The 69,623-nt window shown below is 33.8% G+C and overlaps 2 protein-coding genes across 5 annotated transcripts; one reads left to right on the forward strand and one right to left on the reverse strand.

The window, feature by feature from the left end:
• Positions 1-16,857: 16,857 nt before the first annotated feature.
• Positions 16,858-18,688, forward strand: LOC123663732. The gene is made up of 2 exons (XM_045598398.1): positions 16,858-17,092; positions 17,427-18,688. Exons 1-2 carry the CDS (start codon positions 16,960-16,962, stop codon positions 18,671-18,673), a joined length of 1,380 nt encoding a protein of 459 aa, XP_045454354.1. The 5' UTR covers positions 16,858-16,959; the 3' UTR covers positions 18,674-18,688.
• A 633-nt stretch (positions 18,689-19,321) lies between these two features.
• Positions 19,322-59,260, reverse strand: LOC123663733 (max-binding protein MNT-like). Of its 4 annotated transcripts, XM_045598399.1 has the most exons (13): positions 58,879-59,260; positions 45,088-45,561; positions 32,078-32,309; positions 27,448-27,685; positions 26,066-26,201; positions 24,774-24,835; positions 24,202-24,318; positions 23,121-23,198; positions 22,617-22,697; positions 21,939-22,041; positions 21,266-21,334; positions 20,862-20,947; positions 19,322-19,855 (listed from the first exon to the last, which is right to left on the reverse strand). In XM_045598399.1, the coding sequence occupies exons 2-13, from the start codon at positions 45,425-45,427 to the stop codon at positions 19,736-19,738; spliced, it is 1,662 nt and encodes a 553-aa protein (XP_045454355.1). In that variant the 5' UTR covers positions 45,428-45,561; positions 58,879-59,260; the 3' UTR covers positions 19,322-19,735. The 4 variants fall into 4 exon arrangements, 1 of the variants encoding a protein (XP_045454355.1); XR_006744694.1 differs by lacking the exons at positions 19,322-19,855; positions 20,862-20,947; positions 21,266-21,334; ... (7 more) ...; positions 32,078-32,309; positions 58,879-59,260 and adding an exon at positions 58,718-58,872 and having other exon boundaries at positions 45,346-45,572; XR_006744695.1 differs by lacking the exons at positions 19,322-19,855; positions 20,862-20,947; positions 21,266-21,334; ... (7 more) ...; positions 32,078-32,309; positions 58,879-59,260 and adding an exon at positions 58,623-58,711 and having other exon boundaries at positions 45,346-45,561.
• Positions 59,261-69,623: the final 10,363 nt, after the last annotated feature.

A 69,623-nucleotide genomic window follows, 5' to 3' on the forward strand; every position in this document is an offset into this window, starting at 1 on the left:
TTATATAAAATTAACTATATTACAGACAAAAGTATCAAGTTCAAAATTCTAAAAATCTTAAAAAAATATTAAAATCTAATTTCAAAATAAATTTTTGTTTCAAAAAAACTTGCGAGAGCCCTTAGGCCTTGTTATTAGCGCCCTGTCGTAAAAACCGTTCTTGCTGTTCTTTCACTAAGTATTAATTACTTCTGTGTTAAATTTTAAGTTCATCGCAAAAAACTTTAAGGACATTTGTTAATACTTGCAGGTGCCCTTAGACCTCTTCAAAGTCCCTAGTCGCGAAAATCGTTCTTAGTGAACGTTTACTAATTATCTTTCCATCAAATTTTAAGCTTGTAGAATAAAAGAATTTATCAATATTAAATTTGAATCTGTTTTTTCTTTAAGCCATTTAAATTTAAGTCGCAGTTATTTATAAAAAGTTCGCATTTGCTAAAATTAAGTTTCAAACCAATGGCTTCAAATTTATTTTTGATTAAAAAAAGGTCCGAAAACACAGTATCCACATCACCTCCTAGGGTTCCGCCGTCCAAATACCAGACGTTGAATTTAGAATTTAGATTTTTAATTATCGGATTTATAGCTAAACTGAAAATTGCAGGCCCAAGGGGATCACCCTGTTGACAACCTACTTCCGAGGACAGTTCATTAGAATGATATAATAATTTTGTTGGGTCAGCATAACTGAGAAGAAGATAATTGTATATTTCCGGTATATGCTGTTTTATTTCTGTCAGCAGGGTATCCCTATTTACCGAATTAAAAGCATTTTTGACGTCAATTTCGAGCAACACGTCAAGGCTGGCCGTAAGTTAGGAAAGAGCGTAGGGCATGGACGGCTGCCAAAAAGCCTCCTTTTACACCGAAGCCTAACTGTGCGGGTTCAAATTCCGCATTTAATTAAGGTAAAATATGTCGAACAGCAATTTTGGAGGCCAGACGTCGAAGTGTTGATCCAACAGCAATTGTTCTCACCCCGCCGTTCTTTTTGGTGAGGGCAATGAGGTTCGCGCCGAAAAGTATGAGAACGATTTCTGGATTGACATTACCGGAATACACTAAATTGATTAAATTAGTGATCGAATTTACAAGTTGCTGCTCGCCTGCATCACCCACAGAATGCGATGTTAAGTCCTTCAAATGTTGGGGTGAGATTCCATCCAAACCTGCAGCCAAAACTGGTTTAAAAGATAAAATGGGATCCGTAACATCTTTGTTTTGAATTTGAAGGCATGCTTGCCCTGCTGTTGGTGGGTCGAGAAAAAATGGGTTTGTGAATGGGAGGGTGTTTTGTCTTTAAGGCCTGAAGGGTGTCAGGGCTATCTGGTGATAGCACATCGTTGGAGAACAAAAGGCGAGCGGCACCTTTGAGAACTCCGTCACAGATTTTGTTTGTGATGAGTTTGTTGCGATTACGAGGGGCATCATGTTTGATTAGAGGTGCGGGAGAAGGCGAGGAGCTTACAGCACAGTTATTCTTAATCTTTTGTGTCAAGGATGAATTAGGTTCATCAGTTTTTAATATATGTATATGTAGTGTGCTGTATGAGAATAAAAATAGGTTCTGGCAATCTTGAGTACAATTGCTAATGTAACATTTCTGGATTAATTATGAAAAATGTTTAGCAACTGTTATTCGAGCTCCTCGAGAGATTCTTTTAGCTATGGGTATACTATTTTTCAAATGGCTGAAATATGTGTGGAAAGGAGTTGCATCGTTGGCTACATAAGTAGGCGCACGCGGAATAATGGGATGGATGTCTAAAGGTGAACTATTTTGGCTACATTTCCTGTGTGTTTTTGTAGTATGTATTTTGAGGCCTTTCAATGATTTGAATTTCTTGTTGCACTGTGTACATGTATGAGTCGTGTTCGACGTGTTATTACAAGATTGGGTCGCGGACTGCATTTAAAACATTTAAATACATTCATTAAAAAAAATTAGCGCTTATATCCTTTTTAGTGACGAGGTTACAACAACATAAGTGGATGAAATACTCATAAACAAATAAGAAAAACAAAGTGCATAACTGGTGACTCAAGTGTGTTACTAACTACCATGTGTAAATAAAAGCAACTCTTTTAATCTCGAGAACTAGGCTACGAACTAATACTAGCATGATAAAGACGTTTTTAGAAGCAAGTATTCTAAAGCTAAAGCTAAATTAATACCATATAGTTTAAGTTTGTAGACCAGACTGTCTAATCGGTCGTTCAAAACACGCAGCGTGGTGCGCAATGTGCACAACATTAACGAGAATTGTAGCACCACCAAGAGTAGGAATGCATTTTTTATCTCTTGGACCATATCATAAATTGTATCAAGTACTGAAAAAGTAATTATTAAAATAAGCATTGGAATCTTAAAATGAATAATCAGCAAACCAGAATATATATTATGATAGAGACCTAAAGAGTGCTCTTCGAATTATATCTAATATTGCGTATTTACTTGACTGTTTTTTCGTCTACCTACCTTGTATTAGTTGTGGATGTAATGAAGTCGGTTGTTTTTTTCATTTGCGAGCTACTATTTTAATAAAAATATTTATAGTAAATTAAAGTATATAAATAAATAAATAAAAAATATCTATACCATACATCATCATTTGTTCCTAACTTAATGCTTTTGTAACAGCCGACTTATACAGGTATATTTTCTTTCGATTAATAATAATAATAATGATTTATTTTCCATCACAGTCGTTTTGATACAATGAATCCTTATCTTATTAATAATATAACTACAATACAAATTTTGGTAACACGAAGGACTGGTGCTCAAAAAAAGGTATAAAATACCTGTAAGTCATCAGGTCCCCCCCCCCCCAAAGTTAGGAATACAGGATCATGTACACAACTGGTTCAAATGGAGACAGACCTCGTAGATGATGGTATATATAAGCTTATTTACAAATCTATGGTAAGTGCCAACAAATACCCAAAAGGTCCACAAGAAAATGGAGGTAAAAAGAGAAAAAAAATACGTACAAACAGTTATATACCTAGATTAACATGCATACAAAGAATACGAGCTTTTATAAATAAGTATATATTTTATAACCAAACTCGGGGTAGCAATCGAACCCACAACCCCCGGAGCGTAAAGAAACTGCACTACCGGGCTAGTCAGATAAATAAGTAAGAGTTATATTAAGATTAAGCTTACTTACAGCCATTAATATAAATGGTAGTATTGTTGGTTCCTAGAACGACTTTAACTCTAAATAAAGTTGTGAGGCTAAAACGTAAAATTAAAGCCAACGGTAGCATCCACAAAATCTTGCTTGTTTTCATTATATTTTGATGTGTATAGCTGCTGTGCAACATATTATGTATCTGCAACAATATACATATTTTGAATCTTACTCCTAACACAGACGTTGAAAAGAAGGTATTTGTGTTTTTATATCTGTGTAATAAAAATAATCTTATTACACAGTTGTTTTTTTTTAATCGTGCCTACGTAAACTAGTGCCAAAAATAATGGTTACAACCGTCGAATTACAATTTACAATACCAACTATCTGAGCATAAAATGTACAAGTTCTGTGTAAACCACATTACACACGGACGGACAGAAGCTAAAAAATATATCTACATAAGTATATTTTCACAACTTACTTTTTCTATTTTATTAAGATGTATCATATACCGTTTTATTCTATTTACACAATCGAAAGTAGCCACAATTAATGAAATCCAAGACAACGCAAGAGAAATGCTGAACAATACGTTACTATGTTTGGTGTTCTGGAACGCAAACTCGATGATAATTGAGAGAACTACCGCTTGAAATATGACTGAAATAAAAAAAAAACGTTATCACTAGGAATCATGTTCTAATCTAGTAAAATCAAGTAGTTTTTTTGTGATTCGAAAATGTTAAAGCCTTATTTAAAGTGATCAAAAGTATATAGGTATACACATATAAATGAATGTTTGTCTGTACGTCCTTTATAGAATCGTAAACTATCCATTTGATCATGTCATGATCTTCAGCAAAGTGTTGTGCATGAGCCTACAAAGGTTTCTGAGTTGGTACGACCAAAAGAAAAGCATAGCAACGCGCGCAGAGTATCTACCACTAGTTAAATATAAAGTAATGTAACAAAAAGCATATTCATATTTTTTTGCGTGCTTACATTATGGTGCGGTATAAAAAGAGACGAATAACGCGTCGAGTCATTTAAACATTTACTGAAATCAGTAGTAATAGGTACTAATTGGTGACGCCTCGACTGTGGGTGTTTGGAAACTGGCATTACAAATTAATATATAAGATGTCACAGCGAGTTTTGTGACTTGTAATTACTATAGATCAGTAAGTCAGTCAGTCAGTTCAGCCTTTTACAGTCTACTACTGGACATAGGCCACCAAAATTTCGTGCCAGACATGCCGGTTTTGCGCAATCCTCATCCAGCCTACTGCCTACCCCAACAATCTTGCGTAGATCGTCGGCCTAGCGGGTCGGAGGACGTCCCACACTCCGTTTGCCAATACTCAACGAAGCCTGCTAAACGCAATGCCAGCGTCCAGCCCAACCAAATTCCTCGGCTTCCTTCTCGAAGTTGTTTCGGCCTAGTCATTTACACAAACACTCAGTACGTACAGTGAATGTGTGTGTGTGTGTATGTGCGTGTGTGTAAAATACTTGTCGCTTTAAAAAAATACTTGTCTTATTTTGTTTAAAATCAACATGAACACTAGCAACACTTTTATATCGTAATTTTATAAGATAGACAAATGTATCCTATTAGGAACATTACAGAGCTAGCCAAGTACCTACCTAATATTTACTCGTGCACATTACATACATAATGTAAATCGGAAGAACTTCAACTTCTAACTCGTTAAAATTTTTATTTCAAATCTTACTTTATGTCTTGTCCTTATTTTCCTAACAATGATGCTACATAAACTTTTATTATGGAATTGTTTGTTGTCTCTTAAGTTATATGTACGAGTATACTAGTTGACTCTGCAAACGTTGTCTTGCCGCTAAACGCTATTTAAATTAGGGTTTGGTGGTTGAAGGGTGAAAATTTAGGGTCCTATGTATTTTTCAATGCCAAACCATAATAAAATAAAAAATAAATAATTTATCTAAAAATTAAAAAAATAGGGGTGGACTACCCTTAACATTTAGGGGGATGAAAAATAGGCGTTGTTCGATTCTCAGACGTTGTTCGATTCTCAGATCATTTCATGAGAATCGGTCAAGCCGTTTCGGAGGAGTTTAACTACAAACACCGCGACACGAGATTTTTATATATAAGATAGTTATATATCAGGATCTCTTAGCTTAAGCATCGCACCACTGGCTTGGGTGATGTTATTACATTTTGAAACATTGTATCTTACGAAGTAAAATTATGAGTCCACGTCCAAAATAGGCACGTCTTCGCGACACAGACGCGATGAAGGCGTTACAATGTGACTTGTGTTTCGGCGGACGCAGAGTTGAAACATCTTCATGCTGCGATTGCTGTGTAACTCTGCGTATTGGAGAGAAGTGTAGTGGAGCGAGACCGAATGTGCTTGAGATACGCAGCAATGTCGCCAACGAACCGCTGACATTACACGTAGCAGAGTCATCCATATCTTACTGTAATAAAACAATGGCGAACTACATATAAGTATGAATTTCGCCTTGTCTTCTATAAGATATCGGAGTTCTATCTTCTTGATTACCACTCTATATAGTAGCTGTATCTCAACGGTTTTCTGGATATTTTTTAGCGTAATAAATAATAAATGACAAAGACCGACAGCGTCAACCAATGAAATATTAAATTCGATTTGACTTGAATTAGACTGAAAATTAGATGGTTTATTTATTAGTAAAACAACAACAAAGCATTTAAATAATATAAACTTTTGTGTTTTAAATATGTTGGGACAAAAAGGAAATTATGTATTTCCAATGCCAACTAATATTGCTGTAGAACACCAGACACGCAAACGATAGCTAAATCAACATTGAACAATAAAAAAATAATGAGTTTCAAGCTTTAGTCTGATAACATTGATAACCGTATGATTAGGTCTTGAAAGCTATTCTATAGCATACAAATTAAATAAAAAAAAACAGGTTTGGATTTAAGCATGTCAACATAATTTTTTTATTCTACTATAAAAATTATTATTTTAGATAGATAGATAGATACTCTTTATTGTATACAACAACAATCAACACAATAACATATTACAAATAAAAAAAACAAAAAAAACTGTGTACCAAGGCGGTCTTATCGCTAGAGTAGCAATCTCTTCCAGACAACCTTTGGGCATATAGGACACAGCGTAGTGAAAAGCGGTAGGGAAGTGTACACAGAGAAGTGACAATTAGTGTCACCTAGAACAATATCAACTATCGAGTACAAATACACATACATATACAGCACAATACATACATACATAGATACATACATACAAACATATATATACACATACATATATCATCATCATCATTACAGCCTATACAGTCCGCTGCTGGACATAGGCCTCCACAAGTTCGCGCCAAAAATGCGTGAACTCATGTGTGTTGCCCTTAGTCACCACGCTGGGCAGGCGGGTTGGTGACCGCAGGGCTGGCTTTGTCGCACCGAAGACGCTGCTGCCCGTCTTCGGCCTGTGTATTTCAAAGCCAGCAGTTGGATGGTTATCCCGCCACCGGTCGGCTTTTTAAGTTCCAAGGTGGTAGCGGAACCGTGTTATCCCTCAGTCGCCTCTTACGACACCCACGAGAAGAGAGGGGGTGGCCATATTCTTTAGTACCGTAGCCACACAGTACCCGTAGCCACACGGTACATATATACACATATATAAACATACGCATAAAAATACTATACCTATATAAATTATTATTTTATATAGGTAAAAGTAATAAATAACTTTTACATTGTAATGATCAATCAACAGCTTATGAAATAATTATAAAACAATGAAATTAATAAACTGAGTAAGTTTAATTGATTTTATTGCTAGCGTGCGAAACACTAGTGACAAAAACTGGTTTCTACGAGTTGCTTCTACTTCATTATTGTAGTTACCCTCGTGTTTAAATATGTTCATACATGCTTTTCTTAATGTAAAAAATAAATTTAAAAAAAATAGGTAAAAAAACTTTTTAAGTTAAACGGTTTTATGTTAAACATACATTGCAATGTTTAAGATAAATGTACTAAAAACCAAAAAATAATATAAAAATAGGTAAAAAAACTTTTTAAGTTAAACGGTTTTATGTTAAACAGACATTGCAATGTTTAAGATAAATGTACTAAAAACCAAAAAATAATAAAATAGATACAGTCGTGGGAATTATAAACATATGCATAGACTAGACTAAAATAAAACCGTGGGGCACGTCAATTGTCTACAATCGTTGATTAAAATGTTTGTTTTGTAATGTTACACTATAATTAGGCAGTTGTTCAACCGACAACGATGGACGTGTGATAAGTAGGGCTAGAATGTGGAAACAAGCTAGCAAGCTCGATTATAAGCGAGTTTTAGGGTTTCATAGTGGTGAGCGAGTAGTACTTTTATCATATGTTTTGTCGATTAAAGATAAACTACGAGCAGTGAAACGATTCCTCGCCAGCCAGCAGTGTGAATGTCCAACGATAAACTAGTTGAAACATCTCTTTTATTTACATGGAGTGTATAACTATTGGAATTTCCATGAGCAAGAAAATAGTAAGTAATTTCCTCACCGTCTGCGGGCCAACTGCCTATTTTAACGACGAATTAAACGATTCTTCTATCGCACATTAAGTCGATAATTTGTAGACAATTGACGTGCCCCACGGTTTTATTTTAGTCTAGTCTATGCATATGTTTATAATTCCCACGACTGTATCTATTTTATTATTTTTTGGTTTTTAGTACATTTATCTTAAACATTGCAATGTCTGTTTAACATAAAACCGTTTAACTTAAAAAGTTTTTTTACCTATTTTTATTTTCTAGTTTTTAGTTTTTATTTCGCATTCTGTTTAATTCATTTAGTGCTTCATTATTGCAAGGCCCATCTTAAATATTGAGGTTGTATAGTGCACTGTATTCTTCTTGTCAAGCCCTTTTATTTGATACCCATATTGGTGGGATTGATAAAAAATTGTTATCAGACATTTGGTAGCGGCGGCCAGCTTAGATTTCAATTTTGCATAGTAAATTGTATTCTACTTGTTGAGACCTTTCATTTGATACCCATGTTGATGGGATTGATAAAACCTAAGTTATCCGCCATTTTGTAGAGGCCGCCATCTTGGATTTTAATTTTATATAGTACATTGATTATACTGGTTGAGCACTTTCATTTGATACCCATATTGATGGGATCGATAAAACCTACGTTATCCGCCATTTTGTAGCGGCCGCCATCTTGTATTTCAATTTTTTATAGTATATTGTATTCTGCTTGTTGAGCCCTTTCATTTGATACCCATATTGATGGGATTGATAAAACCTACGTTATCCGCCATTTTGTAGCGGCCGCCATCTTGGATTTCAATTTTTTATAGTATATTGTATTCTGCTTGTTGAGCCCTTTCATTTGATACCCATATTGATGGGATTAATAAAACATAAATTATCAGCCATTTTGTAGCGGCGGCCATCTTGAATTTATAATGATAATGAATAAACATAATTGTATTGTCACCAAAATCCAAAGTGTATACAAAATTTCAGATTAATCGGTTGACAGGAAGAGGGTGAAATTTGAATTACTAAATTTGACCCAAGAATAATAAAAAATAAATAAAACAAACGGGGTGAGCTAAATAAAACCGTTTAAAAACCGTTTAAAAATCCGCCAACCCGCAATGGAGCAGCGTGACGGATTAAGCTCCGACCCTTCTCCTTCCCGGAGCAAGGGGCCTATGCCCAGCAGGGGGATGTTACAGGCTGAATCGTAATCATCAAAAAAAATGTATAAATATATTTATTTTTATAAATACTGAGTGTTCTCAGCTCTGCAGATGTTATGATGAGACTTTTATAATATTATCTACGAATGTTCAATTCCATATTTCGTCATGATAGTGAAATTGGCGATACTGAGACGTGCAACGTTAACGGTTCTCAGGCGCATTTGCGCATTTCCAGTGCGCTGTACTCATGCTGTACTACGCACCGGTGTATTTCTTTCCGCTACGAAACGCTATGCAACTCCTACGCATTTCGTCGCCGCGTTTACAAAGAAGCCTCGCATTTATAACATTGCCTTTGTTTCGCAAGTAGTGATATTTTGTTTATATTTTTGGACGTATAAATAGTATTTTTTACTAATTCATAATTTACTGTCTAACAGTTTAATATTCTAAATTAAAACTGACTTAAACTTTATTTCATTGAATCGATTGTAGTATTTTTATGTTTTTTTTATTATTAATTCTTTTTGAACTTAATGAATATATGTAAGTTTAAATTTTTAAAGTTGAGCCTTATCACATTTGCAATGTAAATAAATAAATATCTTATACACAGGGTCGTCAATTGACATGCTAAGCAACTTAATGGTTGTGTTACAAGTAACAGCCGGCTCTTATATTTTTTTTTTGCTAAATATACATAGAAATAAAATTTAATGTGCTGAAGTTTTGTTGAAGAAGCCATGGTACTGCGTATGCATCCAAAGTACAACAGCAGTGAAACAGCGAGGTAAATAAGTTCCAACCCTCTTCCTGAAGCATGAATAAGATCCATGAAGATGAAGAAAGGAGCTCACGACAAGCAGTGAGGTGTTACAGGCTAAATCAGTAAAATAATATTGAAAATTAAAAAATTAAATGGTAGACATATTTACTAATTTTGTTCGTTTTTTTTTTAATATTTTTTTCGCTAGAGTCAACTGTGATTAACTTTTTTATATATAACTAGGTTAGCAACCTGTTTCCAATAACCCCCAAGAGCTCCGACACCTTACTCACCAACAGGAGCACAAAACTACTTGAAAGCAGTATTATTTAGATGTGATCTTCTGTAAGGTCGGGGTTACTACCCCAGTCGGACTGTTCCATAATTTAAGCAAGAAATTTCCCGCTGTTCTCTGCCTCGTTTAAATGATGTATTTGCGGGTGACAAGTTCTTGCTTAACTTACGCTTAAGTTTTTAAGCAGTACACATTCTCAAAGAAATAGATCATAGGTTGCAAGTGCAAAAGAACTGGCAAAAGGCTTTAAATAAAATTAATTTCCCCTGGGACATACATCGCATGAAATCTACGGGTCAGTATATTACCTCTAGCCGATCAACTGGGCTCGCGCTTGATGTCGCTATCCAGGCATTCATTCACAATATGGCCAAGATATTTGAACCCGGATACTTGTTTCAGAGGAGTTCCACACAGATATTAGGACTAAAATTTAATGGTTTGTGTTTTCCTCTAAAGATTAAAATTTCATTCTTTTTAGCGTTATATCTGAATCTGTTCTCCTTAGCATATCCGTGACAGATTTTTATCAATCTTTGAAGACCACTGACCGAGGAGTTCAACAGAATCAAGTCGTTTCCGCAACTAAAATTGTTCAATTCGACATCATCTATCGAGCAACCGACAACTGCTGTGCTAAGCCTCTCTACCAGCTTGTTTATGAAAAATTGAAAAAAGTAATGTTTACAACCAACAGTCCGCCCCGAATTTTAAAAAAAATATTATAAGCACAACGCGAAGTTTATACTTTTTAACCGACTTCCAAAAAAGGAGGAGGTTCTCAATTCGACTGTATTTTTTTTTATGTATGTTACATCAGAACTTTTGACTGGGTGGAGCGATTTCGACAAATTTTCTTGTAATCGAAAGGTGTTGTATGCCAATTGGTCCCATTTAAATTTATTTGAGATCTAACAACTACTTTTCGAGCTATATCTAATAATGCGTTTTTACTTGACGCTTTTTTCGTCGACCTACGTTGTATTATACCACATAACTTTCTACTGGATCTACCGATTTTGATAATTCTTTTTTTGTTGGAAAGGAGATATCCCAAGTTTAGTATCATGATAAGGAAACCAGGATCTGATGATGGAATCCTAGAGAAATCGAGGGAAACTCTTGAAAATCCGCAATAACTTTTTACTGGGTGTACCGGTTTTGATAATTTTTTTTTTGTTAGAAAGAAGATATCCCTAGTTTAGTACCATGATAAGGAAACCAGGATCTGATGATGGTATCCCAGACAAATCGAGGGAACTTCTTGAAAATCCGCAATAACTTTTTATTAGGTGTACCGATTTTAATGATTTTTAATTTAATCGAAAGCCGATGTTTATCATGTGGTCACATTTAAATTTCATCTTACTTTTGACTTCATACTTTTTGAGTAATCTTTGATAATGCGTTGTTACTTGACTATTTTTTCGTCGATCTACGTTGTATTAGTCGTCGATGTAATTGAAGTCGGTTTTTTTTCGTTTGCGAGCAAACACAATTATTAAACAAAATAAAATCACAATCGCATATACTGCTCTGGATGTACAGTACAAAAATGTGGTGAGGGTAATGACGAAGACGCCACGGTACAACAACATCTTCATACAACTTTTATCTGTTTTTATCTTGATCCAGATTGCCCAGATAGATCTATCTGGAATCCAGAAAGCCCAGATAAAAACAGATAAAAATTGTATAAAAATTTTGGAATCCCTGTTTCAAATACACGATAGTTTTTTATCATTTTTTATTTGGAATTTTCAGCAGGTACATTACAGAAAATAGGAATAAAAATCATAAAACTTATGTAGCATAAATAAACATAAATGAAATACTTCATAATCAAGAAAAATTAGATATAGAAATATCTAACCATTTGTACTTAAATATTATAATCGCTATTGGTTTTTGATTTTTTTTTTGTTGATTAGAGTTAATAAACATTTTTAACCGACTTCTAAAAAAGGAGGAGGTTCTCAATTCGAATGTTTTTTTTTATTTTTTATTAATGTTACATCAGAACTTTTGACCGGGTAGACCGATTTCGACAAATTTTGTTTTAATCGAAAGGTGGTGTGTGCCAATTGGTCCCATTTAAATGTATTTGACATCTAACAACTACTTTTAGAGTTATATCTAATAATGCGTTTTTACTTGACGCTTTTTTCGTCGACCTACGTTGTATTATACCGCATAACTTTCTACTGGATGTACCGATTTTGATAATTCTTTTTTTGTTGGAAAGGAGATATCCCAAGTTTAGTACCATGATAAGAAAACCAGGATCTGATGATGGGATCCAAGAGAAATTGATGGAAATTCTTGAAAATCCGCAATAACTTTTTACTGGGTGTACCGATTTTGATAATTCTTTTTTTGTTGGAAAAGGGATATCCCTGGTTTGGTACCATGATAAGGAAACCAGGATCTGATGATGGGACCCCAGAGAAATCGAGGGAACTTCTTGAAAATCCGCAATAACTTTTTACTGGGTGTACCGATTTTAATAATATTTAATTTAATCGAAAGCTGATGTTTGTCATGTGGTCACATATAAATTTTATTGAGATCTGATAACTACTTTTTGAGTAATCTTTGATAACGCGCAGTTACTTGACTATTTTTTCGTCGATCTACGTTGTACTACTCGTCGATGTAATTGAAGTCGGTTTTTTTTCGTTTGAGAGCAAACACAATTATTATTTATTTATTTATATACGGCCATGTAACTCAACATTAACTTATTGACGCCATTCACCACTTTGTACAAGAATGTATAAGAAGCTGTCTCCGATACGAAAGTGATAGGATTTACTTAAGATTATCTTCATAACGTCTACGATTTCTAACTACCCTATTTTCATACGAGAGGTGCCAAATAAATTTCTTTTGGATTCTTTCTATTATATATCGCTTCAGCCTGTAATATTCCACTGCTGGATATAAGCCTCTTTCCCCATGTAGGACAAGGATCAGTGCTTAATCTTCCACGCTGCTCCAATGTGGGTTAGCGCATATATTCCCTACTGTAAGTTACGATCGCTATCAGGTGTACATGATAACAGCCTACTATTTTCTCTGCGAATAAACGTTAAAGTGGGAATTCTAAAAACGCTGCAGTATTCTAAAATTCTTCGTATCGAGAGCGAAAAAAAACCTACTTTAGTGCGAGAATCCCTGAATTGCTTACAATTATGGAAGAGAAAACCAAGTGCCTTAAAACCACTGCTGACCATTTTATTAACATGAATATTGAAACGTAGAGTTTATCATCGAGCGTATCACCTGAAATATGTATGATAATGAAATATGTTCTTCCAATAAACGTATTTTTCCTAGAATATCTTATACCGTCACATTTATCAATGTTTAAAATCATTCTGCTATTACGACACATAATAAATAAATTAATTAATTAACGCTTCACGCTCAACGGTCCCCAGTAGCATTTTCTCCTGTGGAGGGTCCGGAAATACATATAATATACAAGCACAACGCCCAGACCATGACAAACATCTATATGACCGATACAAATGTCTGTTGTAATCGGGAATCGAACCCGCGACCGCCAGCGCAACAGCCAGTGCTATGACCGCTGCGCCAACGAATCGGCAAATACAATACATCCTATTAATAAATAAATATATATCTTATAACATACATACACGACCGTCTGTTCCTACGGTATGCCTGTGTTATAGGTAACAGCCGACTGGTATAGCTAGTTCCTTTTTTGAATAAATATATATAGAAATAGTACATATATAAATTTATAAACAAAAATATTACACCCAGCTCAGTCGGGAATGGAATCCGCAACCCGCAAATTAATATCCTGCGCGAGTACCTACCGCCCAGATAGATAGGAAATGACCAAACATTTACAATTTTTGTGAGCAAAAACAACCAAACTCCGAAAAGGTTTAATCTATATAAATAATAAATAGACAAAAAAATGAAAATACTACATTCTGCATACCAAAAACTACAAGATTTTTTGTGTGTATAAAGTCCATAGTTATTTTTCTATTGAAATTATAAATTAAAAACTCTTTAAAATGTTTGTTTATATGTCCGTTCTCTGGAACAGCTAAAATAAGATAAAGGAAGTCACATGGCAACATATACTTACTATCCCATAATTCCCACGGGATCAGGATCACGAGTATAAAAAAAATAATGAGTAAAGAGATAGAATTTCCCATGCGAACGAAGTCACGGGTACAGCTAATTTAAGTACCTATATGGCCAATGCAACCATAGTTCACCCACCAGCACACCACATAACAAAATAAAACTACAATATAAATATGTAATTTCCTGTATTACTAACATATTAGAATTTTATACACTACATCATCATATTTACATGAGCATTCGCTTCACAATATTAATAAAGTTAAAATAAAATTTTCTCTCTTAAATTATAATATTTATACAATTTTCATACCTACAATAATTATTAGGCAAAGTGAAAAAAACACTTCAGAAGCTAAGAAAAATCGTATAGTGGTTTCTGGTTACATATAAGATTGTATCTTGACAAACTGTTTGTGTTTGTGTTTGTGTAATTATAAAATTAATTATTTAGTTCGAAATATACCGTTTAAAACTATTGTTTGGAACCAAATATTATATATTGTATTGGATCCTGTTTTAAGTTTCATTTAGTTATTTAGTGCAAAAAGTTTGTACTAAATCACTTCATATGACAAAAATTTCAGTTTGTAGGGATTGTGTGCATTATATTTTGATATTTTTCCGATAGCTACAAAATATTTTCAACCACAATAACGTCATGTTAGCCTGGTAGCGTTAACCGATTTCTTTTTTGTTTAGTTTTACGCCACACTCATTTCTTTTTTTATCAATTACAATTATTGCACATTTTAGTTTAATTTTTGCTGCCTTATTATAAAACGGACTATGGACCCCTTAACTCAAAGCTCATAATTTAAGAATATTTACAACGTAACAGCAACAGGTATTTAGCTCGTCAGTATCTGCTGTTTAGATTAACATTTTCTCGTTTGTAACTTTTACATTGTATAGTAAACGAAATACATTGCTGTAATTATTTTGTAAACTGGCATCGTTTGCGCGTCAGGAAAAACTGAGTCCTTACAATTTAAAACAATACATGAATTATTATAATATTATAATTTTCACAAACAAACACTACATGTGTTTTTATTTAATAGATATCGCGTAAGTAAGCGTTTTTAAATAGGATAATTCAACTTGACTGTCATGTCATTGATTATTATTCTTCTACAACAATTTAAAATAATATAGGCACACTAATAGGACGGCCTCGGGGCCTGATCCAGCGCCGGCTAATTAAGTTAATGATGTCCCTTTTCGACATCGAATCGTTAAAATATTACCGATTAAAAAGTCGTATAGGCATACATTTACTTTTTACATTTTATTATTATTTTATTTATAAAGAAGATTTCGAACAAGACTTGCCCTTAGGATAGCCGAAACGCTCATGCGATTCACAGCCATCTAATTAATTATTCCCTGGTACTTTATCAATTTTTTTTTTTTTATCACAAGATGCCGTTCGTTTTTCGTTTTCTTTCAACATATATAAGCCACATTATTCATATCAAATTTAAATTAAGTTTGCCTTATTTATTGACTTTTATAACAAACGATTATTAGAAATTGACAACACCGAAAGACAGAGTATTGTACAGAAGTACCGGTACTACAGCAGCTAACTGCACACATCACAGATATATAGAAAAAATAAACTTTATCTTGTTAATCTATACATAACAAGTACATTTTAGCCTAAACCTATGTTTTCACAGTATGTATATTATATAGATCTAGTTAGCGACGACACTCATTAAATAAGTACATATTATTCGCACGGTATGCAAATAATTTGTAAAAATTGAACTATATTCTATGAATGTCACAGCTAAGGATATAAATTGTCTGAGCGAAGTAGTATCATGGGGAACATATTCCTTTAAACAACATCTATTTTTCAATCTGTTCCAAAATATATTTCAGTTTTGATTATATATAACATTTGCTCCCTATTTTACTGGCTTTAAATAAATAATAATTAAATTATATCTTTACACACGTATCGCTCTGTACAATCACATGGAATTCATTACTCGTAGAAAAATATAGTGTAATTGTACCTACACTAATTCAACAGTTTGGCCGGATGATACACATCATATCATTAAAATCATTGCAAATCGTCCATCACACTTCACTTTGCTATGACCATCTTTATGAACTGAACACTCGCGTTATAAGTCAGTGGCGATTAAATCAACAAATAAATCTATCCACTATAACGTCTTACGACTTAAATTACGCAGCGAAGCACATATCAAGTTCCACATGTTTCATCATAATTGAGGATTTCAGACATCGAATTATTGCTTAATAAGATAGGCAGTGATCACACGTTTCTGACAACAATCTAGAAACAACAAAAACTTCAGACCGTAAACCGGCGAAAATAATTTAAATGTTTTTACCGACTTTACTAACATTGGTGTAAAATTTTTTTGATCAATATGGAAAATTGAAGAAATACAGAATACTTGCCGCATTACCCTGAAATGAAAGTTACTATGCAAGTTGGAACAAGATTTGTATACAAAAAATGTAGGAAAATTATATAGGCTTTTTGTGACTTCAATACACTGTCTTATACACAGGTTGGACAACTACAGTGGTACGTCGGCTTTATGGTTTACAGCCGCCAGAGGCATGACAATCGCTTGGTGTGCTGTGTAACGAAGACAGAATAGCATTCTGTCTCTTTTCCAATCAAACGTCACGCATTTATATTTTAAAATATACAATTACAATGAAACGTCACTCAATATAACCACCATTCTATTGTCCGTTCATCGTAACTTGACGCGTGACTAATTGGTAGCACTGTTTCCTCAGTCGCCATCTTACTTTCAGTTTGATAGCTTGCTGTTTGTGTGCTCTTTTGGTTTATAATAAGTTAATCTGAGTGTTAAAAATGCCGAAGGTGGTAAAAAGTGTTAAAAGACAAACTATTCTTCAAGTTTACGCATTTTGTGAGAAAGAAAAGACTGAGAACAAGCTGATTATTCCATTGCAACAAGTTCGTGCCCGAGTTGCCGCCATGACCGGTATGTTTTATAGGGTTACCAGTTAAAAAGATAATTAGCCCATAGTGGCGAGACATTTTTTTTATTAATTTCTTTAATCTCATTTCATAGATGATACTAAAATTAACAATAATATAATAACCTAACCTATTTGTACCTATTTAAGGAAGTAATTTACCAACTTGAATCGAGGCTCATTTAAGTTTGTCGTGATCTGCATTTTAAGCATATTTGATTACTCGTAAGTAATCAAATATGCTTAAAACGTCGCTTTACTAAAATATTCTAATTTTATAAACTAAGTATCTAGTAAAATAAAATTGCATTATTATTTATTTTTTTTTGATGATTACAGATGTATCCGAATCTACTGTGACCAGGATTTTGAGACAAGAAAGAGAGTCCAGTTCTGTTTCGGGTGTGCCTGGTCCGTCAAAAGTAACGACACCAGGAAAGACGCGACCAAATCGCGATAAGAAGATCAAGATTGATGACTTCGATGCTAGTGCAATTCGACAAAAAATTATGTCATTTTACGCTGTAAGAAAAGAAATCCCTACATTAAACAAATTACTTGTCGAATTACGAGAGGAAATAAATTTTGAAGGTGGGCGTACTACACTATGGAAAATATTAAAACAACTTGGATATAAATATAAAAAGTGTCAATCAAAACGAAAAATGTTAGTGGAGCGAACAGATATAGCTACCTGGCGATTTAATTATTTAAGTGAAATTAAAAAATACCGAGAAGAGGGGCGGACTATAGTTTATTTAGACGAAACTTTTATACATTCGTCATATAGTGTGCAAAAATGTTGGCAGTCAGAGTCTGAAGAAGGTGCATTGGTCAGAGATTATGGTATGGGTAGGCGATGGATAATTGCACACGCAGGAACTACAGATGGCTTCATTAATAAAGCATTACTGCTATTCAAATCGCAAACAAAATCATCCGACTACCATGACGACATGAATAGCGATAACTTTATAAAATGGCTGGAAAAACAAGTTTTACCAAACCTGCCACCTAAATGTGTGATTGTGATGGACAATGCCCCATATCATACTGTGCAAACAAATAAAAGCCCTAATATGACAAGCCTCAAAGCAGATATGGTAGAGTGGCTTCAAAACAAGGGGCTGTTGTTTTCACCAAATTTGACAAAAAATGTTTTGTATGAATTAATTAAAAAAAATAAACCAGAGCCTATATATAAAGCCGACGAATTAATAAAATTACATGGTCATGATGTTTTACGACTGCCCCCATATCATGCAGATTTAAATCCGATCGAATTAGTATGGAGTGTAATGAAGAGACGGTTTGCAGAAAAAAATGTGGGCCAGAGGGATGATCAAGTGGAATCACTTATACGAGAATCATTTGGCTCAATAAGCAATGATATTTGGAAAAAAGAGTGCTCTCATGTAATAAAAATTGAAGATGATTACATACTTAAAGATAAAATAATAGACGAAGGAAGCGATCGCTTTTTATTGTGGGTTGGTAGTGAAGAAAGTGATAGTGACAGTGAGCATTCAAGCAACATTGAAGAAGATATGATTCCTTTACACCTTATTGATCATAATTATTATTAAAGTGGTTATTTTTTACCCTGTTTTGTTTAATTTATCCTGAATGCTCCTAGTGATGTATGAATAATTTTAAAGAGTACACTATCACCGAGTTGTGGGAAAAATCCAAAAATTTAAGTAGAGGTTAAACTAATAAAATAGCAAGAATTGTAAATAAGAAATGAAATCTTGTGAATAAATTAGTTTAATCACTACTTAAATTTTTAATTATGTTTCACACACTTAATAAGTCTTGTGTATACTTAAAAGTACGTCAGTAGTAATCGTAGTAACAGTGAATTACGAAATTAATGCCCTTACTTGTAGATATATGTACATGCTATTCCGGTTCTTTAGACTTGTCCCTACATTTCGGGATCGCTTTTCGTATAAACACATGCAACACTGCAAATTTCAGTGCTACCAATCAGATTACGCGTCAAGTTACGATGAACGGATAATACGTGACTTTCGCGAAATCATCGTACTAATCTCTCACTCACGAAATATAGATATAGATAGGAGATAGGAGACCGCACGTAATGTTGAACGAATGGTCTCAATTTAGGGGACAGAATCTTAATTTTTCCCGGTAGATCGTGCCATTTTTCTAGAAGTACTCGTTTAAGTCCTTACCAGTGTTTCCACTTTAATTATTTCCTTTCCCCATGCCTCAGTTGAGAAGAGAAAAAATATTAAAACAGATAAACGTTATAAGCTCCATAATGAAACAGTTGGATCAATCCTGTGCGTGGTGAATGGTGAGAGCCATTGAAATTGGGCTGTTTCCTGGCCTGTATATAAGACCGTGGTTCAATAACACCATTATAGCGATCATTTTGACAGTTCTTTTACCAAATTGCGAAATTGAAGTAATGAGAAAAATTTACTGTCATTAAAAAAACTGGCATTCAGTCGATGTTTTTTTTTTACAATGAGAAAAGTCGACAGATTATAGCAAAATGAGACATTGATAACAAAATTTTACACCATATTAATAGTCAGTTAAATAGTTTTAGTATGTTTTATAAAACACAAACAGCATCAAAGTGAGCGTGTACTAGACGTTCAGAGGTCGCGCGGGGGTCACGTGGAAGGCGCACTGGACACCACCACCACGGGCTTGACGATGGTGGTGGCGCTCAAGTACTGCGCGCTCACCGTCAATGGCGCCACACTACCTTTCACCATCTGAGTTTCTACCATCTGGAATATTCAAAGATATTGTAACTGACGATCATATTTTTCAAAGGTTAAGCTAATACTATAATCATTAAATAGTACAAATCAAAGTCACTTTGGGCTGTCTGTATGCCTAGATCTTTAAAACTACACAATGAATTTTGATTCAGTTTTCTTTAGTAAATAGAGTGATTCCAGAGGAAAGATTATATGTATAATACATGCACAATATAGTGGAGGAACACTGATAGTTTTTGCAACTATCTAATCGTCGTCGGGCGGGGAGTAGTTCGTTTCAATTCGGTACTGCACTTAAACACACATACACTTAACACTTATTACTCGTATATTTATTATTAGTGAGTTCGGACTACATACGAACCCTTAATTGTATTACTTACAATTAATGAGTTAAAAATTTCGTTCTAAAGATATTTTTAATAACAGCAACTAGGTTTTTTAAGTTACTAGTGGTCGCCCAAAAGTCGAAATTCGACCATAATAAAAAAAAAAAAAATGAAAGAAAATCAAAAAATTATGAAAATAAAGAACCTTTTTTATAATACCAATGTTTAACCAATTTTCGTAAAAAGGGGTACAAAGTTTTTCTTCACGTATTTATATATAGATAAGTAGATTGTTGTTGTTCTCATTTTAAATAGAAATCAAAAAAATTATATAGGCAAAGACAAATATTCAATACATTTTTTTTTATACAACTAAGTTAGCAAACAAGCGTACGGCCTCACCTGGTGGTAAGCGATTACCGTAGCTTATCTGTAATATCAGAAGCATCACAAGCACGTTGTCGACTTTAAAAGGATCTCTGATTCTTACTTACCATAGGAACACGACATTGCTTGAAAGCAATATTTTTAACTGTGATCTTTGTAAGATCGAGGTAATTCCCCGATCGGGATGCCCCAAATTTTGAACAAGATATTTCCTGCTGTGCCCTACCTCGGTAATTCATATAGTTAGTAGATAATTATATTTAAATATTTTACTTATAAATTCATATAAGGCATACCTTATGTGTGAGCGTGTGCGTCTGTAATAAATGCGCAGGCTGCGACACAACGAGAGGAGTTAAACCGCCAACAACGACGCTTCCTTCTGGAATCGAACAAGTTTTATTTCATTTTGACCACGGACATACGTAACAGGTTATCTTCTGTTATCAGTTGAAAAACGTTTTATGATAACTTTTTATTACTACTACGAGTCTAAATATATTTTAGTACGTTTTATCGTGAAATCGCGCTGCACAGCCGGTTTCATTATAATTCTGTGTGGAAATTGTAGAACCATATTTCTCAATTAAAATGAAAAGCTTAGTTTATAGTTACAACTTAGTACAGTCACGTCATGCCCTAGTCGAAATGTCTATTAAAATATATATTTTAAATATACATATATTTTTTTACTACTTGCCTGTTGACGTTGGCGGAGGCGTTCCGATACCATTTTCTTTTGAGACCTTATTACTATCTGTAGTTATACCTAAAACAATTACAATATTCCTTTTAATCGAAAAGATCTTACATTAAATATTATTATTATTATATTAAACATAACTGCAGAATAATTAACACAGTACTGATTAATACAAGACCAACCAAATAAATTTGTGATGACTGGTTATTAAATTTATAAAACGCTTATGAAACAGAACTAGGGGATGGCGACAAATACAAAACGATTATACGAGTCCTCAAAATATTACAAAATGTAAAAAGTCCGATACTGTTTTTTTTTTATTTTTCTTAGAAAAATAAAAAAACAGCGTGGTGACTATGGGCAAAACATATGAGTTTACGGCAGTTTTTGGCACGAACTTGTGGAGGCCTATGTCCAGCAGTGGACTGTAATAGGCTGAAATGATGATGATAGAAAAAAAAAGACTTCATAATAGCAATTTATACAACAAATAAGTCTCATATACAAGATATAAAATATTATATATACAAAATAATCGCCTATAAACACAAATTCCTTAATATATCACATTAAAAACATTTTTATTTTTAAAAAATTAGTACTTTGTTAGCGAAAATAGTTAAAATCATTAAAACTGACGTGATCTAGTGAGAGTAGTATAACTAACCGTTGGTATGAATAGACGGCGCTTGTAAGACTCGCAAGCCGCCACCTGCCGACAGCAGCTGTAGCGCCGTAGGGCCTACCACAAGACCACCACTACTGACCACCTAAAAAAATATTTTAATTAGTAGTTCCTATTTTTTTTTTTTTTTTTTTATAATAGCCGCTCTGCTGTACTGGTGCGAGTAATCGCCTAAACCGATGATTTGCGGTTTCGATTCCCGTTTAGGCTGGATATTTGTGTTTATACAAATATTTCTTTCCGGTTTGGATGTCTGCCAACTGATGATACCCAGCAGTGGAATAATGTAGAAGAAGGCTCAGAGCTCAACCCACCGCGCTGCTCCAATGGGGGTGGCGGATATATTCCCTACTATGAGTAACGATCGCTATCAGGTGTACATGATAACACCCGGGACCGATGGCTCAGCGTGCTCTCCGAAGCACGGTGGGGAGACCCACAAGGACTGCACAAACACCCAGACCATGTATGGCCATTACAAATGTTCGTCGTGTGCGGGGGTCGAATCCGCAAACCGCCAGCGCAACAGCCACAAACCAGTGCTGTGAACGTTGCGCTAAAGTTAGTCAATATATAAATAATAAATTAGACATCATCTTTTTTTACTACGATATGTTGTCATATTTAAAAGTTATATAAACAAAATTATTCAATACTTACTTGAGATAAAGGGAGATGAATTTGAGCTGGATGCACTATGTTGTTTATGGTGCTTGTTACGCCATTAACCTCTTGACCATTCTTTAAATAATATACAAAATATAAGAAGGTATTTTTTATAACTGATGATATGTAATGTTATATTATTTGTTTTTTTTATTGTACATATGGCCCTCCCTTAAAAAACGTACTAAAGTACAATCAGGGTTGTAAAATGGTACAATACTTGTTAGTTTCATACTTAAAAAAAAAACGAGTAAAAAATAAAAACCTCAAGTAACCCGGTTTTTTGCTAACCCACTGTACTCATAGTTCAAATGATTTTTATTAGCACAAGCTCTTGGTAGTTTCTTAATTTTACGAAAAAATGATGAGAGAGATGAATAGTGCCATGTTTGCCATGAGTGAGCGAGACAGATAGTGACGCCACTTTTACCAAAGTCAACAAAAGTAAGTAAAATTAATAAACTAATGGTTGATATAAGGTATAAGATATAGGAATACCTGCATCGAAGGATCTGCCGGCGCAATCGTTGTAAGGGTGAGCGTGTTGTGTCTCGTACCGTACGATGTTCTTACGACCTGCAATCAATTAGTATTTTAATTACTACATATGTAGGTTCTTATTAAGCATCAACCTACAACAGGATATTAAAGCTAAAGAAATTATTTCTTTGTACAAGTTTATATCTGAACCGTGTAACGCTTTGGGCCATGGTGGGTTCATTGATGAATCGCATACTAACGGATAGGGGTTTATGAGCACATTCACGGAAAAATAGTTTCACTGTTATTCGAAGTGGCGCAATGATTCTAGGCAACCCAACATTAGTGACTTAATTGACGTTTATATCCGTGAAGATTCTTTATTGATACTGTTAAATTTTATAAACATGTCTCTCATTTCTGATGATGGAGGTTTTATTGGCTATGTCAGATGCCTTGGATACCCTAAGTACCAAATATTAGGTTTTTTTTTATTCTTTAAAAAAATAGGAGGTTTCGTCACACAGTGACCACGTCACCCCCATCGTTCTCAACTAAATCAACAACGTCTCTTTAAATATATTAGGACTTATTTGTGAACAATTCTAGCCTCTTTAGAAGTTGGTGAAGCCAATATACTGTTGAACACTCTCACATTATTTAAATTATATTCTGGGTACTGCATAAAAAACATTCTTCTTTCAGTTTCGATTCACACACATTCCATTAAAACAAATAACAACCGGGAATGATAGCTTAACTAAACGGACTCCTAAGCATGGTGGGGAGACCCACAAGGGTAAACATCTACACTGGAAACAAGTATTTGTAGAAATACAAATATCCATCTCGGGCGGGAGTCGAAGCTGCAACAGCCCGTCGTTAAGCGGCACACGCACCAAACTAATAAGGCATTAGACACATACCTTCCCCATGAATTATTCCATACATTGGTAAAAATCTCACTATACACTCACATATACAGCGAACGCGGCAAAGGAGACTGCTTAGAATACGAAATTAGTCCTATTTTAGACTTATTTTTTAAATAAATCCCAGATTAACGTATGAAATTTCAAATTGAACCAGAAATCCAAACCTGCGAGGTAGTAGGTGTAATTTGTATCGGCAGTGTTCTCAGCTTCGTACTGAGGTTTAGTGTTCGAGGGGGGGATGGTTCCAACCGAACAGCTGATCGCGGTGGAGAAGAAGTAATCTGCAATCGGAAAAATTATTTAATCTTTTAGATCTTAGATCTTTATGGGGTCTGTTTGAATATGGATCCTTGGTTACATCTGTTTAACTTTTTATCGATTGGATTAGAATTAACCAGTCATCGTTTAAAAATTGTTGTGCGTAAGTTTTAATTTAAATCTTATTAAAAATTATTTTTTAATTAAATATCTATACATATACGATAGAATTAAGATTTTTAAATTAATTTACTCTGTATGTATTTTTGAGTGCAATAAAGTGTATATATATTTTAATGTCTACTAAAAAAAGTAACACGTGTCTCGTGGTTTAACCTATTTTAAGTTCAATAATTATATCTTATATATGATATCAGTTAGATTAATATAATTATCTTCTTCAATTAAAAGACAAACAACAATATCTTCAGATATTTTAAATTATATAATATGTATGTATTATAAAGACGAAACTTACACTTATAGGTATTCCTAAAACCTGCCCGCTAACACGATCGTCAGTTTCTTCCGAAAGAGCATCTGTAATTAGTATTAAAGGTTTATAGGTTATTTATTACAGTTAAAAAATATGTCTATTAAATAGACTATAAAATATTATATAATATAATAGAATATAAAAACTAAATATATAAATATATAAACTAAACTAAATTTTAGTTTGTAATAAAGTTTATTTAATATTAATATTTAATATATATGAAGGTTTTGCTATTCAAAATCATAGCATATCATTTTAACAAAATTTTATTTACGTCAAAAATTTACACTGCACGAAACTTTTTATTTACAACAACAATAACAATTACAACTAGCTGTGCCCGCGTCTTCTTCCGCGTGTAATTGAACAAAAAAGTTATTTTTCAGTTCGTAGAAAAATAAAATATATAAATTTCTAAAATAAAAGTAGCCTAAGTTACTCCTTATTACATCAGCTATGTGCCAGCAAGACCCATGAAAATCGGTCCAGGCGTTTCAGAGATTACTTGGAACAGACAAACAGACAGTATTACATACTAAATAGCAGTGCCCGCGACTTCGTCCGCGTTATTTAACAAAAAAGTTATTGTTTAGTTCGCAGGGTCGCAGATTGCGGGATCCCGCTATGGAGGAATGCAACCCCTAAAAGTATAGCAGATAAGAACGATTTAGATGCCTCTGGAATAGGTTAGATCAAATTTTTACTATCCGAAACCACCGTCTTAAGAGAAATATTTCCCACAGTTATCAAACCTATGTTGCGCTAGTTTTTTAAATAAAATAATTATTCAAATCTTGGAAAAAAAATCTCTTACAACAAAATATTTATTTGTGATTTTTTATAAAAACTAGATACACCAAAGAAGCATTAAATAAGGTACTTTTTAAGTTTTTGCAATAATTAATATACCGTAATATCACAAAATAAAATTTTCTATTTAAAAATCTCATAAATTTAAGAAACACTCAGTTTTTTTTTCTATAAATAGACATGACTGTACTGTATAATATAAGTTATATTTTACTGTGCTAAAAAACTAATATCAAGCCTCCACGCAATCATGCTGGGTTTCCTTAAAATTGTTGTTGGCAGCTTATACTTTAGCAGCGTCCTCTAGTAGCTTCTATATTTTATAACAACGTAAATATAAAAAATATAAATAAATAAAAAAATAAACTAAATAAACTCTTTATTAAAAAGTTCGTCTAGAAATGTTGAATAACCTCACGTACAGTGTACCAGGACTGCATGAGACTTAAGAACATACATACCAATACTGCGTGGGCGTACTGTAGCACGCACAGATATTTCTCGCTTTAACGCGGCGAGTCGCTGTTGAGACGCTATCTTTTCGCGAGCCAGACGTTCCATCTCGTGTTCGCATTCACGTTCTTTTCGTCGAAGCATCTGCGAACAAAGTACTAGGGTAACATAAAACATTAACAAATGACATATAAAATGTTCTAGTAATATCTTCGTGAAAATATAATGACCTTGTGATAATGGACACACTATTATGCAATAATTGTGTTTGCTCGCAAACGAAAAAAAAACCGACTTCAATTACATCGACAAGTAATACAACGTAGATCGACGAAAAAATAGTCAAGCAACTACGCGTTATCAAAGATTATTCAAAAAGTAGTTATCAGATCTCGATAAAATTTATATGTGACCACATGATAAACATCAGCTTTCGATTAAATTAAAAATTATCAAAATCGGTACACCCAGTAAAAAGTTATTACGGATTTTTGAGAGTTTCCCTCGATTTCTCTGGGATCCCATCATCAGATCCTGGTTTCCTTATCACGGTACCAAACTAGGGATATCCCCTTTCCAACAAAAAAAGAATTATCAAAATCCGTACATCCAGTAGAAAGTTATGCGGTATAATACAACGTAGGTCGACGAAAAAAGCGTCAAGTAAAAACGCATTATTAGATATAACTCGAAAAGTAGTTGTTAGATCTCAAATAAATTTAAATGGGACCAATTGGCACACACCACCTTTCGATTAAAACAAAATTTGTCGAAATCGGTCTACCCGGTCAAAAGTTCTGATGTAACATACATAAAAAAAAAAAAAAAAAAAAAAAAAAAAATACAGTCGAATTGAGAACCTCCTCCTTTTTTGGAAGTCGGTTAATAAAAATAATTTTGTTTCATTAACAAGCCAGAGGACAATGTCAAAATCTTTAGGTAAAATTTTATTTCGTGATTATTCCAATGTCCTTGATAACATATCATTCTTTACCTCCATATGTATGCCTGTCATGAGAGAAATGGACCGAATACGTAAACGAGTTGGCATCACCGCAATGGATGTTTAACAATGAAAAAAACATTTTTCGCTACTACAAATTGCTCATACATATTTTGTCAATACCATTTTATAATATCTAAGTTACATCATACATACGTAATTACGTATTTATCTGCTTTGCAAGTTTATACAGTTTGTTTTAAAAAAAAAAATAGACTCTGTGTATAAGATTATGTCATAAGAAAGAATTAGAAATTGTTTTTTTTTTTATGTCTGACGAATTAAGAATTTATATTTATATATATTTTGAACTCTTTATGCCCAGTACTACTAAGTATCTATATAGTATAAAAGATGCGTTATGAACGTTCAAATTAACAAAAGTACCTGTATATAACGAATAGCGGAGCCCAATATAGACAAATTGGACGTCTTTTTATCGTCTGGTGTTGCGGGTAATTGTCGCTTCAGCAGTTCGAAGCACTCCTTGAGGTGTGCGCGGCGGTTTTTCTCTAACTTGTTATGGACCTCCCGCGTGGCGGCGCGGGGGACGCTGCCACTGCTGCCGCTGCCGCTACCGCTACCATTACTACTAACTGAAGGCGGAGATGGGATTTGAGGTGGTCTGTGAACAAAATATTTAATTAATTTAAAAATAATACTTATATTACAGCTTAACGGGACTAGAAATTTAACCATATTTAATTTTTTAACCTTGTTCTAAAGTATTTTATTGTTTAATAAGATCGCCCATTGCATCAAATTAATGATGCATACAACGGCAAGGCCTCGTCTATGGAACGATGAATAACAAAAATACTTAATATTCGTGTCAACGTATATCTATTATTAAACAGGACCGCAATGAAAAAGGGTCAGTTAAAAAATCCTCCATATCTTTAAATGTACCTGACCTAGCCGACCTGACCTATGTTTAAAAAGTCATTAACCGACTTCAAAAAAGGAGGAGGTTACTCAATTCGACCGTATATATACTTATACAAAATAAAATAAAACCGACTTTAATTACATCGAAAAGTAATACAACATAAGCAGACGAAAAAACTAATCAAGTAAATACGCATTATCAAATATTACTCAATATGTACACATCAGATTTCGATCAAATTTATATTACAAGACAAATATCAGCTTTCGATTAAAAAATTAACTATTAAAATCGAACCCAGTGAAAAGTTATGCGGTATAAATACAACGTAGGTCGACGAAAAAATAATCACGTAAATACGCATTATTAGATATAACTCAAAAATTATTTTTTACTCTGCTTTTTACTCTGCTCTGCTGCTCTGAAGTATGTTGTGTTCTTGTGATGAGAAAGGTTCTTTTTTATTTTATTTTTTATATATCATACACACACGGTCATCTGTTCCTAAAGTAAGCAACTTAATGCTTGTGTTATAGGTAACAGCCGACTGATATAGCTACATTTATTTCCGATAAACCTACATATAAATAATACATATATAAATAAATATATATATTACACCCAGACTCGGGGTGGGAATCGAACCCACAACCCGCGGAGCAGAAAGCAGGGTCACTACAAACTGCGCCAACGGGCTAGTCGGTTTCAAGGTAGAGTTGACATCTCGCTTGTGCTACACCCGATGTTGCAATAGTCATTGCGCTAAGGTAACAAACAGCTCACCATCACGTGGACTAGACGCTTGTTTGCCACTCTAGTGGTATAAAATTATCTAAGCTTCTCATCCCTAATACCAACCTCACATAGAATATATTTACAAGCTGGCTATAAATCTAGCGGCATAAAGATCGGGTCACATGGATACAATTACAGATTCAATTTCGACCCCTTTACATATGAAAGGCCACATGTAACCTACATAAGAGAAGCACTTGAACTTAATATATTCGTGATTTGTCATGTATATCAGTCATATCTAATATAAATTTCATATAAGCCTTTGGGCTTCGTAAAAGAACATTATTTACACACAACGCCCTTAACCTGTAGTCTTTAACTATGAGTTGTAGCCGCAAATTCGATCGTTTGGATTTACAAAACAATATTTTAATGTTCACACGGGGATTAACGCGAACAAAATTTTTAAAGGTAAAATTCGCGTTAATCCCCGTGTGAACATTAAAATATAATAATGCAACGCGAAAGTTTAAAAGTTGTTTACAAAACAATGTCTTAAAGAAGTTTTAAATTTCTAGAAATGCTGTAATCCGATCTCGGCTTTCGATTAAATTAAAAATCATCAAATCGGTACACCCAATAAAAATTTATGCGGATTTTCGAGAGTTTCCCTCGATTTCTATGGGATCCCATCATCAGATCCTGGTTTCCTTATCATAGTACCACCTTTAGGACTATCTACTTTCCAACAAAAAAATAATTTTTAAAATCGGTTCATAAACGACGAAGTTATCCGCGAACACATATAATGTGTATGTAGACGGCCGAATTGAGGAAACCTCCACCTTTTTTGAAGCCGTGTCAAAAAATGTTGATGTTTCCGATTTTAGTAATTTTCGAATATGCTATACATAATTATATATGCCTTGAATTATTATACTATAGTTTTTAATAACGAGAGTGCCAATATTAGGTATTTAAAAGTTATTTTAAAACTAGCTCTCGCAGCAAACGTTGTTTTGTCTTATATATTAATTACCTCCTTTAACCCCTTTTATCCCCCCCTTGTAACTAATTAGTATGAAAAATAGATGTTGGCCAATTCTCAAACCTACCCGGTATGCACACAAAATTTCATAAAGATCGGTCCAGGCGCAAAAACTATCGCTGTTGCTCTACTATATTATGCATGTATTATAAACCTTCCTCTGGAATCACTCTATTTACCAAAGAAAACCACATCAAAATCCGTTGCATAGTTTTAAAGATCTAAGCATCTATAGATATATATCTACAGACAACAGGAAACGACTTCGTTTTATACTATGTAATGATAAACAAGACAGAAAATTGTTTACTGGATGAAATGAGTTTTGTAATGATAGTTTTAGAAATTTAAAATTATATACTTTTTAAAAAAAATGCATTTAATTTTTTAAATTTTTTTTTTTAAAGTTGGACCATTTTAACTTTTTAATTTTTTTTTCTCAAAATAGCTGAGGGTATTTAGAAGATATTTGCAAAGTTCTAGGATGAGCCGAAAAGTTGTTTAGATCGCCGTCCGGGCTACATCTGTCGCCTGCTAGCAACAGTTCCTACTGGTTATTCAAAACTTTAAGCACTAATTAATTAAGCTCTACTCGTTAATTAAGCAACATACTATAATAATATTACACATATGAATTGAGGGCATATATATATATATATATATATATATATATATATATATATATAGTATATTACATATTCGAAAATTATTAAAATCGGAAACACCAACATTTTTTAGTTGCCCGCTTCGCGTAGAATATCCTATATAACAATAATCCTGAGAAACATAACAACACTTACAATTTACAATATCGATTTAGTAATTACATAAATATTCACACACATTCACACTTGCAATACATGCAAAAAGGCATGAGTGTGAGAATAAATCCTGATAATGTGTTTTTGTTATCTTATATGTAAATTTTTTTTCTGTTCCTCGTTTTTGTATAAGTGTCTTGTGTATAAAAGATTTTGTCACAATTACGTTATTTCATATTATTTATCAGGGAAGACAATCCTCTGTAATAAATGTATATAAGGTACTCTTAGCAAAATAAATATTATTATTTTATTCATTGTAGAAAATAAATCAAATGTATTCAAATAGAAGATTATAATAATTGTGTTTGCTCGCAAAAGAAAAAAACCGACTTCAATTACATCGACGTACTACTACAATGTAGATCGACGAAAAAATAGTCAAGTAACTACGCGTTATCAAAGATTACTCAAAAAGTAGTTATCAGATCTCGATAAAATGTATATGTGACCACATGATAAACATCAGCTTTCGATTAAATTAAAAATTATCAAAATCGGTACACCCAGTAAAAAGTTATTGCGGATTTTCGAGAGTTTCCCTCGATTTCTCTGGGATCCCATCATCAGATCCTGGTTTCCTTATCATGGTACCAAACTAGGGATATCCCCTTTCCAACAAAAAAAGAATTATCAAAATCGGTACATCCAGTACAAAGTTATGCGGTATAATACCAACGTAGGTCGACGAAAAAAGCGTCAAGTAAAAACGCATTATTAGAGATAACTCGAAAAGTAGTTGTTCTCAAATAAATTTAAATGGGACCAATTGACACACACCACCTTTCGATTAAAAAAAAAATTGTCGAAATCGGTCCACCCATACATTAAAAAAAATACAGTCGAATTGAGAACCTCCTCCTTTTTTGGAAGTCAGTTAAAAAAAAAGCGCATTCTATTCTTCGTTTAAAGAACTCATACAGTACTTTTATGTAGTACTAACTGGTTCGAGCGTTTTCAGTCAAGGAATTTTCATTTCAAAGATCAATTCTCTCTCTGTTCGCCCTCATTCCGATAAAGTTAACGCATAACCGAGGAACTGTTTAACCACAAAACAGTTTTGACCCATTGAAAACAGTCGGGCTACACATGAAGGCGATATTTGGATGCCACACGAGTTCAATGAAAGGAAGTGCGAATTACTCGTATGTACTTATTTACATCTATTGAAACATAATAAAATTATTCGATTTTTGAAGTTTCATCACTGAAATGTCAAAACTATATGTAATATTTTTTTATTAAAAATCCTAAGATTACTATAGTAACGAGATTATGTCATTATTTGGACTGTTAACATTAAATAATAAATTAAACAAATCTAATCTGCCATTCTCAGCGCTTTTTAACCGACTTGAAATAATTTATTAATTGAGAATCCTCATTTTTTTAAGTTGCTTAAAAAACAACTAATGAATTCTTAAGAATATAAAATAAAACAAAATAAGTATTTAGCGGTAACCGCCAGCTAACACTACCAGCTGATTTCAGCATCGTTGTTACTGGGAGAACATAACTTACCCATGACTATTGTTTATATTACGCGGCCTGGAATGTTCTTGTACAACAAAGTCGAGGGACGCGGAGGGTGGCGCAGCGGGTGTGGAGACCGGCTCGAGAGGTGCGAGTGGCGCGATAGGCACGGGCGCGGGGGGCACCACCGACACCGGCGACGTCGGCCGCACCACACCGTTGCTGCGCGTCACCGATACTCCTGTCACTCGCACGGACACTGGCGACTTCGGCTCCTCCTCTGTAATAAACAAACAAACAACGTGTAAGAAAACCAATAAGATTTTCTCGATACTGACTGATGACGACGGTCAGCTTGTCAAATCCGTGTCAACTGCTCATCGGTGACTGCAGTCTCTGGCGGTAAAGTACTAGGCGAACATGCCAAGGCAAGAGTTCAACAACAATCGTAAAGTGAGACGTCGTCTACGAGTAAATGCGACGGCAATACTGTTTGATTGCGGTTGTTTTTCCTCAATTATTCAAAACAGTACTCTATCACGTTGTTAATAGAGCTTGTTTTAGTATATATTAAAAAATACACAACGAGGTTTCAACGGCTTTGAGGCATGAATAGAAAGAGACAGACAATTAAGGCGTGGTTTAACGTCATCAGAAAGACAAAGTGGGAACGACAGTTTTTTGACATTACTAGGTGCTACGCCGAAAATCAGCTGCTTGTTGCGCTCGGCTATTGACACGCAACGTGAGCAAAACGGTATTAGATTTTTACAAACTCCGAGCTACTCGCAAAAAGTCTTTTGCGTACTTCTTACGTACTCGTATACTGTTGCCGTCTAAATTACTTAGACAACAGTTTCACTGACAGCATATAATATGTACGTTTAATGTGTTACTAAATTAAAAAAATAACACCTATTAAATTATACACCCTTTCAAGTACCTACAGTTTCTTTCAACTGTTTTTGAATAATAGTTTAGCTACAAAAGAATTTTGTACGGATATGTTCGCTATGAAGAAAACTTACATAAGTAATGACTACTTTCTCTTGACGGTATTGTGTAGGAATCAAACAATAATGAATCGTTCACTATACCAATACTTTGTTCATTGTAAAAAACAAGGTTTCATATGTTGTTTTATACATGATGTAAACTCATAAATATGTATTATTAGTTCATATCATATGCACATCTAGAAAGTATACTGCATTATAAGCTTTTCTTAATCCTTCCAGTAATAAAAAATAAAATAAAAATTACCTCGAAAACTTTTTAAAATTATTTTAAATTGCTACACAAAGAATTTGAATAGAAACCGTATGATATGCATTTATCATCGTCGTTAGGGTACTATAGATATGATTAGATAGGATCAGGAATTGGGAAAGATTGGCCGGGATGGTAACACGGTCCTGCTAGACACGGCGTCGTCGGGATTGTTCAGAGGTGAGCCGGACAGTCCCCATGGAAGAGAACTCTGGCCTTTTCGCTGAGGCCAGCCTGTCGCTGGAGGGATCCTGTTGCCTGCAGATCCGAGACCCTCCAATTAAAGCAGCTGAAGGCTTCCCGCAAGTTTGGTCGATATTGCACACCCAAGTGGTGAAGCCGACATACGGTCTAGGACTACCTACCCGGGCATCCTGGATATCACCTGTACAAGGGTTCCCCTGCGATACCAAAAAAAAAAAGGAATTGGGATAGATTTGATAGAGAATCTGACGGTATCATAATGATCATACAGCGTAATTATTGTATAATTTATAAAATGTATCAAATACTCTCAACATTAATATTTTTCTCGAAAGAATACTTTATGTGCATGCCACAACATTCCCACTATGTAACCTAAAAGTTTTTTGATTTTTAGGTCTTCGAGTCAATATTTTTTGGTCAACTAGTGAAACTTAAATTTTAATATCTAGGACGTCAAGTAAATGTAGCGCAGTTCTTTGAAAATTAAAGTTACGCCAGTTATCTTTACGAAAATAAATAAAAACAATAATCGTAAGTATAGTTACTGGCACGCACATTGAACCTGCGTATATTCATCCTGCGCAGAAACAAATTTTGGATATCTTTGGTGACAGAAGTGAGGCATAGGGGGCGAGGTAATCATTCTATTTGTCGTACAATGAATGGTCTATCGTAATTTGCGCCAAAACTGTCACTCGTGCGCTTTATCTGATTCGTACCCTTCCCACAGCTCCAGAGGCGCTAAACTTTTGGTACTTAATAATACCTCGATTAAAAAACTTTTTTTTTGACGTTATGACTTTACTTATAATGAACTAACTATCGCCAATACTTACACGATTCATAATTTTATTAATATAGATATATATATTTAATGAGTACCTATCTACTAAATAATTTATATAATTTTTATAGGTGATGCACTAAATTATTTTCTTTCATTTTGTTGTTTTTTTTTTAACATTTAATAAAATAACTTCCTTATTATTCACAAATAATAATTTACATTAAACAGTGTGTACATTAAATCAGAGACTAAAAAGTCTGTGAGCGCTGCCGTCGCCAAGCGCTTAATATCGGTGCCGATACCTATATTATACTTTATTTTGATCCTTTTCATTTTTTTACTTTAGGCCGAAGGAAATATTTCATTTTATAAAAATATCAATTACGGAAAATATTTTATTATATAACGTATTTGGTTACGAATTTAATTATTTGATTGAAATTTCAGTCGTTTTTTGAACAAGAGAAACAACAATTTCATTCAATTTAGAAATCAATAGGATACCGAAAATAGGAAAACAAAAAACCTTGAGCGGTTAGTGACCGGTCGACTGAATAAGTTCGGATTAAATTTGAATCTGTAAACTGTCTAAGAGTGGTCGCGCCCCATGAGGATTCTGAACCCGTGACTTTGAAAAACACTTTGTCATTGGATAGATACTAATTTACAATACATTTGAATACATTTCTCATTATTTATACAAACTGCTCTCGATTTATTTTTCGTTCACCTCGGATGTGGAAATACATAATAAAAAGATTTCATATCCGAATGAAGATAATTTAAAATATTAATCTAATTAAAACATTTTACGACGTTTGTTTGGACATCATTTTTTATTAGTATTGGCGTTTTGGTTAACATAGCGGAGTAACTTTTTATGAATTATATATATATATATATATATATATATATATATATATATATATATATATATATATATATATATATATGTATATTTTTAGTGATCCGTATCTCAATAGCAAAATTAGTGTCATATGTTCATCAATACGTATTATACGCCTGCACAAATAAATAATTAATACCATCTCTTTATAATGGAACAATTTTTTCGGACTTTTTCGCGGTTTATTGCGTTTTAGATGCCCAACGTTTCGAATACTTTACAGCAACCATGGTCACGGGAGGACTCATAAATAAAATAATGTACGCGATAAAATCGGAAACAGTTATTTCATTATAATGAGTGATATTCGTGTAAACATTAGAAAACAATATGAATACAATCTCTTTTTAAACATAAGAATTGTATTCACGCAAAATCAGAGTGCATCGCTAGTAGTACTATTCTTATTCTAATCTGGAAAATGTCAACATAATTTGTCAGAAAATTTTTAAGAGGTCCGTAAATAAATATAAACAGTTCTGTCGTAATTTAGCAACGCGGTTGTAAATACAATAAGAAATCAAACTCAAGAATTTACTTTATTCAAGTTTAAACCCATGAAAAGTTCTGAATTTTGTATCGTCGTTTTATAATAGTACATTATTTTGATGATAAGCTACCCCTGATTCGAAATGTAGGTTCTGTCCAAACCGGCGTCAATGTGGCTGGGAATTCAATGCCTGACATATTTAAAAACTCTAATAACTTTGAAATAAATGATACTTACTCTTTGTTTGTGGTTGACAATGGGTTGCTATTGAGTTCTCGGAACACTAGCTACAACTGAGTCCACAAGTGTCTGAAGAGCCCACGGATAAGTTATATATCCCGCCACATCGGCCACGTAATATTTTTTTTGTATATTGAATTTTGTTTTTTTATTATTATTTTTTATCGACATATCATTACATAGTATAAAACAATTCGCTTCCCGCTGTCTGTATGCTTAGATCTCTAAAACTACGCAACAGATTTTGACGTGGTTTGCTTTAGTAAAAAAGAGTAATTCCAGAGGAAGGTTTTATATGCATGCATAAATTCGTAGAGGAACACTGATAGTTTTAGAGGTTTCTAATGTGATGTCGTAAACAAACACATTTTTTTTTGCGCTTACATTGCAAATTTTTATTTTATATTTTATATTTAGTATTAGCATTGTACCCGTGCGAAGCCGGGGCGGGTCGCAACATCTCCGGGTCGGGGACATCAATACAAGTACTAAAATGTAAAGTAGACGAGAAAATTTAAGAAACGCACTACTAGTTTCCCTCTATTTTTCTGGGATGTCATCATCAGATCCTGGTTTCCTTATCATGGTACTATTCTTAGGATATCTACTTTCCAACAAAAAAATAATTTTCAAAATCGGTCATAAACGACGAAGTTCCTCCTCCTTTTTTGAAGTCGGTTAACAAAGATGACGTAAAGCTGTCTGTTTCACTCCACCAGGGTAGCATGTCCGTCGGTATAGTAACTACAGGTTAGGTTAACTCGTGCGTCATTTAATGAATATCTCCCGATTCGTCGTAGGCGTACACGGTGGCTGACATCGCGCAAAAATGAGTGATATTGGCATATTGAGGACAAATGAAATAATAAATTGTACAATAATTAAATATTTTCAATATTATATACTTCAAGATTTTAAATTAACGTGGCAAATTGTTTATTTTATTGCTACAAGTAATACAACGTAGGCATACGATAGTCAAGTAAATACGCGTTATCAAAGATTACTCAAAAAGTCGTTATCAGATCTCGATGAAATTTAAATGTAACCACATGATAAACACCAGCTCTCGATTTAATTAAAAATCATCAAAATCGGTATACCCAGTAAAAAGTTATGCGGTATAATGCATCGTAGGTCGACGAAAAAATAGTCAAGTAAATCGTATTATTAGATCGAAAAGTAGTTATTGGATCTCAAATGAATTGAAGTGGGACCAAATGAAACACACCACCTTTCAATTTAAAAAAAAAATTTCGTCGAAATCTGTCCACCCAGTCAAAAGTTCTGAAGTAACATACATACAAAAAAATTCAGTCGAAATGAGAACCTCCTTCTTTTTGGAAGTCGGTTACTAAAATTATTAAAAAACGGGATATTTACGATGATTTTAAACGACTTAAAAAAGGAGGAGGTTACTCAATTCGACCGTATGTTTGATTTATGTGTGTTCGCGGATAACTTCGTCTTTTAATAACAGATTCTGATTCTTTTTTTGTTAGAAAAGAGATATTCTAAGTGTAGTACCATGATAAGGAAACCAGGATCTGATGATGGGATCCCAGAGAAATCACAATAACAACACATTTACATGACAACTTATTTATTATACAGAAGACTAAATTTCCTAATGAAATAATCACATAATATGTGTTATACTATAACGAAAACTACCGACATAGTAGATTTGTCTGCCAATAAACATTTTTATCGTAATGTCAACAACCTCGCTTTTGCGTTCCACATTTCATGTCGTACTATTATAACTGAATAGGTAGCACGTGTAAGAATTATTTTTGTTATCTAAATAATTGTGTTCACGCTACTGGTCTAAGTATCGTGAAAATAAGAATATAATCTTAATAATTGTTTTTGCTCGCAAACGAAAAAAAAACCGACTTCAATTACATAGACAAGTAATACAACGTAAGTTGACGAAAAGAAATTAACAAACGCACTAGTCGTAACTACGATTTTCGAGGGTTACTCTCGATTTCTCCGTATATATGTATATACAGTCGAATTGAGTAACCTCCTCATTTTTCGAAGTCGATTAATAAGTAAATAACAACCCAACCAGACCCCATATTTAATGATGACATTAGTGTCATGCAGGCAGATCAGATCCTCGGTTTTACAATTGAAACAGATTGTTTAATGAATTATTAATACCAACTCATGACGTTCTGTTTATCAGGTGAACGTATTTTCGTAACGTTTTTCTTACACACTCATTCGATTTTTTTAAGCTTAGGTTTGTTTTTATTTATACATATAGTGATTTTATCACTGTTATTAAAATGGCCGATCCTACAAATACAACATAAACTTGAATTGTGTAACCTCTTTAAATAAATATTCAGCTTAACAATCTTAATATGTATATATATATAATTACGCGTCACGTTGTTTGTCCGCGATGGACTCCTAAACTACTTAACCGATTTAAATCAAATTTGCACACCGTGTGTATTTTGATCCAACTTGATTATTATATTGAAAAAAAATAATAATAGGGCAGAAGGAAATTCGCCAGGTCAGCTTGTATAATAAAAACCTGAGTATAAAATAATTTACAAACAGAATTGTGTATAATTTGAATAATATTTAATTTAAACAATAAATTTATTTTTGTAAGTTTGTTTTGCATAAAATAATTGATATAATTTCTAGCAGTATAATATACAATAAAACTTTAACATTTTGTAAGGTAATAATTTGCTTTTGTATTTTGAATGGTAAAAAATATAGGTACATCTTTATACAAACTAGTTGAAATACGCAAAACTTATTTTCTACGTGACTAACCTGACATTTCATCAGATTGTCCGAATGATAAATGAAATATGTAAAAAGCGATTAATAGAATACTTTAACTGTCAGAAACAACCAACATAATTATGACGCCAATGTTCTACCTTTGTTGTATAACAGAAGAATCAGGCACAGATTTTTACGACATTTGGGTACTTATTAGCAATTTGAATTTAGTTTTATTAGAATCATGACCACTCACAATTGTGTAAAGGACGACCACATAATTAACTTTTAACTTATAAAGGTGATTCATTGTAAATTTTATGAAACACACATACCTACACAGTCTGAAGCGCTTATTATATTATTACTATATTTTGCGAGATGCCGAAACAAACATACTGTCTGGTATTTTTATTAGATATAGAAATTAAATTACGTTTAAAAATAATAATTTGAGCTGATATTTAAGTAAGTTAAATTATACGAAATGTAAATGAAATTGCATTATATCAATATTGTCTTAGGAATACATCATTTCATTCTAAAGATGTTAAAAGTTAAAAGTGACGAACTGTTGAATGTGTGCTTGCTTTAAGCTACCTTCACCATTACACAATTACGATACTCGCAAGTATGACGTATTTTCGACCCTGAAAACAACGTGTTGGAGACGACCGTGATTATTTCCTGGAAAAACTCGTAGAACAGTTCATTGATTGTTTGTTAATGGTTATTAAACTAGTATTTTAATGATATATATATATTGAAAAAGCATTTTTACATTTAATTTAGATTTATTTAGGTATGAAGTGATTTTCAAATTAAAATTCTATTTTTTTACTTTATAAAATGACTATTTAAGCAATTATTTCTTAAAGCTTACTTGTTTTAGAAAAAAAGATCAGTTTGTCCGACTTCAACTGTCGTATTTAAATACCAGAGTATCTACAATACGCTGTCCCATAGAACTCTTGTTACTTTTAGGTTGACAAGTGTATTCTTGAAGCTAAATGGATATGATTTGTCCGCAATAACTAATCGCACGATGATGATTCAAAGAGTGTTGATGTTATTTTGACCTCTTACTCGTACCAACCAGAATTATAGTGACTCAAGTGACGCACATACTCATAAAACGCTACTACGTGTTAATCGAAATAAGTCACATAAAATAATCACACCTAAGAAGATGGCAACGCTAATGTTTATCAATATTACGTAAACAATTAAAATATAAAAATAAATATAAATTTAATTGGTTAATATTTTTTTTACCGACTTCAAAAAAAGGAGGAGGTTACTCAATTCGACCGTATATATATATATATTTTTTTTTCAGTCACGTTTCTTCGATGAAAATAGCTTATAACCGAAATACAAAGCATTCGTGTATATTTTTTCAAATGTAAAATTTAATAATTATAATAGAAGGTTAGCGGTTTTTATACTCCCCCATGACCATGGTTGCTGTAAAGTATCCGAAACGTCGGGCATGTAAAAAACCTAATAAACCGCGATAAAATCCGAAAAAGTTTCGAGAAAATTCGCGTAAACATTATAAAACTAATTACATTCATCATTGCTGTTTTCTGAAAACCCAGTATTGGCCGAAGTTGATTTAAAAATACAATTATTTCTTTTGCATTTATTAAAGATAACAATTATGTAACCTAATTTTATGACGTTAACATTTAGTGAACATGTGAATAACAAGCAGAAGGACAAGCGTCTTTCAAAATACCATACTTCATATTGCACCACCTTTCATATGCAGACAAATTAGTCTGCCGTCAGTTCCGTCCAAACTTCGTTAGCATTTTGCAGGGGGGGGGGGGGGGGGGCATTTGCAATTCCTAGCGTACGAGAAAATCTGAAACCGTCGTGGGTACATTAAGTTATGTGCAACGGTATCAAGGAAAAAAACTCTTACAGAATAACATAGGTTATATTAGCACTGTTCAAAAATAACTACTATGTTAAGAAATTTCACGCGCAGACGCGCCCGATTGTTGAATTACCAGAACGAATATGGTAAAGCTCTTTTTATAGTACACTAGTATATTCTACTCTTTTATTTTGTATTTAGTATACACTGCTCGGAACCCAATTCTTTAGCAAGTAGTTGCGACGATTTCTTATTCTTTTTCAAGGCTATTTACCGCCGTCGTCGCGCGAATCTCAAATGAAACTGAAAAACTGACTATTTATCTAACTCGTGATTCGCATACAGTCGTCTGTATGAAACAAAAAAAAATATATTTGCAAAAGTAGTGGTGTTCTTTATCTTTAAATATGGTAGGTAGGTATGTAAGACTGTCGAACTGAATTCTACGTGGGGGTTAATTTTGAAACGATTGTATTACGCAAGAGTACAGTCAGACACATAGGCGTTCGTCTTTATTGGATTTAAACAATGCATTTGCGTGTATCGATTACGTAAAACAATAGTATATTACTCTCTATGTCATGAACAAATTTCATTGAATTGTGTTTAAATTGTATTTTATACATTGTAAAGATATACATCGCAAAATTAGGACTAAAATTATATTTTCAATTTAAGTTTAACGATTAGTATTTTTATTACTTAAATACAATAAATGAGATGTTAAATTTTAAAATATATACATTAGAATCATTAAATATATTGTAATTCAAAACACAAAAAATGATTGTTCAAAGACCTTCGGTATGAACCACCTTCAAGTCGGCCTTAGACTGCAAAAACTTTAAGTAATATATTCAGTAGGGTAAGGTGGGGTACAGTGTTACACGGGGTACAATGTTACAATGCACATATCTCCGTCCCTTTCCTTTACTTTTATGATGCTGGTATAGACGTTTGTCAAGCTCACAAGCAGCCATTTTTAAACAATTGTCATCGCGGCAGTTTGTACCGTATTTAAAAAATAATAAACAAAAAAGGTTTTTATGTGATAAAACGACGAAAAAATAATTTCAAAGTTTTTAATTTCTTTTCGGAGGTATTGTATTTAGGTAAGTGATGGTAATTTTCTTTTATTAAATGTATATTTAGCTAAAAATTACTTGTAAGTAGTTTGTTGTAAACATAACATAAAGTACGCTACGAATTTTTTTATTTGGTTTACCTCTCTGGGGCACTGTGTTACGGGGCACTGTGTGACACTGTAACAATTAACATTTTTATACTATTTCAAGGTATTAAAAGAAAATGGTGCGAAACCGTAAGAGGAAGACGGATTACGGTCTTCATAGTGAAAAAGATATGGCAGAAGCGATCATGATGGTTGAAAGTGGCGTGAGTCTTCGAAAAGCAGCAAATGCAAAGCATGTGAATTTTATGACATTGCAAAGATATGTTCAAAAGAAGAAAAAATGTTCGGAGCAAGAAGCCGGACACATACGACTTACTCCAAACTATGCCAATAGACTCGTATTCAGTGTCGATCAAGAAAACGCGTTGCAAGAATATTTAATAAACTGTTCCAGGATGTGCTATGGCCTAGATACGGTTGAGTGCAGAAAGCTTGCTTATGAGATGGCTGTTTACTATAATTTGAATATTCCAAAAAACTGGGAAGTTAAGAAGATGGCAGGAATTGACTGGCTCTATGGGTTTAGAAAACGGCATACCGATTTAACATTAAGAAAACCAGAACCTTGCAGCTTGACACGGGCAACATCATTTAATCGTCACAATGTGAATGTATTCTTTAATAATTTGGAAGATGTTATGCGACGATGTCCTAGTTTCGCAGATGGTAGTAGAGTATATTGTCTGGATGAAATTGGGACTACAACTGTCCAAAAACCCAAAAAAATCATTGCAGCAAAGGGAGCTAGACAGCTAAATAAAGTAACAAGCGCCGAGAGAGGCACACTAGTTACAACGTGTTGTGCAGTATCTGCAATGGGATCATCACTACCTCCAGCAATGGTGTTCCCCAGAAAGCAATTCAAGTCTTTCATGCTTAATGGTGCACCCGTAGGAACCCTAGGTCTAGCTCAACCCACTGGATGGATGAATAGTGAATTGTTTCCTGAAGTCATGAAACACTTCGTAAAGGTAACAGCCTCTACAAAAGAAAACCCGTCCTTACTGATTGTTGACAATCATGATAGCCACCTAGCACCTGCAGTTTTAAACATAGCAAAAGATAACGGGGTTACCTTAATAACTATACCACCACACACAAGTCATAGATTACAGCCACTTGATGTGTCAGTATTTGGGCCTCTGCAAACATATTACAACGCAGCTATCGATTCTTGGTTGATGCGTCACCCTGGAAAGACAATTTCTATCTACAATATTGCTGAATTGTTAGAACAAGCTTTCGATCGGGCCATGACACCCTCAAATATCAAATCAGGATTGGAAAAATTGGAATATTTCCATTTGATAGGCACATTTTTACTGACAATGATTACATGCCAAGTGAAGTTACAAATCGGTCACTTGAAGACCCTTCTAATACTCCCGGTCCCAGTCACCCTTATGAATCTCATAAAGCTTCTTCTTCTAATGCCCCTGGATCAAGTCAGCTCTTTGAAACCCAAAAAGCTTCTTCTGATGCCCCCAGTTCAAGTCAATCTTTTGGACATGAACATGATTCTCAAAAAAATCATTGTTATAATGCTACCAGATCAAAATACCCTTCACAAATTCAACGGGGTGATATTATCGATCCAGGACTATATCCATTTTCGATAACTCAGGTGCCAGCGTCTCCCGATCGACAAGTGGTGAATAGACGTTCTGAATCGGTGAGCCCAAGTTTGCTAACCCAAATTGCAGAAGCAACATCCGTAATTGCTAAAGAAAACTCTTCATTCACAACTTCTTCACCGACTCAAGATGAAACACTAGTTTCTCCTCTAGGATGTCGAGCATATCCAAAAGTACAATCGAGACGACAATCAAACCGTGCTAGAAAGAGAGGGAAAAGTTGCATACCAACTGATACGCCTATCAAGAATGAAATTGAAAGAGAAACCTTAGAAAGAGAACGTCAAAAGTTGGGAAAAGGAAAGAAAAAGAAAGAAAAAGAAATTCCTTACAAAAGACTGAAGACAAGCAAACAGAAAACTAAAAGAGTTCTATTTACTGATGATGAGAGTGATGTAGAAAACATCCCAATATCCTCCTCTGATAGTTTAAATTCTGAGGATGACCTTCCATTAAATCACTTTGTGAAACCAAAAAAGAACGACTTTGTAGTCGTTCAATTTGTTGGGAAACAAATATTCAAACATTATGTTGGAAAATTACTAACAAATATTAAGGATAACGAATATGACGTTAGCTATTTACGTAGAAGTGGCAAAATTACCAATCATTTCTACTTTCCTATTGAACCGGATATGGCAACGGTATCGTTAGAGGATATTAAAATTGTGCTTCCGCTTGAAAATGTTGGAGAAAGAAAGACGAAACGTCAGACAGATGTCTATAAGTTCCCAAAGGATATTTTAAAGAAATTTAATATTTGTTAGAACTTTTTCTTTTATTGTTAGTTTTTCTATTACTTTTTTAAATGTTGTAACATTGAGCCCCTGACCCTGTAACAGACTACCCCAGATACGGGGCTAAGTGTTACGATCGACTGATTTAATTAATGTGCAATTTAAATTAAGTAGTTGCTAATAATGTTAATGTTTGAGTTATTTTAATTAAAGAGAGATTGTTAAAGTTTATTTCCTTGCCAAAAATATGCTGATTAATACAATATTTTTGACACTATATTCTAGTTTATTTTTTTTGTAACACTGTACCCCACCTTACCCTAACCATGATGAGGCATGACGTCAATCGAAAGTTAGATTCGAGATAAACAGTGCTTAGGCAGAGAATGGTATATTGAAAATAAATTTACACACATGTTTACTTTCGTCGTAGTTACAATAACTTTTTAATCACATCATCATCTTCCTGCCCTCTTACTCTATCTACTCTATGAACTCTACTAACTGTATGGCAGTTGCGACGCGGTTAACTAATTGTTGAAGTTTCGGATAATCCAAAATCGAATATTATAAAAAAAATGAAAAAATGTTATTTTTGTACATAATATTACACGATAAAACAATGTTAGATAAATATGAAAAACAACAAAAATATATTAAATCTATTAAGAAAATACAATGTTTTTTTTTAAAGATCTTGAGAGATGCCATGTTTCTTTAATTAAAAAAATACTCCAACTTTATGAAATCATATACAAATGTGTATGTACCACTTTAATTTGTTTAAAATTATCCGATTATTGAGTTTCCAATATGTTGTCATAATATTGTCATATTTTAATTGAATGATATATAGACTAATATGATATTTCAGTGTGTAAACTTTAATAATTACATTTCTATTGGAAGTATAAAAAAAAGTTATTACGACGATTTTTTATTTAACTTACCCAAATACTCTTTGATCCATTTCTTCTTAGGAGGCCTTACAATTGTTTGCTTTTCCTTTACTTCTGCTTTATTAGGACTTGGCTGACTCGGCGAAGTCGACGAATTTTCAACCATTTGTGCTAACGGTACTGAAGTCAACGACGCTATGACTGGATGAGGGTGTCCATAGCTATTAATATTTTGACCATTCGGTTGATATGATTGATAAGTCTTCAGCATAATGGGAATTGGCTCAACTAAGCTCCCAAATTCTGTTTCTCTAGTATTAATCGCTATGGTATGAAGCGTTTCTGAGAAAAAAGCCTCCCTAGGCGTAGTCATTGTGTCAAATACCTCCATTCTATACTTCCAACACGATATTTTTTTTTAACTTTGCACTTCACTAGTCCTCATTATGATTAACATATTATTTACAACAGCACACATAGTTATTATTTCTTTTTCATTTTATATTTTTTTAGCGTGTCATTTATCTGCACACAAACTTACAAAAAATGAATGAGGGTGCGTTTGCGAGGGTCAAACGGGACCGTTAGTCTGATAAAATTTATTTGAGAGTACTTAATTGTTCTAGATAGGTATATATCTGTAAAGATATTGTTAAGGTTTCTGTCACAAACCCGAGCCTGTGCGTAACAAAACTTTACCTAAAATTTTATCAAGCAATCCATACAAAATCCTCAAATAAGCCTGTTTTTTTTTCAATATTGATCAAGTTACAATGAGGTGAATAACAATCCAGAACAAAATTTAAACTTCTATAAAGAACTGTCGTCATTGAGAATTTTTATATTTATACATTTATTACAATGGAAATTATTGCTTAAAATTAATAAACTTGGAAACAAAGCAAAAGTATGCGTCTTTCTATGAAAAATTTTTAAAGAATTTTTTTTCTACGTTTATTATTTTTCACATAAAAAGGTTTCTTTTTTACAAATACTATCAAGCCCAAATAATTTGCAATTGTAAATTGTATGTACGTGTATTTATTTCGATATTGTGTTATTCCTATATTACATTCAGTTATCTATATATTAATACGTGTGGAAAAAACTTTGAAACCCTTTTAGGAAAACTGCGGGGACGGAGGAGTATGAAATTTCATTTCATCATTGAGAAGAAGTGTCGAATGCTAATATTATTTTCATAAAAAAATACACACACTACAATTTATCTGACAGACAGACCCATATATATACTCTTTTGTTTATTGTCTTTGACAGCGGAACCTTAATAATGTTTAAACTTATAATTTAAATTAAATATGGTCGAATTCCGAAGACTGGGCAACCACTGCTAGTACAGAATAATTATGCCTAATCACATTTCAACATAAAAGCATAACGTGTTAGAAAAGGAAGAAATATGCGTACGAGACTCGAAGGCCAGCGTCGCCGATAATACGTCGATGTGTTCAACAAGTGGGGATGGGGGTGAGGGGGGAGGACATCATGCACAGTGGCATGGCTGCGGGCACGTGCGCCTGCCCTCCCTCCCTCCGCCCTCCACTTCATACTCCACTACCAACACAATAGTAACTGTTTTATCTATACCTCCTTCCGTACACTGTTACCCTAGTACATGCAGCAACTAAATTAGCAGACATTTTCGTTTCCATCAGTGGAAAGAAAACATGCATATTTTTTTTTTATATTTATAATATTTACAGGAAAAAAACTTTATCGTTTTTATATTATTTCTTTGTATGACGAATATTGGTTATTTGATTATTTCGTATATATTGCAATTGATTTTGAATATGTACCTAGTAACTATAAAGTTAAGGTGTTACATATTTTGATGATCGAGTTAAGTTTTGAGTATAATTATGTGCGTCATTGAATAGTACAGATATAGGTATTTATATAAAATAAATAAAAAATGTTAATAAAAGTAAAACGATATGCCCAAAAACCTCCATCAAATTGGTTATTGTGGTGGTAAATATTGAGTTTATTTCCAGTTTTGAAAAATTTATTAATCTCTATTTATACGAAAAAAAAAAATAGCACTATAAACTATAATATCAATTATTTAACATAATAATTGTCTTTATTTGAATGTGAAAAACTTTTGTAAAAACTACATTTCGTTTATCTACGTCCAATATCGGTACGTCTACAAACACATTTTCCAACACTATTGTTTCATCATCATCATCATCATCATCATTTCAGCCTATTGCAGTCCACTGCTGGACATAGGCCTCCACAAGTTCGCGTCAAAAATGCGTGAACTCATGTGTTGCCCATAGTCACCACGCTGGGCAGGCGGGTTGGTTGTTTTTATTACTTATTATTTATACTATTTATGTTACTATTGTTTGGCCAAATTTAAATTAATTTCGTAATCTCACTTTTTTATTGCTGCCCAGTTTAAGTGCAGAACCTAAGATTAGTATTTATATAATAGTAGGAGATCCGAATTAGAAACGAACTACAAACGATCTAGAAACGAACTTCACCCATCAGCAGTAAGCAGATGTGCTTAATGGATGAAAATTATTTTATTATTTATGTTTATTTTAGTTTATCTATCCATATATTAATACGTGAACCAAAACTTTTCCCCTTTTACCAAAATTGCGCAGACGGAAGAGTGTGAAATTTCGTGCACTTTTAGTTTGTATAGACAAGGAGTGCAGAATGCTAATATTTTTTTAACTGTGCATAAAAATATATTAAATTACACACACTAAAAAAAACACTACGCACACGACCATGTATTTGACACACACACGCATATAAAACTATTTTGTTGATTGTCAAAGTCTGTAGTCAAATTGAAATTTTTTATAAAAGGTTCTTTATTTTCATAATTTTTTTGGTTTTCTTTAATTTAAATTTTTAATAATAATCGAATTTCGACCTCTGGGCAACCACTAATATATCGTGAAGCAAAAATTTTGTAACCCTTTTTACGAACATTGTGTGGACGGAGGAGATGAAATTTCGCACAGTTTATATAGAGGAGTGCGGAATGCTAATATTTTCTTACAATTATGCATAAAATACATTGAATCAATAAAAAAAAAACATTACACACACTACCGCGTATTTAACACACACACACACATGTATATTTATATATACTTTTTAATTCATTATTATAGAAATACTAGCTGAACCTGCAAACGTTGTTTTGCCATAAATGTTATTAACCACCCTTATAACTTAGGGCTATGAATAATTGTGTTTGCTCGCAAACGAAAAAAAAACCGACTTCAATTACATCGACGAGTAAAACAAGGTAGATCGACGAAAAAATAGTCAAGTAACTACGCGTTATCAAAGATTACTCAAAAAGTAGTTATCAGATCTCGATAAAATGTATATGTGACCACATGATAAACATCAGCTTTCGATTAAATTAAAAATTATCAAAATCGGTACACCCAGTAAAAAGTTATTGCGGATTTTCGAGAGTTTCCCTCGATTTCTCTGGGATCCCATCATCAGATCCTGGTTTCCTTATCATGGTACCAAACTAGGGATATCCCCTTTCCAACAAAATAAGAATTATCAAAATCGGTACACCCAGTAAAAAGTTGTTGCGGATTTTCGAGAGTTTTCCTCGATTTCTCTGGGATCCCATCATCAGATCCTGGTTTCCTTATCACGGTACCAAACTAGGGATATCCCCTTTACAACAAAAAAAGAATTATCAAAATCGGTACATCCAGTAGAAAGTTATGCGGTATAATACAACGTAGGTCGACGAAAAAAGCGTCAAGTAAAAACGCATTATTAGATATAGCTCGAAAAGTAGTTGTTAGATCTCAAATAAATTTAAATGGGACCAATTGGCACACACCACCTTTGGATTAAAATAAAATTTGTCGAAATCGGTCCACACGGTCAAAAGTTCTGATGAGAATGTTAGAATTGAGAACCTCCTCCTTTTTTGGAATTCGGTTAAAAATAGAAGTTGGCCGATTTTCAGACCTACCCGATATGCACACAAAATTTCATAAAAATCGTACCAGCCGTTTCGGATTCGTATTGTAACTAACATTGTGACACAAGAATTTTATATATAGAGAGAACCTTAATAATGTTCAAACTTGTAATTTAAACTAATTATGGTCGAATTCCGCTCACTGGGCGATCACTAGTTAGAAAAAAATCGCGAAAGGGTTGGCTGAAATATTCCTAGCTATATTTAATTCAAAATGGAAAAAATAATTTTATTTAAAAATGCAACGAGTTTTAAGAATATCCGACAGTATGAAACCTGTATAAAATGCAAAGGTCGGGTTGTCTATTATCACAATTGTTATATTATCTTCATGCCATTATATTCATGCCATAACTACTGGGTTGGCAGGTATAAACAGGTATATGATTATATATCGCTACTAGTTACTTTCACCCACACGTTCAATAAATAAATCTTACATCAACATGAGCGCTGTTTCGTTGCGAATTCGACGACATGGCGTTGCCTGCTAAGTCTGGTTTGAATGACGGTTTTCGAATATAAAATAGCTTGGCTAGGAATTTTCCAGCCAACCTTTTCGCGGTTTATCTTTAACATACTAAATAAGATAATTATTTAATTTTTATCCATTAAGCAGGTGGGTGAAGATCATGTCTAGTTTGGATCTTAGACTATAAAGTAACAGCAAATTAGAAAAATAACAATAAGTTTATTATGAACAATATTGTATACTCGTATAATTAATATTCGCAAACTGTTCTCCTGGTTAATTAAGTCATTCCTATCTCAGGAGAACATTACAATTACAGTAATATAAAGTCAGGATTCGTGGGTAGTTACTTAAAACGCTTATTTCGACCATCTATGCATTTCTAACTTTGTAAAAAAATTACTGCTTTTCTTAAAGTAATTCGAGACATTTAATGAAATTTTGATACGTTTTGTAAAATTAGACGACAGATTTTTATGTCTAAAATAACGTAAGTACAAAAATTTGCAAGAAGCGTGTTTGTTTGGTTTATGAACGTATAACATTATTGTTAGTCAGACCTATTGTACACGTGTTAGACGTTAGTTAAGTCAATGAAAACATGTTGAATAGGGCAACATTGATTGTATTAATTAAACAAAAAATAGTATATAACGATTGCGCAAAAGTAGTTTGACCACAGTCAAATTTTCTTACGAGATTGAATGTATTGTTGTTATAATAAATAATTAATAAAGTAGTTTTTATACTAATTGAAATAATAATTATATTATAAACTAGCTGACCCGGCGAACTTCGTATCGCCTAACAGTCGATTCTTTAATTTTATTATTTTTTTTTTTTTTTTAGAATTTTTCTCTCCGTAAGAACCATCCTCGTACTTCAAGGAATATTTTAAAAAAAGAATTAGCGAAATCGGTCCAACCGTTCTCCAGTTTTGCGCTTAGCAACACATTCAGCGACACATTTTTATATTATAGAAGATGTGCATTAAAGTTCATTTTATATGACAAATCAAGTACCTAATATTGATCGTAACTGCATCTTTTCTGTATTCAATAAACAAACAAAAAAAAATACTAATTAGTTTAAGCAAGTAGCCATTGTTACTATCAATTTACCAAAATCAAAGTAAAATCTAGGACATCATAAAATTTAACAGTAAAGATTAATTTAGATTTAGTCATTCTAATCGTGTATCGATTGAATAGTAATAGTGAACGAATGACGTTCCTTACGTAACTTAAGATTAGCGAGAACACGTGTATGTGTTTATATGTGTGTTATATAATTGGTTTGATACTCTTGCTATGGTTGATATTACGGTTCATTACAATGGAACTTATATACATAAATATAGTAAAATTACGTTAGTTAGTAAAGTTCTACTAGACATATAATAATATAATACAAAAATCTTTCTTTATAAACATATACTTATGCAAGATTTTTAATGACTATTTTTATATATAAAAATTGAAAAAGAGGTCGTTATACAAATAGATTATAATACGCCACGCTACGCTTCGAAGGTTCAACCGCGTAACCGCGTTCCGATCCCGTTGGACTATCGGGATAAGTATACTACCTATATGTTATTCTGGATGTCCAACTATGTATGTATCAAGTTTCATTACAATCAGTTCAGTAGTTTTTATGTGAAAGAGAGAGTATTTTTTTATCAATAGGATACATAGAAAGTTTTATCTAAAGTAAATAATAATAGTTACATAACTAATACTGTAAAAGCGATATCTATTGTGAAAAATAAAAATTAACGAAAGTAAACATTTAAATATTTGCATGAATTTAATAGATTTCATATAAATATGAAACTACAAATTTATGCTTTGGGTTAGAGATGTTTTAGCATCTTTGAAAAGTTAATTGAATGTTGTTCTCTAACTGTTTTACTATTATTATTATTTATAAGTTACTTTATTATTTATGACAAGAACAAGGACAAAATATTTAGTTACATTCGCGTATTACTACATATGTTTTTATATAATTTACTATGAAATAAAAGTTATATTTTTGCGCTATATTATCTATTTAACAATAACCTTTTGATGATTCTCAAAAGTAAGGATGTTTATAAAACTGTGAGACGCAAAAGATACTACAGATGCGCTATAAATGCATAAGCTTTTTATAGGATATATTGTAGAAATTTTGTCAATGCAAGAAATAAAAAAAAATCTAGCAGTGCTTGTCTCTTAAGGGTGCTATTAAAAAAAAAGAATTAGGTGTTTATTTATTTTATTCCAAACAAAACAAATAAAAGTTTAATATAGGTAAAAATAATATCATATTTAACTAATCTAGAAATGTGAAGGTTTGAAATACTAAGTTAAAAATCACACTTCGATCAAACATTGCATAATTGTTTGATATTGTGCCATACATTAAAAAAATATACATAAATTTAGATTTTTCGCTGACAACATAGAATCAAATTTCAATTAACTACTTTGGCAATCATTCACTAAGTTGCAAATATCACTAACCAAAGTAATGGTACATTTATGTTTAAAAATAATATCAAGAGTTTTCATTTTAGTTTGTATTCTGATAAAAACAAAGAAAAGGACTTATAACATTTTTCTTCACGAAGCTCTCATTAGGTAATCCTCAGTCTCATCCTAAAGTCTAACAAAATTTTCCTGTGAACTACAGTAAGCTTTTATGCCATTACTATGTGCTATACTTTAATATTATATGGGATAGCGTTAAAAATATTCAGGGTGAAATTGATATTCAGAAATATTCATAATAAACCTTTATAAAACCTTTACCATGAAAACTTTACCATAAAAGATTGACATTTGCAATATTTTGTAAGCATTTTTTTGCGCTCATCATAAAAAAAGAAAAAACAATATATAAAAGTTAATAATAAATCGCTTGACAGTAACATTATTTTATAACTTATTAACAAATTAAAATTCGTGAAAATTTAAAATATAGGTAAAGGACACGCCCTATTTTATCGCTCGTGCTGTTCATTCACTTATACTCATTCATACCTCTAAAAATATTATGACCACAAACCTATTTGCATTTAAAAAAGATATTGAAATGTCATATTCAAAAATATTAAATATCTGTACTCTCGAAATTCGTATTTTAATAATTTTTACGTGTTTATAATAACAAATTTATATTTCTTTTTATAAATGTCTGTAAGCTAATATGTAGTGAAAGTGAGTGATAAATGCGGAAAAAGCGTGAATTACGTATTGACAGGGGTTTGTTTACTAAATAAGAGAGTTCCAAAAAAATAGACTTTAGTAGTGAGAAACGAATGTCATACTGGTTTTTTATACCAAATATTCATTCTTTTTCTTTAAAAAAAAATCTTAGTTATTTTATTCAAAAAATAATTTCTTGAATAATCATTGACACATGAGCACAATTTTTGAAATATCAAAAAAAATACATGTATAAGCCATATAATTATGTATATAAAAATATGATATACTATATCATCTAATATAGGTACATATAAAATTCTCGTATCGCGGTGTTTGTAGTTAAACTCCTCCGAAACGCCTTGACCGATTCGCATGCAATTTTGTGTGCATATTGGGTAGGTTTGAGAATCGAACAAAATCTATTTTTCATCCCCCTAAATGTTAAGGGTAGTCCACCCCTATTTTTTTTTTAAGTTAAATTATTTATTTTTTATTTTATTATGATTGGGCGTTAAAAAATACATACAACCCTAAATTTTCACCGTTCTACCACCAACCCCTATTTTTAAATAGCGTTTAGCGGCAAGACAACGTTTGCCGAGTCAACTAGGGTCATTGCGCCTGTTCGCGTCCACCGCCCAATTCGCGTCCATTTTACGGATGTCCCTTTTAAAACTCTCGAAATTAAGTATACTATAACACCAATATGTCGAAAAGTCATTATCGGAAATACCTCAATGTATAAGTGACACGCACTCATAGACAAAAGTTTCGTGCGTCCAAGCAATTCTGTGTAGAAAAAATAGTTTGTGACGGCTATTCAACAAGAGAGCGTGAACACGCCGGATTATAAGACAAAAGTAGTGGACAGCGGTGCGTTTCAAGGTAAGCGTTTTATTGTTTAAAGTGTATTTTGGATACATTGTTGTTTCTAGACGTTGATAATGACAAAAGGAATTATATTAATTATGAATTTGCTTATTTTTTTTGTAGTTAACTGTTAAAATAAGGTGGACGCGAATTACTACACTGAATTTACAAAACTTCCACTTTGCGTCCGCAATGGACGCAAACTATACCTACAGGGAATAATAACAAAAGTAAATCGCGTCCATTTTTTAAATTAATTCCCTACAATTGGTTTGTTTGTAGGTATTTTTGATTATGACTTTAGAGGTGTTCGTTATATTAATTAGCGAATAAAATAACCTGTTACTTATATTTCGTTTCGTTAAACGCTTAAATTATTAGTCAGTAATAAGTGTAGACAACGCGTTTGTTCTAATATGGTGTTCATTATTTTCGTGACTTTGTTATTTTTTACGATTGCGGTGTTGCATTTAGAGGAACTGTAAATATAATTTAGTTGTTTAGTGAGTTTAGTCATAGTATTTTTGTATAATCAATTTAAATGAGACGAAAAGGACAAACAAATGTGAATTTATTTTACTGCGGTGTGGTGCATGAAATTACAAAAAAAGCAGAATGTAAATATTGCAAAAAGATACTTTCATATAACTACTATATCGAATATAAAAAATATGATAATCAATATATTAACTACACAATAGGAAGAAAGGAATATTATCAAAATCATAAATCGTTATTGATAAAACTTGAGTTACCCGAAGCGAAACAAGAGCGGGCCGCTACTTTTTTATAGCAGTAGTAGTCCTTTATAGAATCTTAAACTATGCATTTGATCATGTCATGATCTTCAGCAAAGTGTTGAGCCCATAAAGGTTTCTGAGTTGGTACGACGAAAAAAAATTATACTAATGTATTATAACGTAAAAAATAATAGGCGTTTTAAAACGAGCGTATCGTTATAAGGTGTTACATACTTTGAACGAAATGAGTAATTTCTTACATTATTATTTTTTTCTTTTTAAGATGAGTTCTTCGCAGATAAGAAAGAAGAAGGAAAAAAGAAAATATACAGAAGAAGATTTAAAGAAAGCGTTGCATGAACTTCGAGAGAAGAAAAAATCGGTAAGACAAGTATGCAAAGAATATGCTATTCCGAAGACCACAATATTGGACAAATTCAGTGGGCGCAGACCAGATGGAATAAAGAAACCGGGCCCCGAACCTGCCCTAGGAGTAGAAGGTGAAAAAAAGGTAGTTGAATGGCTTCTTAACATTTCCAAATGTGGATTTCCAGTGAAAAAACAGGAATTGCTTGATACTGTTCAGAAAGTAATACGAGACGTGGGGACCCAAAATAAATTTAAAGATGATCGCCCAGGTGAAAAATGGTTTAAAAAATTTTTGGCCAGAAATCAAGAAATCTCACTTAAAAATGCGGAGGGCATTAATAAAGCTAGAGCCCAAGTAACAGAAGAGTCAATCAGATTGTGGTTTAAAAGATTAGATGAATATTTGGACAGTATACAGCAAAAAGATATTTTGAGTGATCCTAAAAGAATTTTTAATGGGGACGAAAGTGGTTTTGCTCTTTGTCCAAAGACAGGAAAAGTTTTAGGCCCAAGAGGGTTCAAAAACTTATACCAAATAAAACCAAGCAACGAAAAAGAAAATATAACAGTATTATTAACATTTAATGCGAATGGAGATATGTGTCCACCTTGTATTGTGTTTCCATACATTAGACCACCAAAAGCTGTAGTGAATAGTATGCCCCAAGATTGGTGCTTAGGCAGATCGGAGACAGGTTGGATGAGAGGAGAAATATTCTTTGAATACGTCACCAACGAGTTTAACAACTGGATAGTGGAAAATAACATTAAAAAACCCGTGCTTCTGCTGGTAGATGGGCATAAATCGCATATGTCCTTAATGCTAAGTACGGCATGTGAACAACTGCAGATTATTTTGTATGCCCTTCCGCCCAACACTACCCATATTTTACAGCCAGCTGACGTTAGCGTATTTGCACCGGTAAAAACATATTGGCAATCTACAGTCCGCGCATTCCTAACAAAACCAGAAAATTTTCATTCTGCCGTCACAAAAACAAACTTTTGCACATTTTTAAATGATGCATTAAATCATCATAACATGTCCGACAACATCAAAAGTGGGTTTAAGCGATGTGGTCTTTATCCATTCGATGCAAATCGTCCAGATTACACTAAATGTGTAAGAAATACTTTGGAGAATGTACAAGCCGTTGGTCAACAGTCACAAGATGTTACCCACTCGGACATTAAAAGCTTTAAAAAAGTTTTAAAACACCTGAAGCCTACTCTAAAAGAAAAACATATTGACATTCGAACTATTACGAAAGCAGTCAATAATTTGAAAAAGTCTATCCCTGCAGAAATAGGATTTGCTGAGACCTCTATCGAAACTGAATCTGAGAAGTCACATAATATGGAACTTTCAAAAGAAGAAAATAGCATTGTTTTTAGTCCTATTGATTGTGAAGTGGATACGACCAAAGAAATCTCCTTCTCAACATTACACGAAGAAACCGGAAACGAAAAAGATCAAGCTAACTCAGATCCTACTGTACAGGTTCAAACAGTATCAGCCCTAATACACTCACCACCAAAAAAACGAGTAGTCGAGACTTCCACATCAAAAATAACCACCAGGAATAGAAATCTAGCATCTTCTCAACTTGACGTGATATATCCAAATAATTCAACTCTCAATACCAACAAAAACGATTCGTTTCCTGATTTATCCCTTTCGACGTTACACCTTTCAGGCAGTTACTTCGACGTCGGTTCTCTCGTGTCCTTAGAAGACGTTCTAATTCTACCATATGAAGATAATGCACCATCGCCCACTATGTCTAGTGTTGAAAAAAAAACTATTACCAAGGAACAAACGCTAGAACCGGCTTTAACTTCTTCGATTCATACAGCATCAGTTGTATCGTTACCTCCTCAAACACCACCAGCTTCACCAGTTGTTGGAGAATTAACACAAATGAAAATTTCTGATCCATTTAAAAACCACCTGATGCTGCCTGAAATCTCTAACAAAGCAAGAAAAGAAACTCAAAAAACTCCAGCAGCCATATCTTCTGCTGCATGGAGAAAGTACTATGAAGATAAAGAGCAGATGAAGTACGAAAAGCAGGAAGCAATACGGAAAAGAAAGTTAGAACGAACAGAAAAACAAAAACAGAAAAAAACCTTAAAACAGTCTCAAATGGTTCGAAAAACTGTTCCGAAACGAAAAAAGGAAGTACATCCTCTTGATGAAATTGAGAAAGAAAATTTACCAGCCGTAGAACGAGTAAAATGTTCTGAATGTGACGATACACTAATTTCAGATGTAGAAGACGACGATGAAAAAAACATTGGCTGTGACGAGTGCTTCAGATGGTATCATCTGAAATGCACCCGATTAGTAGGATTAAGTTACTTTGAGGCCAAAGATAAGTCTTTTAAATGTGATTTGTGTCATTAATTAAAATTCTAGAGCTATTATAATCATACCTTGTGTCATAATTTATATGATTAATTATTATGATTTAACATTTCTTTTAGTGGTAGGCTAAGACCAAATGATTGTATTGTTTTGTTGCCACAATATAGCCAAAAACTTATTATTAATCAAGACTGATCTTTAACATATATTTTTCTTTTGTTTTTTTTTATAGTGATTATTTATTGTGAGCTATTTATAGTGATTTATTAATATTAATATATTGATTTTTAAATAACCAATTCTTTAATAAATAAATTATTAAAATCCAATCTCTCTTTACATTATCATAAAAATATCACCTCTTAATTCTTTTTCTAAGCTGGTGGACGCCAACTGGTCCAGCGGGTGGACGCAAATTGGATTTTATGGACGCGAAGTGGGTAAATCGCCTGATTTTGAAGATTGTCTTTAAAAAAAAAAAACACAAGATGTTTCGAAAAAAACTATACGTTAATTTTAAAATAGACTATATAATTAACACATTACATGAAATTTTTATAGAAATTAGTGCTCGGATATTTTTATTTTCTCCTTCCAAGTTGCCAACTGCACTAAGTGGACGCGAACAGGCGCAATGACCCTAGTATTGTATATAAAATTCTCGTGTCACAATGTTAGAATAATCCTCGAAAACGGCTGGACTGATTTTTATGAAATTTTGTGTGCATAACGGGTATGTCTGAGAATCGGCCAACATCCATTTTTCATACCCCCTAATATAGGGAGGGGGTTAAGGGGTTAATAAAATATATGGCAAAACAACGTTTGCGGGGTCAGCTAATATATATATATACAATATTCTTTTTTCACTTCAAACTATAAAATCCTCGTAATTCACGACAGTTCTATTTTAGAACACGTTTATCCACTATTCGTTTCTTGATCAATATTAAATTTCTCATTTATATTACAGTACCCTGAGTATTTAGGAAACATATATCATCATTAGAATCAGTTTTCGTTTTAATATTTGTAGTGTAAAACAAATAATGTTGAAATACTACCTCGCTTTCCAATTTCTTTTAAATGACTTTTCCGTGATGTGATACTACATCTGTCACCTTACCATCAATAACATCGTTTTTACAATAGGTAAGTATAACCATTGCAAACGAGGTAATTATACTTATTATTGTATAACTGGTAGGTGGTATGAAGGACTGAAAGATATCTATAAAATCATGTAAATGAAAGCTATAAACAAAATGAAGAACAAAGAGCCAACGAAAATTGCGTTTCTGTAATATTATTCTAAATATTTAATTAGATAAAAAAATACTCGACTTATTGCAAAAAAAAAATGAAATGGCAAAGGAAAAACGATTTTTTTTTTTTATAAACATACTATTCAACAATAAAAAAAGTATTTAAGTTAACCGTTTAGCTATATTTTATTTAGATTTTAATTATATTTCGGTCCTGCTCTATTTTTAAAGGAACTGTTTTAAAATGTAAATTGAAAATTTTTTCGGACTTTAGATAATGACGAATAAATTACCGGTGAAAAGAAATTCCTAAGATTGTTTCTGGAATGAGCTAATCCAGACTACGTCAGAATAACGAAGCAGGAGGCAGTAGTGTTCCAGCGGTTACCACTTGCTAAATGTCGACTGCAGCGAACGCGCACGTGGGGCGCGGCGCGCAGGTGCCGCCGACCTCGCGCTATCTCGTCTCGCCGTCCGAGGTTGCGATGATAACGAACGCTATTTAAATCCGCAACCGCCGGCCCACGTTCGTGACCGTCGCAAACGCACCCGCGGAATCACTACGAACTCCCGAAATGGCTGCGCGTCCAAGGCGACCGAAGCTGCGATACGTCACGATATCGGTACGAGAGTAGAAACGACTACCGGGGCACGAGGCCGACCGGTGCCGACGAACTTCGCTCGACGACTGAGTGCCTAAGCGGTTGCCAGTCGCCGATTGTCGGAGTGCGACGCGTCTCGGAGGGCAGAGGCGGGAGGAGCGCGACCTCCGAGCCCCGCGCCGCTTGTTAGCTGCCGCCGGACGAAATCGCAAGGGGGAGGACCGCGGGCGGGGGAGCGCGCACGCGGTCGAGCGCAACGCTCGCTGCTGCACTGTCTCAGCACTTTACATAACGCTGCATGCCCGGCATCGACACGCGGCGCGTCTCGTTCGACTGCCTTGAAACGAGGTCGCTACGACGCCGACGGTCGCGCCGCGATACACCTACAGAATATAAAAGAGCAGCGCAGCGATAGCTCTGGGTGATGAAACGGCGGCATTAGCACGCCGATGACGTGTTTGAAGAGTTAGTCGGTCACCGGCGGAGTCACTGAACCTCGACGGCATCGAATAAGGTGAATGGAACGTTGCAACCGAATCGGGTTGTGTTGGCGACGGTGCTAACGTAGAAGTCCACCGTCGTCCGCACTTCGCTCCTTATGCACACTATCATTTAGTTAAACTTTCTAATGATTCTTGCAACAATGACATTTTCCTTACAGTTCAATACCTCTCATAAGTAGTTAGAATAGCCCGAAAAATTAAAATAAATAAATAGCTCTGAGGTAAATAACAATATGTACACTTCGCATGTAGAAATGAACTAATTTATGTGACACGTTAAAAGCGCTAATTTTACTAATAGGATTTTTATACTACGTTCAAATCAGTTGTACTTAGTTACACACGCAAAGGTACTATTTTCCTCCTACGCCACGACACACAATATGTTTGTATTTTATATTCTGATGAAAAAAACCATTTGTATGTAAACCAATGACATAAAAACCCTATGTTCATGTCTCATTCTTCATGATGAACCAAAAATGAATAAAAGGGTACTATTTTATTTATCAGTTACTTTGAAAAAAAAATATATCTTATTTTGACACTGTTCTACGCCGATCGGTCACGTAATCCTTTGTCGTGAGTAAAAGTTGGAAACTAGTATTGTATGTAGTGCAAGTCACAGGAACACATGAATAAGTGGGTGCAGGTGCCGATAAGGTCCAGAGGGGAGAGTGGGGGCTTAGTCGGCGCATGCGTGCGACGTCTGACCTTGGCGCGGTGCAGCGTGCAGCCCGGGCGCCCTCCCCCCGGACGAACACCTCTCCCCTCTTCATGTACCTCTTGTAACCACACCTGCCGGTTTAGCAGGTTGCGAACCGACCTAGCATCGTATCTAGATTCTATTTTCGGAATGCGCGATATCTTGATTTCAGTTCCCTTTGACACAATACGATCGCCTTAATTTTATTTAATCCAATATTATGATATACGCACGTGAAATTGTTTAGTCGCTTCCTAATTCACCATACTTTTTTTTAATATAGGTTAAAAATATTTGAAACCATAATCTTGTGTTGTCAATCGATATAAAACGCTTAACGACACGGGAGTCGAAGTGGAAACGCCAAGAAGGGGGAATCCACCCACCGGATGTCGAGATACGCCGATCACGCCATATCATGCAACGAAAGTTCACTGATTCATGTTACCTTGTGCGATAGGCGTGTATATTTTTTTAAATAACTACAAATTGACAACAAACACTATCAACATTCTTCATTCTCTTACTTGTTATTGACATACACAAGAAAAAGTTGACTATGATCCGTAACTCTATATCTTCAAGTGATCATTGATAGATGATTTGTGACAATAACTGGGACTGATGGCCTCACATCCCACATGGCCCTCTAGGGGATATTGGGGCGATCCACACAAACAACACACACAGAAAGACACAGATAGAGGAGCTTAATGAAAAATTCGTCAAACTTCGCCAAACCTATTGTCAACTACTCTAAAGCTAAACTATATTTTGTGTCTATATGTATATGCTACAATAAAATAATAAGGAATTAGTAACTCTTTCCACATAAAGTTTTATACAAACTTGGGTACACTTAACATTAATTTGATACACACATAGTGTCCTTGACAATTTTCTTAATATGAGTAATTATACCATTCTTAAGATTTAACATAACTTCTTTGTTCTGTAAAAACTTCAAATCTAATACAAGGTATAATTTTGCGATTTTATCATTATGCTATGAATTATCCAAAATATGCACATAAAACTAACAATCTAATTTCGATGTCAAGTTGCAATCAATCAAAATATGCTTATGTAAAATTAACAATATCCTATTCGACGGCCAGATAATTTTACGATTTGGAATTTGGAATCAATAGATGGATTGAATTTTAGTTGATTTATTGGTTGGTTAATAGGATAGATTATAGCGGTGAGATATATCAATTCTGCCTATAAATGTTACGGCATATAAAACACATCCGTAGAAGATTTCTTTGACTGTACATATATTCCCAATACAATAGTACAATTTATGTATTCCTAGTACGGAAATTAATACATGAATAGATTTTAATTCTTAATTTTTAAAGTTTTAATCGAAAACACGTAACGGTATCGCTCTGGGACCCGTTATTATTGTAAATTGAACAATGCGCTATACATAATTATGTACATACTATTAAAGCCGCCATTTCGTTTTATCAATTCTAAAGCTTTATTCATTTATTGGTACGAATGTCAAATAAACAGTCTTCATGTTTAGGTATGCATGACCGAAAAACCGATCTATAGTACAAATAGAAGACATCGAAGTAAGAAAAAGAACATTGTTAATGTTTTTTTTTTCTCATTTATCATTAAAAGAAAAAAAAGTAAAAATTTCTTACTTAGAAAAAAATCCTGTTTCTGTAATTCACGGCAGAAGTAACACTTCTGAAAAGTAGCCTACACGAGATTTTTTTCACCGACACTATAAAATACTGTGTAATGTATTCCATCTCATTCTGTACATTTATGTATTTGTTTCTTTATCGCGACACATTTTCGTTTCATCAAGTTTCAAATCACAACGGTTCTAAAGAAGTTTCACTTCAAAAATCGGCCTGTTACAAGTTTGACTTCAACACGATCGTCCTGGTTTTGAATTAATAAATATCGAGCTAAAAGAACGTGTTTCTTGTATGGGTTTTGTCTATACAGTATTGTATATAGTCATTGTGATACACATTCTGTGATTCAAGAGTTTACCGATAACAGTTCTAAATATATAGACAGTAAAGCAGCTTTACTAATTCACAAATAAAAATCCATCTCAAACTTAGGCAAGTTATATCTCATATTTAGGTACGTTGGCGTTATTTCGTTGAAAAGGGACCTTTAGTAATATTTTGACCCACAAACATATTATCAGAATACAACTTTTTGGCACATGAAACACCATATTATCCGTGCAATACATATCAAACGCTTTTATAATAATTACACAGTGGGAAAGACTTATCTTGGTTGCAGAAAATATTTGCACTTTCTTCTTAAACTGTAATTCCAAACAAATATCTAAGTTCTTCATTATCAGTAACTAAATATATGTAGTTATACTGATATTATTATTTAAAAATAATTGTTATTGTAACAGAATTTTTAGGAAAAAAAAAAATAAGCACGAAATAACTATTTTTAATTTACAATGAATGTATCACAATATATGAATTGATTTCACAAATAGCTGCGTGAATTCAAAACAATTTGTTGTCTGTAGACGCGGATGGCGAGGTCAAACAATCCCTTTCACCAGCGTGATCGCCGGGTACTCGTGACGACCTCACTGAAGCCTTGGTGATAAGATTCACAAAGTCTACAATACTGGTCAAATCACAGCTCATTCTGTTTTCCTATTACTCAGTAGATCAGTTTTTTTTTTCGTTTAAAGAGGCTAGAGAAACGATCAAATCCACGATAAAATCAGCATACAGTTAAAATTTTAAGGCCACGCGATTTTTTTATTATCAAAGATACCTAAAAATCTATATAAGTTTAAATACATTGTTTTTGACTAAAACATATACTTACAAAAACACCTATATCATTTTCTTCTATACGGATCGAGCAATTCTTGAATTGATTAAATTAATTATAGAGACGTTTTGCAGTAGAACGATGTAAATAAATAAGCAACCACGGTTGAAACTTAAAAATAGATTCAATAATTACATATGAATTTCTGACGTCTACATAGCGTTATCTCTGTTTATTGACTTACTAATTGAGCATGTTATATTGTTTTGATTCAATTCGTATATCTTAATGTTGTTTACATTCTATAAAACTACTAGAACAATATTCTGCCACGCATATGTAACAGTTTACCATAAATATTGTTCCCTGACCTTACCCAGTGTTGGAATGCTATAATTATAACAAAATATGCAAAATACTTTAAAATTAGTTAATTAATTATATTTATTCAACAGCGTTAGCAGGTTTCATCCTTATTTGTTAACCGATTTTGATCAATTTTTACGTATATCTGATGTATAGAGAATATAGATGTAATTTTTTGTTGATAAAGATTCTCACAAATATGTTGTAAATTAAAAAAAAATGTGCTTTAGACCACACGACTGAAGTAAAGCTTACGAAACGTAACTATCTTTATACCTTCACTAACTTATATCTCCCTCTCAACTTCTGTTCGCATCGCCCGAGCACACTTTTAGTAAGGCTCTCGTCACGCATTCACCAGAATACTCGCTAAGTCAAGCGTGCGTAAAGAAGTCTTACCTAGCGAATATCTACTTATATCTCGAAACACTACTAAAGTTGATTTTTATCTGGGATATTTAGTTGAGGCAAATCATTCGAGGGGACTCCACATTTGAACTAACTGGATTATAGTTTGAAGATCTGATTGATTTTATAAATGCGGTTAGTGGTAAACCAAAATCATATTTATATATACCTATATAATATCATATAAAATCTCTAAAGTAACATAACATAGCTAGAAAAGTTAAGGATTAAATTTACAGTACCTAACATTTTATTTATTAAGACACTTTTTTGTAATTATGTCAAAGGCAGAATAAAATTGTTCACAAGTACCAGGGCAACAGAATTGTCGGTTCACAAAATACACGTGTAAAGAGTTGTGCTTACGTATCGGTAAACAAGATAACGATAGAAACTAGATGATTCGCCTTGACGAACCCTGCGTTAAAACTTTGTTTTCTTCTACCAAATAGGGCTTGAAGCATTACTTCAATATTAAACACTTATTGTTTAAAATCTTTTATTTTGTTATTTATTTAATAAGATATTTACAATATTTATTCCTTTATTCTTCTATTTAATGTATTAATTATAATTATTACTTAAGTTGTATAATAAATACTCTTTCACAGCAAGTCCTATATAATGATTAATGTGTAGTGCAAATTTAAAAATTTAGCAGCAAAATAAACTGTCGTTCTTATTTCACCTTTACAGTTTTGCGTAATGCCAAGAGTTTATTTTAAAGTATGTCAGGTCTTTATCAGTTCATCGTTAAGTTATTGTAGGTTGATACTCAGAACTGTTACGAAATTATGCTTTGAAACTTATTCTAAGTTAATTAAAAATTATTTCTATATGAACAGCACAATTAAGAGGTTTCGAGTAGGCAAGGCAGTCACAGGATGCGTGTGCACATCACGAGCTGCTGCCACCGCCGCCCCGCGCCCCGCTGCACCGGCGCCGCACCCGCCGTCCGGCCTCGACACGAGTCGATCAGCTGACCGATCGTCTACGGCAGTATCAGCCTCGAACTCGCCGAGCAACGCATTCTGTTTAGCCACCTAGATTACGCCACACTCAACAAACGCAGCGTTGTACGTAAAATGAAAGAAAACACTCGCCCATCGAATCGCGACCGAGTAGCCGCTCACTCTACATGCGCAAATATAGCGTAGGTGTGCGTGTACAGAATGAATACGATTTACAAGTACACATACCTAATATTACTCATAGAGAAAACTATCGTGATGTCGTCATTACGCACTTCGTTCGTATTGGAGGCGAGTTCTAAGAGAAAAACGGACTAGAGCGTCAGAGTAGTGCCGGAATAGGAATCGCATGAGAGCGATAGAGACGAGAATTGCTCGCAGATTGGTTCAACGCCTCCGAGTAGATTTCGTGTCGAGATACGTAGCACTGGCGATTTTTGTCCGCGGCAAGGCAATATAGGGACGGCAGACCGATTCGGTTCCCGTTCGAGAAACGTAATAAAATCACACTAATTTCTACAATACATTCACTTAAAAACACAGCATAGTATGCGACACTCGAGCGAGCGGCTCTCATAACCGGTGAATTTCGGGCTTCCTTTGTTTACGTGGGGCGGGACGGAGCGCGGCTGCGTGGCATTCAAGGTCAAGAGCGGCGGGCGTCGGCCGCCGCAGGGCGCGGGCCCGGAGCGCTACGCACGCTCGCCACTTACCGGCCTGGAGGCGCCTCTCCTGCAGCTCGATGAAGCGCGCCGCCTCGAGCAGCGTGTCGAGGAGGCTCATATCGAGAGCGCGGCACGGCGCGCGCGATACGAGCGCGCCCGCTGTCACGCCGCGACTGGCCACGCGCGCCGCGGGCCGCTCACGTGGCCGTCCGGTCGGCGGGCCAATGGCGGCACGGCACGCGTGTCACGTGGCTCCGCGCCAGACCAATGCCGGGCCGCGAGAGCAAACGGTGCGGGGGGAGCGATCGATGGCAGTGCAGTTCGCCGTACGACGGGGGCACCGAGAGCCAAGCGATCGCTTGTAGACGTGAGACAGCTCGCAGCAGAACTTACGAGCGTGGCGCGTTTTGTTTATATCGCAGAGGCGGAGGCGCGCGGCGTCGGTGCAGCACGTGCCACCCGACTTTCACTTCCCTGACGTGGGACGTACCGAATAAAATGTTAGCGACTTAAATTTTCACCTAACATCATCCTCATCCATCCGTAAAAGTTCGGTTTTTCATAAATAACTTGCTACTGATACGCATATCAAAATTATGATAAACATTAATATTTGAAAATTTTAAAAATAAAATTGAACACATTTCGTACCAAACAGAAAAAAAAACAATCGCAAAAATCTAGTACTGAAGAATTACTATTTTGGTACTCTAATAAAAAGAAATGCAAAAAAGCAAAGCAATGAAGGTAATACCTACAGTCTTTTATATTTCTTAAAATCAAGAAATAGGTATATATTTTTTACTCTAATGTAAATAAATAAAGCGTGTACACTACAACTTAATGTATGTATTCCTAGACCATCTAGCTCTAAAAGCTATAAAATAGAACCCGCGATCGCTAGCGACTGCTGCGCTAACTCCTCGTGATTAGGGTATCAGACCCATCAAATATGGTGCGTTACCTAATCATTGCAAAATATCAAACACAAAACGTAGACAAGCAACACCTATTATGTTTTGTCTTTCATTTAAAATGTATCAAGGTTTTTTTTATTGATATGTATTTGTGTATGTATATGTATGTGTATATCTGTATGTATGTATATGTATGTGGTTTACATGTACGTTTGTGAGTGTAATATGTTCATGTGTATGTTACATAACATTTAGTCTTCTGCTCAAAGGTTGCCTGGAAGAGATCGCTGTATTAGCGATAAGGACGCCTGTTGCAACTGATGCAAATTCTATTTTTATATATCATTTGTCATTACAAAAACTGTTAAAACCTTGTATTGGTGTGCGAAAGTGACAATAAATAAATAAATAAAATTGTTGTATCTAAAATCTGGAACTTTTTCGATAAATTACTTCTTATTTTAATAATAGTTCACATTATCATAAATATATAAATAAACTATTAACATAAATAATATCACTATTATTATTTATTAAAGTATTAATAAATATTTTTAAAATAATTAATTGGACTTTTTGCACATTTCCTTTTTAATGTAAATATTTCAGTATACCTATATTAAAATAATTATGTCTTATTAGCGCCAAATTCAGAGTACATAATAGTTTGTCAGCACGAGGCAGAACATGCTCTATTATAGTATAACAAACGTAGACAGTAAATATGTTGAATGAAGTTCTGTACATCCGCATATATCGACAAATTTCGGATTAATTACGTTAGGGAATAATAAAACGAAAAAAACTATCAAAATTGTATTTTATGTAAAACTTAATCAAAATTATTGCTATGGCTGTATATGTTTCTATTTAAAAAAGGAAATACAATTAATTTATTAAAAAATAGTGACAAATTTTTTTATATTTTTCAACTTAAAAAGCTTACTAATATGAGTATTGGTATATTGTCATAGTAAGACTATTAAATTTCACTAAAATTATATCAAAAATTACCTTACATAACAGCGCTGTAGTTGTTTTTGTCTATTAATTGTGTCTAATAAAAGTATAATATATTCGACTAATTATATTCACAAAACAATATTTTGACTGTACCAAGTTTTATTAGGTAAATAATTCATTAAATATTTAAACATTAGGTAGGTACAAACCTAATTTTAATGTACTAAACCAGGAGTCTCTAAGCTTTTAAGCCATAATGATTTTTTCAGTATATTCCACGGGCCGAAAAAGTTTTAATTTTTCTGCCCCCTTAACTATATTCCTAGCTCTCTCCCTATTTTATTTCAATTATTTATTAGTTATTTATATGCTTAAGCATACATACGCATACATAATTAAATAAACATAATCAAATGGACCGGCTCTCGAAACAGCAGCGTGGCAGCGCCGCTATAGTTCCACGCGACCTACCTCCCGCGCCGCCGCTGCCCGCAAGATTCGAGACAGCGGCCTTACACTTTAAGGGGCCTACTCAAAGCACTGCCTGCAGGGCCTGCTTACAGTTACTGCCGCAGAGGATGTTGCTCCACAAAGCACTGCAAATCATTTACGCGGCATACGTTGTCGTGTTCACTTGTGTTCTCTTTGTCCTTGCCTAAATTCATCAGTTTTTATAAATGGCTCCTACATTATTCAAACACCAAAAAATAGCATTGGGTTTGACTGTATTGAGTACTTGTAGCGTTCAAAAGAAAAAAAGGAAGCACTGGTGTAAAAAAGTTTTATATTTTTCACGTAAAAGCGACATAGCCTGCGACCGCATATCTTTGTTATGATAATGATCGTGGTTAGTTTTCCAAAGACATGGCAAATCCCTATACAATTAGATTACGTCCCTCCACACGTCTTTTTCTCGCTGGCTCATTTTTCTTGAAGAAAACAGAGCCAAACAAATAATATAATAAAACCAAACCAACTAACCACCAACTAACTGATTAATTGCTAAATGACAACCACTGACAAGACAAACCCCAGGTCAAATAGAGTAGACAATGATGACGCAATGTACCGACGTAAACAAAATGGTAGTCTAAATCGGCCCGACCTAGCTACACATGTCCCTGATTGCAGTTTACGGAGTGGGGAGATCGTGTGTCGGGCTGGCAGAACGACACTGCGGCCCTGCGACAGGGTGAACAATTAAAATATCGGCCCTGCATGCATACATACAATACGATCGGCAGTGGCACTGCAAGCAGGGCCCTGCAGGCAGTGCTTTGAGTAGGCCCCTTTAACCTGACGCGGGCCAGACTGATGACACAAGTCTTTAGCTGTCACGGCACTGACAGGCCGGATTTAGACCGCGAGTCGTAGGTTGGAGACCCCTGGACTAAACAAACATTTTATAAGACCCGAAACATAGCTTTTGGTTATGTTATGCTCCTAATTTATAAAATATTTGTTGTAATGATACAGCGGTTTATTTCTACACACTATTTATTGCCTAACAGTGAGCCGATTAAAATTTAGTTGTTTAAAAACAGCATAGAAGACGTTGACTGTAGTCGAAACGTCTTACTTTAATAAACAAACTTTTAGTTTATTTTTTTGTAATTCTGTGTCATTGTTGTATTAAAACTATAAGGAATCACTTTCTTTAGTCATACTTGTCAAAACAAATATATGGATATCATAGTTTTTTTTATTTATATAAAAAAACTTTGATCATAATTTAAAATAAAAAATAAAAACTGACACGAAATGAACAGTTATGGTAAAAATATATTTAAACAAGATGATGGAAAATACTATTAATTAGAGAATTTATCCCAAACATTAATTCTAAAATTTGTTTCTGAAGGATATTTAATAGATTTTTATGTTATGGAAATTGTCTTAGGTCAATTTACAGATTAAAATATATAGTTATTTTGTACTAAATATGAAAACATTATTAATACTTTTCATTAAAAAATGTTTATGATATACACAACGCGTCACATGAATATTAGGGTTCAGAACCGGGAAATCCCAGTACCTAAAATACTGAGATTTTCCGTTTTTTTTGGTCAAATTTTAGTCTCGTTATTTGCAGAATTTTATTTAAATAGGGCAATTTATACTAAAGAAGCGAACTAGAGATGCAAACTGGGTATCCACGTGATGAAACCTATCCTGAAAAGAAGGCTGCTATGGTAACAACATAACGGTGGAACAATGTCAACGAGCTCTTCAAATATTTCCTATGGTAAAAACTCATGTAGAATCAACGTCTCTATGGGTAGATGAAAGAATACCTAATGGTCGTCGATGAAGCCGAGTAGATGGAGTTTATATTGGAGGTCTGATGCGAAGATGCAAACGAAATCCCACATAGGAACGCAACTGCGAAGAAGCCAATGT

Source organism: Melitaea cinxia, chromosome 20 (genome assembly GCF_905220565.1).
Source record: "Melitaea cinxia chromosome 20, ilMelCinx1.1, whole genome shotgun sequence".
Lineage (NCBI taxonomy): Eukaryota > Metazoa > Arthropoda > Insecta > Lepidoptera > Nymphalidae > Melitaea > Melitaea cinxia.

Coding starts and splice junctions, on each gene's coding strand:
- LOC123663732 (XM_045598398.1), top strand. CDS start 16,960: ATGCCGAAGGTGGTAAAAAGTGTTAAAAGACAAACTATTCTTCAAGTT. Junction 17,093..17,426: donor CCGAGTTGCCGCCATGACCG/GTATGTTTTATA, acceptor TGATGATTACAG/ATGTATCCGAATCTACTGTG.
- LOC123663733 (XM_045598399.1), bottom strand. CDS start 45,427: ATGGAGGTATTTGACACAATGACTACGCCTAGGGAGGCTTTTTTCTCA. Junction 22,042..22,616: donor TTCATCTCCCTTTATCTCAA/GTAAGTATTGAA, acceptor ATATTTTTTTAG/GTGGTCAGTAGTGGTGGTCT. Junction 19,856..20,861: donor CGCACACGCTCACACATAAG/GTATGCCTTATA, acceptor TGAATATTCCAG/ATGGTAGAAACTCAGATGGT.